This window comes from Talpa occidentalis, unplaced genomic scaffold (assembly GCF_014898055.3).
Source record: "Talpa occidentalis isolate TD23 unplaced genomic scaffold, MPIMG_talOcc4v2.1 talOcc4.4, whole genome shotgun sequence".
In the NCBI taxonomy this organism is placed as follows: domain Eukaryota; kingdom Metazoa; phylum Chordata; class Mammalia; order Eulipotyphla; family Talpidae; genus Talpa; species Talpa occidentalis.
Window position 1 is genome coordinate 52,209,245 of NW_023604295.1, and position 60,536 is coordinate 52,269,780.

The 60,536-nt window shown below is 38.2% G+C and overlaps 2 protein-coding genes across 6 annotated transcripts; one reads left to right on the forward strand and one right to left on the reverse strand.

The window, feature by feature from the left end:
• Positions 1-18,394: 18,394 nt before the first annotated feature.
• NEPRO (nucleolus and neural progenitor protein) lies at positions 18,395-35,427 on the forward strand. 5 transcript variants are annotated; one of them, XR_008553873.1, is made up of 10 exons: positions 18,395-18,517; positions 19,673-19,827; positions 23,692-23,771; positions 24,131-24,265; positions 24,711-24,788; positions 25,776-26,140; positions 26,434-26,495; positions 26,923-27,182; positions 29,322-30,503; positions 34,638-35,427. XR_008553873.1 is itself a non-coding variant. In XM_037525549.2 (9 exons), exons 1-9 carry the CDS (start codon positions 18,415-18,417, stop codon positions 29,776-29,778), a joined length of 1,695 nt encoding a protein of 564 aa, XP_037381446.1. In that variant the 5' UTR covers positions 18,395-18,414; the 3' UTR covers positions 29,779-34,057. The 5 variants fall into 5 exon arrangements, 4 of the variants coding, with proteins under 4 accessions (XP_037381446.1, XP_037381447.1, XP_037381448.1 ...); XM_037525549.2 differs by lacking the exon at positions 34,638-35,427 and having other exon boundaries at positions 29,322-34,057; XM_037525550.2 differs by lacking the exons at positions 18,395-18,517; positions 23,692-23,771; positions 34,638-35,427 and having other exon boundaries at positions 19,702-19,827; positions 29,322-34,058.
• GTPBP8 (GTP binding protein 8 (putative)) lies at positions 26,094-43,777 on the reverse strand. The gene is made up of 6 exons (XM_037525553.2): positions 43,439-43,777; positions 41,793-41,891; positions 39,659-39,789; positions 38,715-38,814; positions 36,093-36,211; positions 26,094-33,832 (listed from the first exon to the last, which is right to left on the reverse strand). Exons 1-6 carry the CDS (start codon positions 43,772-43,774, stop codon positions 33,712-33,714), a joined length of 906 nt encoding a protein of 301 aa, XP_037381450.1. The 5' UTR covers positions 43,775-43,777; the 3' UTR covers positions 26,094-33,711.
• Between the last annotated feature and the right edge of the window lie 16,759 nt (positions 43,778-60,536).

Genomic DNA, 60,536 nt, shown 5'->3' on the forward strand with positions numbered 1-60,536 from the left:
GACCACTGGTCTGGCAAAGATTGTAAGTGGAAACCAGATCTTCTACTTCTTTCATCAATCCATAGTGTCAGCCCAGCATAATGCACATAGTATGAACACAAGCCCTGATTCACTGAATTTCTCCATGACTTGACAATACAATCTTCCTTATTTCCTGCTGTAGTTGGAAAATATATATCCTCCAAAAATTCATGTATTGAAATTTAATCCCTGATATGATAGGCTTTGAAGATAAAGTTTTCTTGAGATTACTTCATAAGGGTGGACCTCCCCCATTATAAGGATTAGTGCCCTTATAAAAGATACCTCCCAAATTTCTCACCCCTTCCACCATGTGAGGACACAGTGAGAAGATGGTTGTCCATAAACCAGAAAGGAGACCCTCACCAGATACTGAATCAACTGGTACTTTGATCTTGAACTTCCAGTCTCCGGAATTGTGAGGAAATACATTGCTGTTGTTTACAAGCCACCCAGTCCATGATGTTCTATTACAGCAGCTGAATGTACTAAGTCACCTCCATATCTTTATTATGGGCAGTAATAGTAATAATTTTCCAACCTGGTCTCGATTCCAGGCCCTAATCTATTTTATTTATTGTATTATTTTCAGATTACAAATTAGTCTGATTTGTTTTTATTTCAGTTTCTTTCTTTCCTGGTATTTTGATTTTTTTTTGCATTTTTATTTTATTTATTATTTAAATTTTATTTTTATATTCCCCTTATAATTACAACCCCCTTATTTTGACCCCAAGCCCTCCTTTCCCTGTCCCCATCCCCCATAGAGTGTCTCTGGTTCATAGTTGTTTGTTGATTTTGATATTTTCTTTCTTATAGTTATTCTTTTTCCTGGTCCCTTATTTAAGTTTTCTAAATTCCTGCTATAAGTGAGACCATCCGGTATTTTTCTTTTTCTTTCTGGCTGATTTCGCTGAGCATGATCCCTTCCAGCTCCATCCATGTTGCTGCAAATTGCATGTGTTTATCTTTTTTGCATGCTGAGTAATATTCCATGGTGTATATATACCACATCTTCTTGATCCAGTCATCTATTTTTGGGCATTTGGGTTGTTTCCAAAGCTTAGCTATTGTAAATAGTGCTGCTATAAACATAGGGGTGCAGGTGCTCTTTGGAATTGATGTTTCTGTGTCCTTTGGGTAAATCCTGGTATTTTGATTTTAATGCACACATATATGTTCATGAAAATAAGGTAATATTTGAATGCTGCTGTTTGTACTTTAGAAAAACAAAGGTGCTCCTGGAGCTAAACTTTAAGCAGCATAAATCCATCTCACACTGGAGTTTTCTTGTGGTCTATGTCAGTCTATGATTTAATCAAATATTCCTTCTCAAAATATCATCTATGATGATCTTCAGGCATTGACCATCAGATGGGAGGAAGATTTTACATACCAATATAAAACAGCATATCAGATATTGACTACACAAAGCTTAAATAAATGAAAGAACTTCCATCTGTTGAATCCTTTCTCCTTTTAGCTCTTCTCTTATTAGACTTTTGCCCAATTTTATTGTGTGAGCTTGCTTGGCAGGGCTGTGCCAGTTGTGGCTCTGGGACAAAGTGTTCCTTTTCCAGTCAGAGATGTTTCATCTGCGGCCAACCTTGATTTTTCTCTCAGTCATAATGTTAGGATGAAAATATGAAAATGAACGGCACAAATATGGTTTTATGTCTTTTTCCAGTAACATAGGAAGCCAGGATAGGCAATAACAGAATTCAATCATTCATCCTTCTTTCCTGTAAACTTGATTTCAATTTCTCTTCCAGAATAAATATTTGGAAAAATTCTTCATTAGTGTGGAGCTGGAGAAAGTACAGTGACTTTGGCTCAGGTGTTAACATGCTCTACCCTGACCATTCAGGCTTGTGGAGTATAGTGTTGGGTTTATGGTTTCTACCAGGCTATATGGCAAAGACCAAATAATGAAGGCAATGAGGCTGCTGAGGTTGTCCATGGTTGGAATATCCAAGAGTAGAGACATCATAGGTCAAGGCTGAGGCATGCTGGCAGAGATGTGTTTCAAAAGGGCATCCACTGGATTTACTCATTGCCAGGAGGGCAATCCATTCTCCAATGTGGAAAAATACAAGACCACTAGAAATAGAGTGCTATGTTCACACTTGAAGTTGTCACTTTCTTTTCAAACTTCAGGAATCAAAGCACAGGAGGTTGATTGCAAATTAGATTAGGGAGCAATGATGCACATGTATATTCAAAAGGGGACACTGGGATGATATTTTTTTGAGAGGGCAGTCAGGGCGAGCCTGAATGTGGTTTCTCTTAGTACCCCTTAAATCTACTATTCTGCCAGTTCATCTTGTTTCTAAAATCTTGATTCCCCACCCTTTGCAGGGGTAGTCCCACTCTACCCTTAACTGCGAGACCCTGAGACCTTGCTAAAAAAGGGATGTTTCTGGAAGAATGTCAGATGGTGGGTTTGATCGTGGAAATATCTTCCTGTTTCTCTTCAGCCCAGAGATATGCAAACCTTACCTGCATAGCTAGAATCACTTGGGAAGCCTTAAAAATACCAATCCATTTCCTTCTCTTCTCATCCTCTTGAAAAAGTATGGCAGTGATGGGGAGGGATGTTCTGGTGATGTGGAGGTTGGAGGTAGTCTAATGGTTAAGGAATAAAATGGGGAAGATGCTGAAGTAACAGGTGGGGAGGCAGCTGGGGATTACCTTCAGCAAGTAAGTTAATTGACTGAACAAATAGGTAAATATATTGAGGAGAGCCAGATCTATATTACTCACCATCTGAGACAAGAAGTTCAAACATAAAAATAGGGAAAGCTAGATGACCTTGTGTTGTTGGGTTGAAGTTGGAAGTACAGGTACAAACTCAAGAATTTAAAATATGTACACATAAAGAAATAGCGACAGATATATGTGGCCATGAGCACATTAAGACCAGATATTGGCTTTTAGAATCCTCTTCCAGTTTATTTATGGAAGGAGCTAAGACTTTAGAGGAATGGCTGGTTGTAGGGCTAGGGAAAGAACAGAAAAAGATGTCCTTGAATCATCTTGTGGTGAAGTGATGATAAAAGTAAAAAATAAATGTTCAAAGTGACAGGACATACAAGCCAGGCTGATGAGCTCCCACCAACCAAATCTCCAAATCTAAGAACTAAAGCATCAAACTAAATAATGAAAATATTGGGTTGAAAGTCAAACAAAATAAGAACCCATGATATCACACTGATAAACTTTATTAATAAAACATAAATAAATGAAAGAAAAGAAAGGGTTCTTTCTTACAGTGGAATGCCAATTATTAAACGTAGAGTTTTGATGAGCAGTATTATATTGGCATGATATTGGTATAATAATAGAATAGCTCTTCACAAAATAATAATCAAATACAAGGAAAAAGTAGTGACCCCACAGTGGAAAACTTGGCAGATGCAAGTTTGGCCAGGCAATCCAGGTTAGCAACACCAGTTGTGGGACAGATAGTGCAGAATAGCCTCTTAATGTGCTATACTGAGAACATAGAATTATTTCTTTTGCCAAGAAAACAAGGTGTGAGTCAGAGGAAAAATCCAACTGATCCAAGTTGAGGGTCAGTCTAGTGAATGAAGTCTATGTTCTTTAAGTCTGTCAAGGACACAGAGCCATAAGAGGAGGAGGAACTGTTCCAGACTGCAGGAGCACAATGAGACAATGGGTGGTCCTGAAAGGAAGAGGGGCTGCTGGAGAAATCTGAGTGGGGTCAGCTGATTGGAAGGTGGTGTGATGGACACAGCGAGGCTCTTCTTTGGCATAATCAAGTTTTGGTTGTGATCTCATGTGCCGCACCTCCTCTCAGGTTGGCGGGACATGTGTGGTCTTCAGAGCAGTCCACTGCTTCCCAGCACCAGCTCTCCACTGAGAGCTACAAGCTTGGTGTTTCTGGGGCAAATATGTTTTTTGGGCTGGGAATCAGAGCACTGCATCCTCATTGTTGTAACTTCCTAATGGTGGGCACAGAAGGGTTTGGACTTACAAATACTTGTTATTTCTATCTTTGGCCTAGGGTGGATATGATAAACCCTGTGATGGGTCTTCAGGGGACATCAATGTGGGAGAAGCATTATAGTTGCATACTGGACCCCAGAGAGAGACTGGCAGTGCCAAAATGCTCTCTTTTCTCTGGATCAGTTTTGCTAGGAGCCCAGCCTTAGCCTAGAGGCTGGTCTCATCCTGTTTTCCCTGGCAATGACCCCACCTGATCCTGGTTAAACCATAACCTGCATAAGAAATACATGTTGGGGAGTGAGTGTTAGGTAAGAGATTGGCTAAAGGTTTCTTTTACCACAGTGTAGACATTGTGGTTTTGTCAAAATCACATCCAGGTTTATGTGCATTTGGTTTTTTGAAAAACCCAGGGACATTTGCCCAGGAGTGAAATGAGTTGACCCAGCTTAGCCACAAATGATATTTTGGCTAGTGATAAATTCTTGCAGGGAGGGAGTAAACTTCCCTTCTCTAACTTTTAAGGCTCGCAGGGATAGGGGAGGTTGGTAATGGAAGAAGACTGGGAACGTAACTTCTATAGCTGCTCTGCCGCAAATCAGCTGTGTGATGAAAGGTGCACCAGAAGGCCTCTCTGTGCCTGTTTCCTTGTCTGCAAAATGGGTGGAGTGGAACCTATGGCCTCTCAAAGGCCTTCCAACCCGAACCTTCTATGATTCTAGGCAATTTTGCCTACATAATTGGTGGGGCCAGTGCAGAGTGAAACTTCAGAGCCCTTTGTTAAAAAAAAAAAAGTGAACTTCAGGGCCTCCCTAGTGGTGCAGGCAGTTGAGCACAGTGCTGTGAAGCTGTCCACAGTCTCTGCTGTGTGGGTTTGATCCCAGCCGGCCAGGGAGATACCCACATGGCGTGGCAGACCTCTCCTACCTCTCCTGCTGCTCCCCTCAGCAGTGTTTGGGTCAGTCTGCTGTTCTGTTCCCTGTTCTGTCTCTGGTGAATCCTCTCACGCTCCCACACATCTGGCCTGTACCCCAGTTCTTATATGTATAAATACATCTTAAAAAAAAAGTGAACTTCAAAAGAGCCATGGCTGAACATTAAGCCAAGGATAGGGCCCTTCCAGATAGCCTGCCAGAAGCTGGCCTTAAGTCTGGCCGCACCCACCACTACCCTTTACATGGGAGGGAGCATTTGCTTAACATGGTGGAAAGAATGTGGACGTTGTAGTTAGAAAGACTGTAATCTTGCCGTATGTGAGATCTTGGGCCACTTCCCTAACTGCTGCTTCCCTCAGTTTCCTTTTGTGTAAAGGATAAATCAAGCCCCCCTTGCAGGAAGACTGTGAGGAATGCCAAAAGATGCACAGGGCATGTGACGGGGTGACATGGGTTCGGTGAGTCGCATCACCGTCTTGCAAAGTACCCCATGTTCACATTAAAGTGAATTCCATCTGGAAGAGGATTTCATGGAGCTATTACTTTTTAAGGGAAGGTTTGTGCTGCTAAAGAGATATTCAAAATGGACTTTCTTTTTGCCAAAAAAAAGTCACGAGTGATTTTTTTTTATAGCAACTGCATCTGGGGTTCTGCTTTCTGGACCACACACTCGACGGCTCAGGAAGTCACGCCATTCCCAACTGTAAATTATCTCTGGGACCTGTTGCCTTTTTCACTGAGTTCTTCATCCTCCCACTCTTTCCCCGGTACTCAGGACTGCCTGTGGGTTGTGAGAAAGTCACTGGAGTTTCAGGTTTATTTCATGGCTATAGTGCTCACTTGCTTTTGCTTCACGTGTATCCACACGTGAAGTTTTCTCCTGATCTTGTGGAGCCAGAGAGGATGCGCAGCCTCCCTTTGGGTCTTTCTGCTCTAGTTGCTCTAATTAGTACACTGCATGCTGAAGTCAGCTTGCACCTGAGAGAAACATCATTCATTCACACATTCATTCCTGCATTCATTCCCGCACTCGTCATCTTGGCTTATGACTCTTGCATAGCTTCGAAGTCCCCTACTTCCCAGTTCCTTTCCCTTTGGCAACAAGCAAGTCCCAGTCTCACACAATCTGTGACCCGTGATCCCCTCACGCTATTGTAGTACTTACTGATTGCCTTTTTTTTAATGTGACTTCTAATTTATTTTCTTTTTTAAAATTTTTTAAATTTTATTTTATATATTTTTTACATCATTTTTCATTTTTGCACAATGGATGCATTTTCATCTTGGTTATAGTCCCCACTCAATTCCCACCCCCCTTGTTTTCATCCTACTCCCTTCCTCCCCACACCCCACACCCCTTCTCCTCCCCATAGTGTGTCTCTGGCAACATGGATAGAGCTGGAAGGGATCATGCTCAGCGACATATGCTTTTTCTTTACTATCACTTGTCGAGGAAATCAGTCTCTTCCCTCTTAGCCAAGACATCCTCACTCTTACACTCCTTCCTGCCTCAACCTGCTAACACTCTGGCTCTCAGCAGCTCCACCCCACTGAGTCTCATCTCTCAAAAGTCGACAGACCTCAGATCAACAAATCCATGAGCTCACCTCCAGCTTAATCTCACCCACTTTCTTATTTAGTTCCTGAAATGTTATTCTCTCCTGGCTTCCCCAACAACCTTTTTCTCTTCTCTTGTCCTGGGTCCCACTGATTGAAAGAGGCACTGTTTGAAGAGGATTTTGACAAGGAAAAATGAAAATGGGACTTTCCAAGTAAGTCCAACAATTTCAAGAATGGTGTAATGGTGGGAATGGTATAAAATGCATGTTTGGAAAATATGAAGGAATCAGATTTGCTGACGCAATAGAGGTCTGGTGGGGTCTAATCTAATTTGCTTGATGAGGATGAAAATCATGCCTTCCTTTAGGAAAAATATTGCAAATGGTATAACTTAGGACTTTGGTTTATGCTTCAATGAAAACATTTATTTTTAGTGTTGTATGTATTTGAACACACACACACACAAAAAACCATCCATGTTGGGAGGTGTGGATACGCTGACCTTGCTCTTGAGGAACTCATAGCTGGTGGGAGAGAATAATTGCGAGTTGATGGATGGTAAACACTATTAATGTGAATAAAGATATATGTAGTGATCATGGCAGTCAGAGGAGGGAAATGAAATTACTTTGGCTTTGTTCATAAAGAAAACCATATGGATAGGTAGCAGTTGATTTAGCCCTTGAAGAATGAGTTTATTAATCACAAGGTGTTTCAGGTAAGGGGAACAGAAGAAAGTTTGTGTGTGTGTGTGTGTGTGTGTGTGTGTGTGCGCGCGCATGTGTGTGAAAATGTTTTTTTTAGAAAGGCAAGTTGTCTCATGGACTAAAGTAGTGGTTCCCAATGGGGAGGGTGACATTTACTCTCAGTGGTACTTAATGTGAGTATTTTAGTCTTCCAGGGGTTATTGGCAAAGTCTCTGGGTAATTTTTGGCTGTCATGACCTTGAGGGTGGGCGTACTACTGGCATCTAGTGGGTAGAAGCCAAGGAGATTCTGCTAAATATCCTACAATGCATAGGTCAGTACCTTAAAACAAAAATTATCCTATTCAAAATGTCAGTAGTGCTGAAGTTCAGGAACTCTGGGCTAGAGTGTAGCAGTCCTACAAAGAAGTGGTCGGTGACAGTAGGAAGATAGATTGGTGTTAATTTGTAAAAGGCCTTAAATGCCTAATGGAAGTTTCTAGAAATGCAAGAATTTTATTTTTTATGCATTGCATTGGTCTCCTTTTACTCAGTAATACACATTTACAGTATAATTCAATAAAAAGTAACATAATGCTAACAAGTGACAAAAGAGCATTTTCCCTGCAAGATTCTGTAACTAAAGCTTTGGGGTTATTTGAACAAAGATTTTCTTATGGAAAAGTGTTCATTTGTATCTCCTTCCTGGTTACTAGCTAGATTCCTCTGCTTCCTGCCACTTTTTCCACTCACTTCCACCCAACGCATCCAAGTTTTTCCACAGAACCCTCTGCTAAGCCATAGAGTGCAATGGCTGAGCTGTGGGTAAATGCGACCCCAGTCCCTTTGACTATCATCAAGAATTGGCCACTTGTTTAGAATTACAGCAAGTCTGGTTCTGGCCCAGGATTAATACTGGATGTTTGTGAACAGAAGCCTGGAGATCACATTTTCTAAACCATATTCATGTTGGAAAAGCTGAGTTCTTATTATCATGACTTAATTTAGCACTTTCCCTTACATTATGAATTCCACCCTACCCCTAGAATTGGATGTTCGAGACACTTCATGATCAGTAGGGTAATAACTGGTCAGAAATTGCTTAGGTAGCATACCACTTCCTAAGTCTAGTTTCAATCTTCTGAACAAAGGTATCTGCACAGAAATTTTTTCCCCAAAGTATGGGGTATGAAGAAGATTATAGGGCAGACCCATAGTCCGGATCAAAGAAGACAGTTTACTACAGGCTGTATACCAGTGGTCCTCAAACTCTGAGTTCAGGGAACATTTTCAAATCCTGGAATTTCTGAAAGCATATTTAAGGGGATTAAATGGAACCCACTCCCATCATCATCCTGCAATGACAAGCACACATTGAAGTTAAAAGGATACAATCTGTGTGCCCAGAGAGAAAGATCATTGCTGAAAGTCAGACAATTCTCCCAGCTTCTGCTCAGAAGATATGTGTCCCAGCGTAGGGGTGGCAGATATAAGGCAGTCAATTAATTTTGAGTTTCAGATAAAACATGAATATGATTTTACTATAGGCACATTTCAAACCAAATTCACTTATCTGAAATTCAAATCTAATTTAAACACTCTATTTTTGGTGCTAAACCTGGTAACCCTACCCCAGAGAGAGTAAGAGATGGGAAACTCCCATTTATTCAGCCATTCTCTGTTCCCGTGTGTTCTATAGGGGAAGCAGCTTGCCTCTCTGGATATGACCGTTACTACGATGCAGGCAATTAGCAATGTGCCCCATTCATAGACCGAGATAACTACTTCAGCTCATGTTCAGTCGATGAAACTGTGATCTCCTTTAATGCCGGAGGCAGGGTACAGGGGTGTCTACAATGGACTACTAAGGGACATTGGTCTCTACTGTGGAATATTTCTTAGGCATTTTTTTCTATTGGACAAATATAATTGAGCATCTGAACTATTCTTGGTACTTTGACTAGAAGAAGGAATTAAATAACTTTTTGTTAGAGCAAAGAATTAAAATTTCTTATCCTCATGATAGTTATATCCTCGGGGGAGGGTATTTTTAATGCTAATTTTACTATCCTGAATTTTTATTCTGTAGCCGACTTGAGTTAGATGTGACTTCAATATTTTGTCACTCAAAATACAATAAGCATATTGCCCTGATCACATTTTCTTCTATGCTCCTAAGGCAACACTTGCTATGCTAGACTCTCCCAAAGAGAATTGTATGAGAACAGACAGCAATAAATACAAGTGCAAAAGAGAAAACTTTGAGGAGCATGATAGTTCTTAACCGAGAACTCTGCTTTTTGGCATGCACACATGTGTGTTTTTGTGACTGCATCTAGGGGCACAGATGACTAATATCTTGGAAATATTGGGTGTTTGGGAACTATCTCCTTGCTGAGTGAAACTTATTTTTAAAAATAATTTTCTTTATTAGTTTAATTGTAAAAACAAACACTTGAAAGATTCCAGTGACCACTTCTTGGGCAGAAAAGATGGCCTCTCCTCAGATGTTGGTTCAGTAGCCAACACTGAAATGAGGCTTGGCTCCATCCTTTGGTGTAGTACAAGGGTATTATGTTCCATTGGAGGCCCTGGTACCTTTTCAGAAACTCACCAAATCAGGCACAGACTCACTGGCAGCGACAGTGGAGGGAACTCACTGATCCATGCCCAGTTCTTAGGAGGTAACTGGCAAGAGAGAAGAAAGCAAAACAAGCAACCAAATCCCTATACACCTTATATACTTGACTTGGAAATTTTGCATCAAGGCTGTTAGTGTAGAAATAATGATTCCATTTTCTCCAATTTTGGGGCATTCAGTCTTCTGTGTGGAGAAAACATATCCACTGATCTGAATAACAACTGTTTTTGTTTGTTTCTTTTAGTCTAGCGATTCCCAGGGTCAGGTGATTTTGCTCCTTGAAAATAAATTGAGATTATATGCCACTCCTGGCAAAAGCTAGTCAGGTCATGTGACTGGCTTCCACTTCAGGGGCCAAGGCTTGAATTCATGTGCATCTACTTTGTGAGAAGTTTCTTTGATTATCTAAATCTTCTCTGCCAGGGATAAGTCGATTTGTCTCCACTCTGTCTGAGGTTGCGAGCTAAGATTCCATTAAGGGGATAGAATGTAAATCTGTTTGGCTTCTAACCCAAGCCAGGAATTTTGAGAAGGTAATCTGGTTACATCTTCTTGCTGCCCTCTGGTGGAAAAGATGGATATTGAACAAACTACAACAGATATTTTATTTCCTGAGCAAATGCTAAGGTGCAAAGGTCTGTGCAAAGGTCCACTGGAAAAAATTACACTTAAAGCTCTTAAGTTACACTAAAATGTGAAATATTAATGTCATAGTAGAAAGATTAATGAAGCTTGAATAGTTGCTCTATGAGTCTGATTTCTCATAATGGAAGCTATACTTCCACCCCCTTTTTATTTGTTTGCTGGGATCTTGTTTCTTATTTTTCTCTCTAAGCTCTTCCATTTCTTCAAGCATCATTTCATGCATCTTGAGATAACTGTAAGATTCTTGTAAGGGATTATCTTTAAACATTCCTCCCAAGTGAAATCAGCTTTTAACTCAGGACAATTGTAATTCTTACTCATCTGCTCCAGACCTTAAATTGGGATTTACACATTTATATCCAGATCAAAATCCAAACCAGAATTTACTTCCAAATTTAAATGAGACATGTTAGTCTTACACACTCTTAGCATCCTCAAGGCAGGTGAGACTCTCTCCTTGAGATTTTTACATAAAAATTGCATTTTGAAAGAAAATAAGTTTTGTACAGTCATAAAAATATCAAAAGTTTCAATAAGTACAGTCAAGTAGATCTTAATGAAAATCTGGGACAGGATACATTTTAGAACCAAGGAAAATTTTGGAGACTAGCACATGGGATATTAGTGATATATTCAGACAAGTATATAACTGACATTTCAAATCTGTTAGTGATTTCTAGAGCTACTATGTTTTTTGGATTAAGAAATTCTTAATGGTTCTTATTTGAAGGCTTTTTTAATTCATGAATTCATTCATTCAGTATTTATTCAACAGTATTTACTAACCACTTACAGGCCTGCAGGATAGAGCACAGACACCCCCTGCATGAAGGGGCCTACACTCATCCTCTCTAGGGCCAATGGCGAGGCATTGTATAACTGGAATCTGTGATGTATGGTTGTGTTTGGCGGCGTGGCTCTGGATTCTCATCATCCTTTACATTAATTTTATGGGAGAATGCATCATTTCAGTTGAAATAATAGCCACATTTGACATTCTGGAATCCCATCATCTTCACTGAAATCTGGGAGTCCATTTCCATGGTGGTATTGTACATGACCCTAGTCTACAGAAGATACCCACCACAAAACCTTGTAAGTATCAGTGTATTTCTCAATGCTTTATGGGAGGTATGACTTCTTTGAGGACATAGTTGGGGGTGGGTGGATATGCAGATTGCAGATTATATACTTACTCCATCATTCCAATTAGCCTTTGAATTTCTCCTTCTATATTATGTCAGGAAAATTGCTGCATCTTATCTTCATTGAATATTAGCAATAGCTGAGTTCAAGTTACAATCAACAAAGAAACCTGTTTGGTACACTTCTCACTACAAGACTGTCTAGCAACAGATATAATGAACCATATTACACATTTCGTTTAGCCCAATGTTTTATATCCAATCATCTTTAATCTGATAACCTTAAAATTCACTGTTACTTTAGTTACTGTCAATAAAAATTAGCAACATTTTACAATATTTTGAAGTATAAACTCTGTTCTTCCATGTCAGACTTTGTACTTGTCCCTGGAAAAGCTGAGATCTCACTTTTCATTTTCGCTCTAGAGATGATAAGATGTGGTTAGACTGTGTTATAAGGTCATTCAAGGGTTTCACACAAGTCTCACTAGACACAAGAAGATAGGCTGCTCTGAGATTCTCAGATTTCCCCAAGTCTAACTAGATGGTTCCTATCCAAGTCTCAGAGTCCTTTGTTACTAATCAATGCCCTCGCTTTTACAAATAAGACATGCAAGTCTTATCATTTTAGGTGTAATTCTGCAATTTACAGAATTAAATTTGGGGGCAAAGTCAGTCCTGAAGCTATAAGAAATAAGTGATTCTTTCAGGGTCACCCTAGGAGTTGTTGAATTCTCTATGACTTGAACTAAGAATTGATGATCTGAGTTTGTCATTTTTTGCATGCTCTCCAGAACACTCAGAAGAATTATTGTTACCACAAAGGTCATCTGGTACCCTTAAGGCTTCAGAGGGTATTTCATCACCTTCAACCTCAGGTGATTAAACATGATGCCAAGGTACGGTATGAATTTCTCATATCCCATTTCCACTCAATAAAGAAATTACTACTATGTTCAAAGCTAAGGACATGTCGAAACTAACCTTGGAATCCCATTTTGAAGGTCTGTTCCATAGGTCCACATCTCATTCCAAATATCACATCAGAGTCCATTAATAAAAGCAGAATCATAGTAAGTACTCCCCCACAGAGAATTTAACACAAGGAACTTGTTAAAGAAATGCCTTTAGGACTAAAAAGGAAATATGAAAAACTGAAATAACACAGAGTTAACTGCTGATATCAATTACATCCCTGGAGCCAAGGAGACAATCATAAGAGTTTGGGGTTATCAGAATTTAGACCCATGGAGGACAGGAACTACAGTTTGGGGAACCAGATCATTGAGGAAAGAACACTATCAAGGTGCTGCTAGTACCTTTGAGGGGTCAGCTGGTTCTGAGAATGTGTCAAAGAATCAGAGACTAGAACCAATTGCCATCACCTGGGATGCAGACTCATGCTGGGCTGCACTGTTAGGATTAAGGGAGCAGACAGGAATAAGTCCTTTCTCTCCTCCTCCTGCCTTTCAGTCTCCCTCTAGTGGTACTTATTGGTATAACTACCAGTTGGTAAAGAGCATGCAGTTTTGCAGTCCTTGTGCCAGCACCACAAAGTCAGTCAGTTATGCACCAAAGACGATGTCTTGGGCAACAATGGATCACATATATGACAGTGGTCCCTATACATAGTCTAGATGCATAGTAGGCTATACTATCTAGGTTTGTATAATTATACCCTATGATGTTCACATGTCACAGATGAAATCTCCCAACAACCCATTTCTGTGTCCCTGTTGTTAAGTCCCATAAGACTGTATAGAAAATACAGAGGGGACCTGCCAGGGCAGGATTGCAGACAAGACATCGCTGTCTAGGAAAAAGTATATGTCTCTGAATATACTGGCACCTGATACACACCCGCACTAACACATGCTCTTAGACTTTGGGACACTATTTTAACATTAAAACAGTATCTAACGTTAAAAATACATTTTTCCTCATTCTAATACCAACACATATTTATTTCTTTCCTTTAAGTACAATGAACTTAAAATACAAATGAACTTGTGGAAAATAAAATGATCCATCTTCCTATTGGAAAGATAGTTATTAGCACCTTCATTGAGATTCTTCCAGACCATTTTCTCAATGTGTAGATGTATACTGATTCACATTGTACAGTTTTATAAACTGATTTTTAAAACAGTTATAATAGCATCAAAAATTGCTTGCATTAGTACATATTTATTTATTTACATTGGAAGGTTTCATTCTGTTTTAGAAAGTGTCCTATGAGCTACCTGTAGGGGCCTGCATTGCACCTCACACCCATAATGACTGAAATTCCACATTTATTTGGTTTATACATTTGATTTCTATGTAAAGTTTTGGGGGTGAAACAGAATTCTACTTTCAAAATATTACAAAACAACTGATTGTGTGACTATATCATTTTTCATGTTATGTCTAGAATAAGGAAAAACTTTGTATCTAAATTTTTATCCAAGTAAATTGATATATTTTTACCCAATTTTTCATCCCTCAGCACATATCATGCTCCAGCAATACTGACCCAGGGCTAGTGATTCGGCCACCATGCCATTTACCACCTCTCCATCAGGCATGTCCTTCAACTCTTAACTGCCTATGAAATTTTTATTCACCCTTCAGAAACTCTATTTAAATATCATTGGCCTCTAATTCAGTAAAAAAATATGTATTAACTAACGATCAGGTTGTACACATTATATGTATATGTCATTCTTTAGTAATTATACCTCAAATTTAGCAAATTTATTAAAATCCTATACATGCCAGTCTCTGAGCTAAGCATTAAGACATAAAGGCTGTATCATGATGCTACATCAGGTAATGCTGTCTAGGTATTGGAAAAGGAGGCATACAATTACCCAAATTAATACAACACAGTGAGGTCATTTCTGTGAGAGGTGTAGTAGGCTGAATAAGGATTCCCACAAAGATGTCCACACCTAGTTCCCAGAATCTATGACTATATTATCTTACATCGCAAAATGGATTTATAGATTAAGTTAAAGATTCTGAGATGGGGAGGGTATCCTGGATTTGTTTGGGGGGAGGGGTCAACGCAACCTCAGAGTCCTTTTAAGAGTCAGGCAGGAGAATGCAGAGAAAGAGAGGGTAGCGGGAGACTGGAAATACTGTTCAACTGGTTTTGAAAATGGAAGATGGACCATGAGCCAAGGAATGCAGGCCCCCTCTAGAAGTTGGTAAACAAGGAAACAAATTCTCCAGCCCTGTGTACTTTAGTTCAAAATTTAGTCAATTTTTTATGTCTCAGTCCTTCAGTGAGGCTGTGCTTCTGTGTGAACTTCCTAAGTGTTTCTCCACCTTACTCTCTACCTGTGGTAATGACAGTGTGGTACAAGCGGGTGGTGGTGAGGTGTTCCCCTTCTCCCACAATGCAGTGAAGGCTAGAGGAAAGTTGGGCAGTTCCCTTCCCCCAGGTTATTAGGCTCTGGTGAGACCCTAGCAGGTTAAGCCTTGTAACTGAGGACAGGATTTAAGAACAGAGTGCTCTGATATATTTAAAAATAGTTCTTTTCCTGCTCCCCTTGCTGGAAGTAGAAGGTGATTTTCCTTCTATTGATATATTTGTAGTGAGAACCTAGTCAAAATAATGGAGCTAAACCTCATAAAATTGTGCCCCTATGATTTGGTTCCTTGGAATTGTGATTGTTTTTATTTTAATTTTAGGTAGAGCCTTTAAAATATTGAAGTGCATCAGATTACAGCATTGTATGTGATAGAGAGGTATAGGACCACAGTGTTCAAGTGTATATTCCACACCACACCCACCACCAAGACACTGAAAGTCTCCACCATAGTTCACTGTGCCCCTCCCGACTTTGCTCTCCCTGCCCTCCCTCCCGCTCTGGTAGTCTCAATTCTAAGGTTAGATCTCTGGGACTTAGTGCAGAGTTGCCTGCACTGAGCTTAGTACATCACAGTTCAAGCTTATGGGGGAACCAAATAAGACATCAGTGTAGAAAAGGATGGTAGCAGTATAAAGCACAACAGGGTGAAAAGAGACAATTGTGGATCAGAGACATACTGCAGGGGAGAGGGAGGGAGAGGGATGAAAGGGAGGGAGGGAGGAGCAAAGGGGACTACCTGGTACTGGTTCCCACAGTAGTTTGTGTAACTCCCTGTTTTTGCTTGTCTTGGGAGCAGTGGTTTGCCCTGTGTCATTACCGCTCATATTTCCTAGAAGAGATGTTGATTTTTCAGTCTGTTCAGCTTTTTACTTATTTTATTCTTTTATTGGGAAGTGCCCAACTTCCATCAGCTCTAGCCTTCACTGTGGAAGAAGGAAAATACCTCACCACAGTCCACTTCCACCACGCTGTCTCTCCCACAGGTTGAGAGTAAAATGAAGAAACACGAAGTTCACAGAAGCACAGACTCACTTTCATTTGCATGTTACGAGTATATCTTTTAGGTCAATATTTTCAAATCAATTTTACTCTAGAACAGTAGCATTTAAAAAAAAAACCTGCATGGGTACTTTATAATTTATATGATTATTTTACTGATAGGCCATCAGACATATCCCCCACCACTTGTTTTTGGTAAAATAAGTTATCTTGGCAGATAGTCTCATGGAATATTTCTTTTATTCTACAAATTGATTTTCAAATTTTTCAAAGATGTATGTGTCAAATGACATCAAGAAAATGTATATTCTTGGTAAGTTATTTGAAGGGTTTGAATGTTTTCTTTTTGAGTCTTGCAATTCTTTATTTTTTTTTTACAATTTTTTAAATATTTTTTAAACAACATTTGCTTCCCCCCACCCCCTCAGATTGAGTCCCCATAGAATTTCCTTCCCCAAGGCACCGGTGCACCATCACCACGGTCCCCTGTGCTCCTCCCTCCCTCCCTCTCATCCCGCTCCCTCCTCCTCCCCTGCAGTATGTCTCTGATTTGTAATTGCCTGTTTTTGCTTTGTTGTGTTTTGTACTGTTACTATTTTTTTTGCACTGATGTCTGATTTGGTTCCCCTATATTCCTGTTATGAGTGAAACCATCTGATATTTTTCTTTTTCCTTCTGGTTTATTTCGCTGGGCATGATTCCTTCTAGCTCCATCCACGTTGCTGCGAATGGCATGCGTTTATCTTTTTTGATTGCTGAATAATATTCCATTGTGTATGTGTGCCACATCTTCTTGATCCAGTCATCTATTTTTGGGCATTTGGTTTGTTTCCAGGTTTTACCTATTGTAAATAGGACTCCAATAAAAATAGGTGTACAGGTGTTAAAAAAAAACAAAAAACAAAAAACAAAATTTAGTCAATTTTGATTTCTAACCTCCAGAAATGTAATGTAACTTTCTGTTGTTTTCATGAGTGTGTAGTAACTTGTTATAGCAGGACTAGATACCAAATACCCACGTCCTGGACTAAGAGAATCAGAAGGGGAGGAAGCCCACAGGTCAGAGAAGAATCAGAGCCAGGTGTGACCGTGGCCATGGCGGGAGGGAAGCAGGTAATAAGGGCGCATTTCTTACCTGTTTGCCGCCTGGACGCTGGGCTCCTCTCAGCCGCAGCCGCACAGGTGCATGGCTGCCCCGCCTGGGCACCGCTTCTCGAGGGTGCCAGCCAAGCTCTGGAATGGGCAGCGTGGGCCACATTTGGTCGCGTGGAGCTGGAGCCGGACCTGGAAGTCTTCTGGGCTGGGTGTTTCTGGGCAGCGGCGTGGGGCTGGCCTCTGCCTTCGGGTTCTGGAGGAGGTCAGCCCCTTTCCAGTGGGTCCAGCCCTCTCTCATCCCACCTCCTTTACACGGTGCAAGGGCAGGAATGGTCACGGAGCAGGTTTTCTATGATCCCATGTAGATGGGGTAAAGGAGGAGAGAGTCTTGGAGACCTCGACGGTTTTTCAGGCTTTTATTGGGATTACCAGGTACATAGCAGGTAGGGGGGCTGGGGGGCTAGAAGGCCTCCCAGCCCCCAGCAAGTCGTCACTCTGGGCTCTCCAGCCTTCTCTCACAGTCTCTCTGCTCTTCTCATGGCTCTGCTCCTCTATTTCTTTCTTGGCTTCTGCTGGCGTCCCCATGACGCCGCCCTTAAAAGCCCAGTCTCAGCCCAGGTGAATCCCATCTACCTCTGCCCACACCCTACTCCAGGTGCCCGCCATCAGGCATGCATTCAGGACCACAGGGTTCCGTAATCTATCCTGATGGCGGGAGGGCAGAAAAGCCTGATACTTTTTACCTTACCCTACACACGACTCCCTAAACCCCAAATTCCTGACGGCTCAGTTTTTGGCTTTCCACGCGACCAGAGAGACCACAGGTTCAGGTCCTTAACAATCTGAAAGTAAATTGCTCCTTCTTGGCTACAACGCCACACCTTGCATGAGGCTTTTTAAAAGTCTTCTTTCCCCCCTAAAGTCTGAGGCGGCGTTGGGGGTGTAGGCACCAATTCAACTTTGGCCTCGGGTTCCACATACAAAGTGTGTTTGAAGTGGTACCCAGTGTACCTCAGAGTCCTCACAGGAGGTGTCAACTCATGAGTCCTCACCCATGGGTATGACTGGGTAGCCTGGCACGGGGCTTTCCCCCGCGAAACTCCCAAATGGTTCTAATACGAAGTCGGCTTTTGGTGACCAGGGGCTGTCAGACAATGGGCGCTTTCCAGCCCACAGTGTGTGTTAGACGATCCTGTGGAGTCTCCACCTATGCCCCGCCCCCGCAGGCCACACCAGGCGAGGCCCGCCCACGGCCCCGCGCCCCGCCCCCGCCTCCAGACTCCACCTCCTCCCCCCTTCGTGGGTGTCTCCACTTGGTCTCGCCCAGCTCCGCCTCTCCCAGGTCCTCCCTCCCCGTCCCAAGATGGCTGCGCTGCTGCGGAGCCCGGAGCCGTGGAACCGCGTGACGATCCCTAAAGCTGGAAGCCGCAGCGCGGTGACCGTACCGGACCCCGACGCGGCCCTCGGTGAGCCCGGCGCGGGGCAGACCTTCCGGGGGGCGGGGGGCGCCCTCCGCACGTGGAGCCGGGGGCGGGGCTTCCTGAGCCCAGGACGTGCTGGGCGGGGGCGCCGCTGGGGGCCGAGTGGGCTTTGAGTTGGCGACCTTGTCTAGCCCTCTGTGCACACCCAGGACCCGGCAGGTGCAGTGCAGGCCCTAAACCCAGGCCGCGCCAGGGGATGGAGAGGGGCGGACGCAGCTGTTGTCGGGGAAGGGGCGGCCTGGGACGTCAGGAGCTTGCTTGACCCCTCGGTCTGGGGAGGCACTTTAGCACCATGAATTTAAACTGTAATCTTTCTGGGCCTCCGGCGCCTTATCTGTAAAAGGGGGTTAATGCACCCTAGCATCAGCGGATTGTTGGGATGATCATATTACTGTTTTACTGCCGACTAGCGGCAATATTATCCTTTTTTACAGTTTACAGATTAATCTTCCATTCTTCTCTATTCAGAAATTCCTTAAGTTTCCTGTTAGGCATTGAAATTCATCAACCCACTCCCCAGTCCTGGGGCATCCCATTCTGATCTCTGTTAATTGGGAGAATAGAAGGTTCTACGCTTTGTGTAGATGCTAGTGCTATGCCATAGGCAACACATTAACTTCATTCTCTACTTCCCAGCTCTTCTGACAAGGAAACAACTTTCTGCCGAGCACCGGCTCTTCAGTCAGCCATTCATCAGATTTTATAATTTCTAATTGTCATGGTAGTTGCTCAGTTCTGAACAATTTTTGTTTTAAAAGTGGTACCCAAGTGCAGTACCATTGCCTTTTAAGAGTATGAATTTATAGGTTCTGCCGTTGTGTATACACTTGCACCATCTTCAGGGTACTCAAGGTTTGTACATTAAGTAAAAGGCTGCAAGGTATTCATATAAAAGATTATTAAAATCGTGATAGGATGTGAGGTAGAGCTATACATTTAATGGATGTTCTCAGTAATTTCTGGCTTTATATTATCTGTCACCGTTTTCCAAGTCACATACTTAGAATCATTTTGTGCTTGCAGTGGATGCTGCTTGTCATTTCGTTCTTTTAACGTAAAGAAAATGCTTCTTCGGTATCTTTTCACCAAAATGTACTTAATGTTGAAATCTCTTGTTAAGTCTTATTATCTCTGCTTTAGATCTTTGCATTGCAACTGTAATTAAAGAATGCTGTCTCCTTACACAATTGCTGAAGAGTCCAACCTTAGATGCAGAAACAGATGTGCTATGTGCGCTCCTGTACAGCAATCACAACAGAATGGGCCGCCACAAGCCCCATTTGGCCCTCAAACAGGTAAGGAGGAAGCCCTGTGTTTAAGACTTAACATGTTCACTTGATGAAAATGGAGTTCACACTGCCCTTTAACAGTTGTCATTTATGGAAATCTCAGTAAATTACTTGTGATTCATGGTCTCTAGCACACTGTTATATGTGCATTTTTTTCCTGAAAACATTTCAAAAGATAATTTAGAAAGGAAATTCCTTTTAATTCTTTCCAAGTTTTATTTCTAGTGGGTAATGTTTTGAAATTTTCTTCACTATATGCAATCTATATTAAAGTTATTTTGTCTGGTTTAAGATAGAGTGTTTTCACCAAAACAAAGTATTCAACTAAGAAGAAATTTCCTTAACATAGTCAAAATCCTAAAACAAAACAAAAAAACCACCAAAGTTGTTATTTAGTGTGGTGTATATAAACTGTTAATCTATTAGCACAGTGGTATATGACAAGTTGTAAAGTGATACCATGTGATTTTGGAGTCTAAAACACCAGAGTAGAGTTTTCTAATCTGGGTTCCTTTTAGGCTTATTCATTCATTTTATTAATTTTTCAGGAATTTTTTGACACTTTCTATGTGCCAGGCCCTGCAATGGTACTAGATATACAGGGGGTGGAAAAAGACAGTCTCTGACAGTACAGATTTATGCTCTCTGATTAATTTTTCCACTCCCTTTACTTAAGGTAAAAAGGACAAAGATTTCTTTATCAAAGGAAGATCTGGACTCGTGGTTTTTCTCTAAGTTTTCTTCTCTGGGCTAGCTTTTATCTCCTTCTTTGTGTTTTACCCCAAAAACAAACATCTCTTTGATCCAATGTATTTCTTCTGATTTCAAGGTGAGAAAAATTAGGTAGTTTGTTCTCTGGTTAAGTGTAAAGGCTTAGTGTTTGTACACCAGGCACTATTCTAAAGCCCTTTACAAACCTGTGAGGTACATACTGTTACTACTGTCATTTTACCCAGAGAGATACTAAGGTTTGGAGGAGGTAAGTTACTTTCCTGAGATGGTAGAACTAGTAAATGGTAGAGCTAAAATGAGAAGCATGGCAGTCTGTCTCCTTTTAGGTAGCTATTCAGTACGTTAATCATTAAAAACTTTTCCTGCCTCTAGTCCTTTTTAGTTCTGGCTGCATCTCCTGTTTTCAGATTTTGTCTGCTTTTATTTGTCTTGCTATCCTATCTAGTCTTTATGACAGTCTAGCACATACTGTATACCAAAGCCAGGTTATTAATCCTGAAACATAACTTTAATTTTTTAATGTTTCTCCATTGTCTTCTGAATAAAGACCAAACCTCTGAGCTTAGCTAACAAGATCCTCCAAGATCTGACCTGTTTAGCTTTCCTTAACTCAGGCTCCTCTCATTTTCATATATTTGTAATCTAGACCAGCCAGAACTCTTCACAAGTCCTTCTGTTCACCTCATTTCTTTCTTTCTCTGAGCCTTTACTCACTTGTTCTTATATATTCACAATGTCCAGCCTGTTAAAAGCATTATTAGTTGTTAATAGCCTCTCAGTCCCATTTTAAACCTTCTTGGCAATGATAAAATTTCTCAAGGGTACTGAGTGTCTGTTATTGATGAACTCCTTTTAAGTTGCATTTTTCTGGTGCTTAGTAAAGGTCAACTCTTTTTACAATTCTTAGCTATTTTGCCTTCCCTTCTGCTTCTCTGATGGCATTTAATATAGTCTCCACTGTGGTGCAGTTAACTTGTTACATGTTATTTGTTCCTTGCCAGAGGGGCTGCTTAGAGCAGGGAGCATGTTTATTACCACTACTACCGGCTTATATATGCTTAACATGTCACATTTACAAAGAATTGCACCTACTTCTAAGATTTATTTTTTCTATTTTCACTTGAGGTATTAGAATTAGTCTTCCTCTAACATTCCATAGTCTGGATTCCTCTTCTGTTATTATTCTTTGAATATATGAAGACTGTTCTTAATGTTCTTCCATGTTCTTTTTGCTTAAATTTTCAAGTTTTTTTCCCATTTTTTTAAACTGTAGCTGTGTTTTCAGGGTGCTTTGCTATTTGTCAGTACTTCTCTCAAAGGATGGTGTCCCAAACAATAGGAGACTACCCCAGAAAATTTAAGGATTTTGCTGCCATTGTTTTGAAAACTATGCTTTTAAGGTAGAATCCGTAACTTTGGATTAATTTTTAGTAGTATATATGTAGCTCTGGCAAGATAGTATTGTTGTGCCCAAGATCAGCAGACTCGGCGAGCATAGCCTCCAAGAATCCAAGGACAGCTGATGCAAACGCAAAAGGGAGTTTATTACGGGCTCGAGACCGGGCCCTCGACACGCACCGATGCAACGGCAGAGGTCGAGAGCCCCGAATAGAGGAAGCAGGGGTATCTTATTGGGTCGCGAGTGACGCGAACTTTGCAAGAAGCTGGCAATTACTCATTGGCTACTACAAAGGCATTTTGGCGCGTGCGGTTAGTTTCAAACTGATTGGACAGTTAGAGATGCTGTCCCATTTATGGATAGGACTGCCCTTATTGGTGGCTGGGGTGGTCTGCTTTTTCGTCACCAAGTGGAGTGAGGGTTGTGACTGCTGAAACTATCTCCGGAATGCGGCTGGACAAGGACTAACATAGCAAGGTGGAAGATATACAAAATGGCGAAACCTCGGCTAAGCTTGGTTCCACAGTATCTTCACTAATGTCAGTCCCCAGCCAGGTCTTTACATCCTTCAAAGTCTGGTTGCAGGTCTGGCATGCCCTTTGTGTTGTATTTTCTAGTTTTGTAAAATCTTACACCATTTTCTATAATAGATGAATTTTTTTTTTTAAAGATTTATTTATACAAGAACCGGGGTACAGGCAAGATTCGCGGGAGGGTGAGAGGATTCACCAGAGACAGAGCAAGGAGCAGAACAGACAAACTGACGAAATACACTGCTGAGGGGAGCAGCGGGCGAGACAGGAGAGGTCTGCCATGCCATGTGGGACCCTCGCCAGCCGGCTGGGATCACTGGTGCTGCAGAGGCTGCGGACAACTTCACAGCGCAGCGTTCAACCACCTGCACCACCAGGGGAGGCCCTATAATAAATGATTCTTAAAATTTTTCCTGTAGTTTTTTGATGACAAATGTTTCTTCAACACTCTACTAAACCCTGAGTTACAGTGGTAGACAAAATAGACATATTTGGACCTCATGGAGTTTAGAGCTGGGAGGAGAAAGAAAGCCAATTGGTCATCAGTCGAAGGTCAGATGATAAGTGCTATGGAGAACTAGAAAGCAGGGAAGTGGGGAGTGCTGAGGGGATTGCAATTTTAAATTGGGATGTCTATTATTAAATTAGTTAAATAAATTATATCTTTGTTATATTTTTGTCTTAATTTTACTGCTAGATTTTTTTAGCAGCTAGAATTGAGAAGTGTTTTATATATCATTTTATTTCCCAGTATGCTTTGCATGTGGTAGGTGTTCAAGATACATTTGTAAAGTGAAGTCTATCACTTTCCTCAACTCTGGCACTTACAGACCATTGAAATTCAATAGTTAGTAATTTAATATCTTTTAAAAATAGTTTCTCTATTAAAAATCTTGTTGCTTCCGAAAAATTATAATCTTAAGTATAATCTTATACTTTGGTCCTCTTTACAGTATCAAGTTTGTCCTGGTGTATAGTAAATTCTTAGGCATAACCTGTCTTTAGAAATTTGGCTGGGTACATTTCAGATACTCTAATCAGAAGCAGTTGCTTCTGGGCTATGGATTTCTTTATCCTTAAAAAAATAAGGTATTCTATAGTTGTCAGTGTATTTCCTTACTTGGAAATTTTGGATTTCTTTTCTTTCATGGTCACATCAGTGGCCTTATATATACATGTGAGTTTGAGCTGTTCTTCCCCTTTCAGGTTGAACAATGTTTAAAACGTTTGAAAAACATGAATTTGAAGGGTTCGATTCAAGATCTGTTTGAGTTGTTTTCTTCCAAGTAAGTGGTCCAGTTGCTTTCTCATGGGCTGGCTACTCAAGTGTCTTGCTGTGATCCCCCTTTGGACTTTTCTTGGTGTTGGAATATAGTTAATTGTACTTCAACTGTACAAATTGCATTTTAATGAGGGGCATCTGTTATTTCAAAATCTCCCTCTGTTGGTTTGTGGGACTGGCATGACATTGAAATTTGGGTTGTGATAGATTGTATTGAAACGATAGTATCAATGAGCTTCGGTGAGCCATTATTGAACATAACTTCCTCCAATTTGAGCTTAAAGCAAGTCTGCACTTTAAAACTGCTATATAAATGCTTTATAGTTAAGAATGAAAATAATATACTTTTCTATTTTCATCCAGTTCTGAAAATCAGCCTTTAACTACCAAAGCATGTGCCATTCCCAGCCAACCAGTGGTGGAATTGGTGTTGATGAAGGTTTTGGGAGCCTGCAAATTGTTACTTCGTTTGTTGGACTGTTGCTGCAAGACATTTCTGTATCCTTGTATCAACTTATATACCTTCTTCTAAACTACAGTTATTTAGTAGTATATCTGTTTGAAAACTAGGGGTTCTGTAGGAGTTATAACTTGTAAGAATTCTTAAGATTTTTGCTTTCTATCTATCTTTTCCCAGGAGATAGACAGAACCTGATACAACGAGTGCCAGACACTGCCTGGCTCTAGCATGTATAGTATCCTAAGGGCATTAGCAGAGAGAAATTCTTAATCTTAGAAACGAAACCTTGGAAATTAAATTTAATAATGAGAGCTGTAGCAGAGTATCTATTACTTTGTTAATTTCCATGATTTAAATGGGACATGTTTTAAGCTTTTATTTCTTCCGAGAGAATTACTTTTATTTCCAAACTGTTTCTTTCATAAATGTGGCTTATAAAACCCAAATTACTTTCTGTTTTCTAATTTTAACTTGATTCTCCAGCTTGACCGTGAAACATCTAGGCCTACAAGAATTCATTATTTTAAACCTTGTGATGGTTGGGTTGGTGAGCAGGTTATGGTATGTATGTACATACCTTTGAAGTACTTCATTTCTTATTTCATCAAACTCAGCGTAGGCTTCTCAATAGTAGTTTTCACATAGGATGCTGAAGGTATGGGAGTTCTGCCAAGTGTTGATGGCTAGATTTTAAATTGAAGCCATGAGATCACACTACACAGCTAAGCAAATGAATTCCTAGGATTAGCAATTGGTGTTCTTGGGCATTCTGTATCATTTGATTCTTTCTGCCACTACGTTTCTAATTTTTAAGGGCTGTCACCCTTAGGTGCTCTAGATTTCTTCCACCTGAAATACCACTGCTTTTTGAGGCATAATTGATATAAATCATGTCAGTAATAATTGCAAATTATTTCCTTCCCATGCATTTCTCAATATATACTGTAAAACTTAGTTGATGGATAACTGAATGTGAAATCTGCTCTTATTTGTAAGGAGCCCTGTTAAGGGTGTCTTAAACAGTTGGATTAATTCTAATTTGAATAAAAACAAAACAGTAGAAAATGCTCTCCTCTTTGGAGATTAAAAACTTTGCTTTGATGTCTTAACCTGGACATTGCAAGTACTATTTCTAGCCATCTTCTTTTTTATTCTTATTTTCAATTGGAGATAATGTTAAGTGTAATTACTAATCATGCTATTTTAAAATGTCAAAACTTCATTATTTTTTATTATAGTTTTAATTTTTGCTGACTACAACAATAAAACATACTTATTTTAAGAAATTTAAAAAATGTAGAAGAAAATTTTAAGAAGCTGAAGTTAAATATCACCACCTAGATAAAACTGCACTTAAGATTTTGATGCATATCCTTTGAGGTTTTGTCCATGTAGTACTTTGGGCTGAACAATTTTGCCTATTTGCAAATATATGCTATACCGTTTTTTATGTAAGTTGCAGAGCTCAATGAAATCTGTTGTGGTTATTATGTAACCTGAAGATTGTAATTACTGGCTAATTCATGAACTCTTATTTCTTTCTCTTAGGGTTCTCTACAAAGGTGTTTTAAGAAGACTGGTTTCTTTATATGAGCCATTATTTAGATTGCTTCAAGCAGTCTCTGAGATTCAACCAACACCTTATTTCAAAGATTTTACCTTTCCTTCTGACATTACTGAATTTTTAGGACAGCCGTATTTTGAGATCTTTAAGAAAAAATTGCCTACAGCTTTTGTAGCTAAAGGAGTAACTAAATTGCTAAATAAACTGTTTTTAACAAAAGAGCAATCACCAAAGTTCAGTGAAGAAACTTTACTTAGAATTTCCAAAAAAACCAATAAGCAAAAGAAGATCAATATACAGAATAATGTGGATCTTGGACAGCCAGTGAAAAACAGGAAAATCTTCAAAGGTAATTTCCTTTGCTACAGTACATACTCTGATTTTTAAAAAAAAAATTGTTGAAATTATAATTATTGTATAGAAAGAAATTGAGCATCTCCTTTCTTAATTTTAACCCACGTTGATTATAGAGATATAATAATTCTAAGCTCAAGCATTCAAAGTTGCTTGTTTTAGTTATTTCATAGTTCTTTAACTGCTTTCAATTGCTTTCATTTCTTTTGTAGTAATTTGGCAAGAAATGTTGTTATGCACTTAAAATTTGAAAATACTATGGCTAAAGTTTTTGATCTATCTCTACAGAAGCATCATCAAAATTTGACGTGAGGGCTTTCTGCACACAGCTGAAACACAAAGCTATTCAGGTTTGTCGGGCTTATTTTAATAAAGTTTATAATTTCTGCTTGTTGAGTGGATGCCATTTACCAAGGGCAGAAATTGAGTATCCCCAGCTTCTAAGCTTTAGTTTTTCAGTTTGAGCTTCTGAGTGCACAGGAACACCCCCAGAATTTGAGTGCACACAGATAATTCAGTTAGTAGAGTGCCTCCAGGAACACTGTACCAAGAGTTTAGTTTCACTATGATTGTGAAGACACCAGAGGATCCATCACAGGTGTGGACTGTGCTGCAGCTTAAAGTGTGGGGCTACGCAGTCAGACAGAAATGGTTTGAGCCCTGGCAGTTTTGTACAGTGAGCTTAAAAGTTTTCCTTCTTTTAAGAACTGATTTTCAAATTTCGATAGTTTTTCTCTATTGTCAGTGTGAATTCAATATATTTTTTTCATATTTCAGGAGACCAACTTGGAGTTTAAATGTTCTCCATCCAAACTAAAGGCAAGCAAACATTCTTCTCGGAAAGTGATAGACATTCACTGTGTCAAAAAATTTGTGAAAAGATTCCGAGAGGCTGAGACATTCACACAACTTTCTGAAGAAATCCAAATGGCGATTCTGTGGTGCAGAAACAAAAAACTCAAGGTGCAGGCCATCTTTCTGGGTAACAAACTTCTTAAAAGTAACCGGTTTAAGCATGTGGAAGCTCAAGGCTATAGGTAAGTGTATTACAAAAAGTATGTTCCTTTACTTTTTCTGTTGACATATAGATTTAAAAGTACATAAATTCAAGTCAGCTTTCTTTAAAATAGGATGTCTATGACCTAGAGGGGCTAAAAATGGGATCTATTGAAACTGCAATTTTATTTGCTCTTTTGTAGGGCACAGATAGGTCATTGGGAGGAAGGAAATTTGGATAATTTGACTTACTGTCACTCTTCAGCATTCCATCCATTCATTCAGAAAGTATTAGTAATGTCTGATATCTGAGCCTGGGGATACAAGAGTACATCAGGCAGAGTTAATCCACGTGGAGATCTTGCTCTCGTAGGAGATGGCCATTCTGCTCACAGCTTCAGTACAATGATGAAGGGATATGAGCAGAAGCAAAAGATGCCTACCTCCCTATGAAGGCATATACCAGACAGGGGTTAGGGCCAGGTAATGTTCTTCCACAGGAGCTACGCTTGTGTATGTATATTTATTTCTTCCATTTCTTGTTGATTCTTAACCTTCGTAGAACTGTTTAGGGATGGTTATCTTTGTGAACCAGTATTGTAGTACATGAAGCTAGATATTTCAGGGTTTTATATTTTTATTGAAAAATGCTAGGTCATTTCAGATACAAATGGCTATAAAGATCCTTATTTTTCCTTCACAAAAGTGGTCATTCTGAGCAATTATGTATCCTTCAAGAAATTATTCTGTGCATCAAAAAAATTTCTTATCTCTATAAACATATTTAGGGCTTTATAGTGCTTACCATGAATCACTTTCTTCAGCTATTTAAAACACATTGAATTTTCTTTTAAAAATTATGGAAAAGGTATTTCCATTTTAGTAAGAAATTTGATATATAATAGGGTTTTAAAGCAAGTTTTGATTAAAAAACAAAACAAAACTGTGGGACTGGTAGGTATTCCTGAGGAATGGATTGCTGGAAGATTCTTTACATTGGGTTACCCTAAAAAGCCTGTAGGCATCTAAAAGGAATGTTACCTATTCTAGGATGGAAACTCAGCCCAAGAAACAGAGAATTGTTCAAGATTGAGTTCAAGTCAATAGATAAGGTGGTTAGTAAGGGTAACAAACTGGCGTTTATCAGTTTGGTTAAACATTTATTTTGTATCCCATGAAGTATCCTGTTCTTTCAAACTCCCTGTATTTGTAGTACATTTTAAATTTACTTAAATGCCGTAACTCTGTCAGGTAGATAGTAGTCTCATTTTATAAATGAGGAAATGGAGGATTTTGCTCAGGGTGTTAGAGTTGTAGATTTAGATCTCAGAATGTTTAATTTCAGTTGGGAGGTACCCTTAACCCACTTCAAAGTCACTGCTATCATAAGACAGGAAAATGGCTTGGAAACAGATTATGACTTACTGCATCATAACGCGTTTCTTCAATGTCAGGAAGGGGGCAGGGACAGGAAGTACAGACCTGTGATCATCTTTTGAAATTTATCAGTGTAGCATTTAGCCAGGCACTAATATACCTGTAACGGTGTACCCTATTCAGAAGCAAAACATATAAAATTGTCTCTATTCGAATTCTGAATTCCCAAGCTTGAAGGTGATGTAAATCATAAATCACAATTAGAGTAGCTAAAGGCTGTCAGTTTAATCTGTCATTCCTATACAGACTCCCTCTTCACTTTTATTCCTTTTTCCATAACTATTCACTTTTATTCCTTTTTCTTTTTATTTCCTGCTACAACACAGAGTTGATGGATGAATAAATTCTGGCAGATTTTTCTGTTTGTGATTCACCTCCCAGTTCCACCACTTAAATTATGATGATTAGCATCTATCAGGTAGAAGGTTTAGTGCTAAATGGTGGCAATATCTCACCATTCAGCTACCTTGCTAGGTAGTTATAGGAGCTACATTATTTGGGAACATAATGGGGACACATCTGCCTAAGATTATACGAGAGGTAAGTATACTTTGTAAACAGATCTGGTTCAAAGCTTCAATTTCTTTATTCTTTTGCTAGTATTCTGTGGTTGTACACAAGCATTGCTTGCAGATAAATTGTGTATTTTCCTGTTGGAAGTTGCTAGAAAGCAGACAAATTAAATTTTTTAAATGTTTTTCCTATCCCTTAATCTCAGATTTTCCTTTCTCTCCATTCTTTAGTTTGCCAAAGAAACTAGAGTGCATAAAAACATCTATTTGCAACTGCTTTCTTCGTGGCTTACATAACAAAATTTCAAAGCATCATCTGAGACAAAGATCACAGAATAAGTTTTTACTGAGACAGAGGAAACCACAGAGAAAGCTGCAGTCGACTCTTTTAAAGGAAATTCAGCAGTCCTCTCAAGGGACTCGGAGTGCTACAGATAAAAGGGAACGGAGACTCTCTTACCGTGCAGTTCATAGAACTGCTCTCTACACGGACAGTAAGCAACTCTTGAGTAGCCGGGTTTCAGATCCTGTCATACAAACTAAGGAGAAACAAATTCATGAAAATCTTGCAGGAAACAATGAAAATGAAACTGACTCGTGGACGATGCAAATCAGTAAACATAATACACCAACCTCCAAAAAGGAGAGAGATGACATTGATGATATTTTTGCTTTAATGGGTGTTTAGACTCTTAATTTGTGAGACTGCTATGTGATTAACAAACTGGTCCAGTGTTCTGCTGTTTTAAGTAGAACTACTGAGATATGAAAAGGTCTGATGTACCACTTGGATTCAGAGAGGAGCTGTTACAGTGCAACATTGTACAACAGTTCAGTAAACTTTCATATTATTTTGACAAGTATTTTTCTATTGTCAAGTTTTGACTATGATTTTGTGCCAGGTATTAAGATGAAAATGTACCCTTTTCTGCTCTTGAGAAGCAGATGTGATTCCTTAAGACTGGTAGGTTCCTGAAAAACTTGAGTATTTTTATGATTTATAGGGAACCAAACCTAAATAATTAAGTCTACAAGAATGTATTCTGTGAATAAAGGTAAATGGGTATTGCAATGGGGAGTAGCAAGTTTAAAAGTTTACTCTGGCCTTACTGATTGCATTGTAGATTGTCTACCTCTGAACACAGGAACTTCTAATGCTTGTGCCGTTTTGCTTATATCATAGAATCAATTGTCAAAGGACTCAAAAGTTTTGCCACTAATTATATTACCAGGGACTGGTCCCGCCATTATTTCACTTCTTTTGTTCATCATCTCTCATAGGAAGGCCTATTAATACACTTTTGGAATTCACTGAAAGGTTTTGTTTGTTTGAATGCTGGTGATTGATTCCAAACAAACTTTTTTCCAAAAAGTATATTGTACATGGAATACAACAAGACAACAAAATAAAAGGTGAGAAAATTAAATGAACAAATAAGTGATTATACAAAATAGATCCAGGAATGAGACTAAACACAAATTTATAATTTGGTGCTGATACTAGCTAGCATTTGATATTTGTATGTTGCTCAAACAGCTGCTGAGAAATCTTAAACACATTTTAAAATTTAAAGAAGTGAAGTTTTCAGTATCTCTCAAATATTTTAGCTTACCAGCATTAGGTTACTAAGTTTCTATTTGTTAAGTAGGTTACAGCCTTAAGTTTTATTTTATATATAGATTCATAGACAAAGTGCCTTGGTATCTGCTGTATCCTTTTCCTTGCCCATTCTATCTTTTTATTTCTCCATTCTTTATCTGGCTTTCTCTGTCTCATATCTACACATCACCTATACCAGTAGCTCTCAAACTATGAATCACCCATTGGTTGTTTAAAAATACAGACTCGGGCCTCCTGGTGGCTCAGCGGTTGAGCGCTGGGTTGCAAAGCTGGCCGCAGCCTCTGCAGCGTCGGTTCGATCCCTGGCTGCTCCCCGGTCACCGGAGGAGGGTCCCACATGGCGCGCAGACCTCTCCTGCCGCCCGCTGCTCCCCTCAGCAGTGTGCTTTGGTCCTTCTGCCTGCTCTGCTCCCCGCTCTGGCACTGGTGAATTCTCTCACCCTCCCGTGCTTCTGACTGTACCCAGTGGTTGTATAAATAAATAAATCTTAAAAAAAAAACAGACTCCTAGTCCTGCAGAGTTTAATAAATACAACCGGGGATAGGGCCAGGAATCTACATTTTTTTTTAAAAGGAGCTCAGGTTGTTGGGTACAAGTAGTCCACAGTGTAGTGAAATGTTGGTTTGGTTTCCTTTCCTGAAGTGTAGCTGATTTAATTAATTCTGATTGACTCAGTTCTTAATCAAGCTTTTTACCATTTATATTTATTCCAGCTTCTACTAAGTAGTAGTCTCTACTTACTGTGTTGAAATGTGGGTTATACCAAGGAGATCTCATTTATGACAAGCCTTGAAATAGCCATAAACTTAACTCCCTTTGCTTATTTCCTGGGAACTGTCTATATTCACATGCCTAATGTAAATGGCCTCTTTCTTATGAGACTTCATTCCCAATTTTGATTCACAAGGCAAGGGTAATAAAATGATCCCTTGGAATTAAAGATTTAAGTTTCAGCCTTGTTTCTGTTTCTATTTGCATGTGAACCAATAAGCTAGCTAGTTCTTCTGGTATTTGCTCCTTCATTTGAAGTGGCACAATTGTTCAAGAATCAAACTTTTACAAATAAAAGACTAGAGATTTCTCACTGGAAAAATCACAGTGGTAAACCTGGACTGGATAAGTTTAGTATTTATTTTCCACTTCATTACTGTTCTTCTGGAGTAACTTTTTTTCATTTTTCTCCATTTCCTGACCTTATAAATCTGGGAAAAATGGTAAAAGGCTTCATACACAAAATGATAATTTATAAGGAATGTAGAATTCTCTATCAGTTCATTTATCCAAACAACTTAAATTCAAATGTTACATATTTTTAAGTGAAATGTAAAATATACAAAAGCATAGTTTACCTAGTAGATTCAAAATTGTTGGTGTCATCACAGTGAATACCAATTTTATCACTTTTGGTGGCACTGGAACACTCAGGTCATTTATGAGAATAGAATGGTGAGATCTTCCATGTTTTATTACTTCAAATCCTCTTGGTCTTTCTTCAGGCCCTTCTGTGGCAACCAGATTTAAGTAGGACTGGGCAGTTAACTGCATCTTATCCCTTGCTCCAAGAACCTCCCATGTCCTGCTTCCTGGCATCTGGCAAGCTATAGGAGCCATTTTGTATTCAGACAGGTACAATTTGTAAGAGGTATAGGGCCATCCTTGACTCCCTTCAAAGACAATTCAGTGGCACATTTTATAAGGCTAAGAAGGCCCCTTGAGATCAGCACTACTGCCAATGTGGTGTCTTGATACATCCGTGGTTGGCTTTTCTTCTGTTTTATTTCCCTACCATGTCTGTTCCTTGGGATCACTTCCAAAATTAATCACCACATACAATTTTTTGTCTTGGATTCTGCTTTTAGAAAAATCAGAGCTAAAACAAGTAGTAACACTGTCAAGCAGAGATGATTTCTAAGGCAATTTCTAAGGCATATATTTTACTGTGTGAATGCTTATATAAAGTCCCTTTTTTTTGTTTAAAACACTGCTGCTTAGAATAGACCAGTGTTATCAACTGGAAAACAACTGAAAATATATTAAAAAATTAAATTTTCTAAAAAAGCTACAGAGTTGTTTTAGTCTTAATTTTCTATACATGGCTATTGCTATAACCTTTCATTATTCTACCTTAGTTTGAAAAGATAAGTCACTTACATGAATAGGTCAATAGCATCCTCATAAAAATCTTTTCTATTAACTTTAATCCAAATGAACACTTTTACTTTCCCGCTCTGAATCTTAAGATAGCAATTCTAAACTGTCCCAGTTCTTAACTTCATCTCTTGACCTTAAGTTTTCTCACTTTCGAAACTAATTTTTTTGGGCTTTCACAAGATAAAATGTTACTTCCATGACAGAATATTTTCTATGATAAATTTCTGTGAATTTTGCTTTTGGTTTTGTTTTACGAATATGCATACATCCTTTTATTTATATCATTATAATCTTTACTACTTTGGAGGCTAGAGTTATAAAGATCAAAAGAAATCTAGTTATTTTCCCAAAGTCCAACATATAATATTAGAATTGGAACTTATAATATCTGATCTTCTGATTCTGAATCCTATGTTTACCTGAGGGTGACTCATTGAATAAAGAACTCAGAAAAAAAGATAATTTATAGGAACATATAGGAGTATTCAACCTGTCTATAACTGCTTAACACAAAAGAAACCTTTTTTACTAGTTCATTTTAATATTTAAAAATATATACATAATAGGCATTTTCTTTAGAAGACAAATCCAATAAATAACATGGCAAACCCTTTTCTGTGGTAAATCATTTTCATTTTGTGAACACCATATGCTCTTGTTTTTCAGTTTGTTAAAACAGGAAAAACTACCAGTATCTGTTCTAATGATCAGTATAATCTTATTATTTATAAACCCTTTTCCTCCCTCAGGCACAAATTCATTCTTGTTTTTCAAGGATGCAGGTTTTAAAGCTCTAGTGATTCTTCTGCACGTTTTAGATACAGAACATTTAAAACAATTTTGAAATTCTAGGTGTTTAATTCTAATTGGCAAGAAGATTTCTGAATCTGGCAGCTCTCAGTCCTGAGATTTCCTGTTATGTTTGCTATAAAGCATTTTAACAGGTGGATTCCAGAATAGGTCACAGCACTGAAAAAAAAAAAAAATTAATAATTTTCTTCCCTTATTTCAGATGGCAAAAGATCTTAATTAATCTAACTTAAAGTTTGTTTAAAATGCTTGTGAGTTCCATGTGACAAACAGAATGCCTTAATTTGTCTTGCCTTTCTCCTCTTCCTCAGTTTCTTGTAGTGTTCTAAAATCTATCTCCCTCATGAAGTCTAAACATTTAACATTATCTTCTATTTTGAATTTTCTTTTCCAGAATGAAAGTTTCAGTCTCCTTGGTTTATTTTTCAACAAAAATTCAATCACCTTAGTAATTCAGACACTTTTAAGCAATTAAAAAAAAATCATTTGTTGGCATGGAGATAACCACAAGTTTTCTCAGGATACATGGACTTTTATGGATATAGGTATAAGGTGTATTTGTATACAGAAAAGGTAAAATAGTGTCTCCTAGATATTGAATTCTCTTCTTGGTATAGTATTTTGACATTCTGACCAAAGCAGCCTGCTTGAGAACAACAATGGTGAACCCTGTGGTTATACTAAAGATACAGTTTAAAGGAGAGATACCAGTTGGACAGTTCACATACTAACTATGGCACCTTGAACTCACTGGCAACATTTCTGTCAATTCAGGATTTTCTTTGTCCTTAGAGTTAGTACTTATTGCTTAGAATTTCACTACATGGAAAACCATGTGTTATATAAAGTCTGAGTGATCCCAGCATCATTCCTTAAGAGTCATTTAGCATTTATAATTCTCTGCTCAGCTAGGGCCGAGTTCGGACATGAAGCAAGCATTTAACTTTTGCCTATTGGCTTACAGGCCAAACCTCACTGGACCACATGTCTACCTCATACTCCACCTTTCTTCTATCAAGATTACAAGAAGAGAAGGAAATAAAATCTGACTTACTTTATGATAACTCTTGTGAATAGACCACAATCATTGGGACTTTGTCATGCAAAGAGCAAGGAGTATATATAACTACTTGCTGAACTGGGTATTGAGAGCTATGGAGTACAGCCCAATAACTTCCTGTATGTGGTCGTTGTGACATAGTGAACACTAAAGTTTTTGAAAGCCAGCGTGCTCCTGTGTTCCAATTATTACACTTTGAGTGTTGTATCCTGATCCCTTGTGGCGAGCAGGGTAGCACAGTGATTCCAGAGTTATGCAGCAAAGAACACTGGCATATTTAAATATACCTGGGTCTCCCAGGTGGCGCAGCGCGTTGAGCGCCGTGCTGTGAAGCTGTCAACAGCCTCTGTAGCGTGGATTCAATTCCCAGCAGGCCAGGCAGAAACCCACATAGCACGACAGACCTCTCCTGCCTTGCCTGTTGCTCCTCTCAGCAGTGTCTTTGGTCCTTCTGCCTGTTCGGCTCCCTGCTCTGTCTCTGGTGAATTATCTCACCCTCCCGCACCTCTGACCTGTACCCCAGTTCTTGTATAAATTAAAAAAAAAAAAAAAGATAATACCTGTAAAAATATTGGGAATCTGATTATCTGGGTTATTAGTCTGATGTACCATTTACTGCTCTCCTGACCTTTGGAAAGGAACTACCATTTGCCATGTGTCCCCCGGTGTGTATAATGATCACAATACATTTTACATTTATATTAAAATATATTTTACATTTATATTTCTTCTTTACATATGGACTTCTAAAGGAAAGTTTTTATCTTGCACAGCTAAATGAGCTAAATTGAGAAAGGGATGATAGCATCTCTACTGTGACTGTTGTTTAACTGACTTTTAAGAAGGAAAATGTTTTACCTCTGCTATTGTGGAAGTAGACTGACTAGACTAAAAAGAGAATAAAGATACCTATAGGAAAGATCCAGCAAGAACCTGCAGAAGCAGGACAGAATAGAAAGAAGCCAAACATAAATGTGCTGATGGTTGTAACAGTAAATCATAGCTAAGGGGGTAGTCTTCTAAACAACTCCAAGTTTAAATGATACCTCAATTGAAGAAACACTGATTTAATACTAAAGACTGTCAGTATTATTAGTATTTATTATAAAATAATTATAAAATATAAAATTTTACATATTATAAAATTATATATAAAATAGTGTAAAATATACAATATAAATACAAAATATATTTAATACCATGTTATTTAATATAATATTGATATTATATTACTTATTATTATATATTATTTAAATATATTGTACCATAAATATTATATTATTTAAACCTTATTTATTTTATTTTATATATATTAATATATATATTATAAAATTATTATAAAAATAATTCAACTCTTACCTTACTGGAAACAACTGAGGAAAACATCCTTGTGTTTTAGTATCAACAAATTTTTGGATCTGAAGCACTTGTTTTAAAAGATGTCCCTTGGAAGATTTGTCAATTTTTGTTAATACCATCTGCAAGAAAACAAAATTTAAGCATCAGAAATAAAGTATTTTGGAATTTACATTTTAATTACAATTAACTAGTTAAAACAAGGTGACCTGTGCAAGTTATTTAAGCTCTCTGCACTTGTTTTCTCATCTATTAAATAAAAGCAGAGAGCTTTGAAGGAGCTGCTCTGAAAATAAAATGAATTAATGCATGCGATATATAAAGCATATACTATATGTTTGCTACTTGTGGTGTTTAAACTACAAAGGCCATAGTATCTTGGATTCAAGACCAGTGAAAAGGACCTTGGAGACATAACATGCAAAGTCAAATGTTTTAAATGATGACTGTATATCTTGTGGTATAAGATTTATAAGTGAGTATTACTATAAGATTTACAAGTGAGTATTACTATATAAAATTGCCAATTATACCTGATTCTACCTTATATATAAAAATATAAAGGAAAAATTAAAAGTCAGGCTCAGGCTAATTTTAGGTTGTATCCACTATATTTATATTCCAAGTTATAACAGTTATATTCCAGGTAATGCTAGAATCTACTAGGCTTACTAGTAAGTAACTACTTTGAATACTTATTCAAAAAGTAAACCCTTGATCTATTAAGCTTTCCTGTAGAATTACTATAAAATTGAATTTCATTACTAATCATTCATGCTTTTCAGTTATAAAAAATGCTAATGGCTAAAGCACAAAGTGTGTAGTTTCTAACGACTTGTGAGTCCCTCTCTACAAATGAAAGTCTCCTCATGAAGGCAAATACGCTGGTGTTTAAAAGGAGACCTAATCTATCTACCACAACTTCTCCAAAAGAGAAAGTAATGTTTCTTTAAAGTTAAAAAGGAAATACATGATTTCACAAAATGGTACCTATAATACCAAATCAGTAATACTATCATTTAATAAAATCAGTTGGTCAATATTTGGGCATCCTGTAGACGATGTTTATCAGTGCTTTGAATCCTCATATTGAAGCTTGGAAACCATGTTGGGCGCCAGCTGTTAAAGGGCAGTCCCGATATTGAACGGGTTGCCTGGCTGTGGGTCCTCACCCGCACGCTTAAAAGGGACTTATTAATACTCCACTATAGGCATACACAAAAGGTTAATAAAAGGTTTATTTACAAGGGAAAAGGAAATAAGGAAAATGTACAACTCAGGGAGAAAATAGGGAAATAAAGTCTTTAATGCATCCTACCCGATCCGCTGACCTAGAAACCCAAAAAACACTCCCAGAGCTGGCGGGACGCTGCGAACTGGCGGAGAGCCAAAATGGGGGAACCCCTCCAAAGCCCACGTGTCTGGCTTTATACCAACCTGACTGCTTAACCCCACCCTCAGATCTCAGCCACCTTCCCTTTGGTGGTGATGGAATTTGGAGTTCCCAGTGTCTTTGGCTTTGGCCTGGGGTGGGGGTGGAGTCCACAAAGCCTGTATAAAATTAGTTTTAGGACATCCTTTTCCCCCTAACAATATGGTAAGTTCTGTCTAATGCTGCACAGGCCTTGTACAAGCCCCAGGAATTCCATAACACCAAGAATGCCAAAAAATTGCGGACTAGTGACACAGTTTGATTTGCATAAATGCCATTGTTACATTTTGATTGTTTTTCTGATTTATTTTTGAAATCAAACTATTGCCACTGGCTTCTTCCCTTGTCCTTAGAAGGACTTTAAGAACTCTGTAATATCTGGAAAACTAACAGAGTAAAGCAAATGGATGCCAACCTACTAAAATGTATTCTAATCTAAGACAAACAACAGAAAGACAAAACTGCTAAGATATTCTTGGAAGAAATTTTGTTTTCTTTAAAAATATAAAAACATAATTGTATGTGCTGGAGCTTGCTATGTTTTTGTAATGGTTCTTCAAATCTAAATTATTTTAGCAAATTTTTTAGTTGCAGTTTTATTTACATCTAATAAAAATCACCTGCCAAACTGCTTTTAATAGCTACTAGCATGTGGGGCCTCCCCTGGTGGCACAGCGGTTGAGCGCTGGGCTACAAAGCTGCCTGCAGCCCCTGCAGCGCCAGTTCGATCCCCGGCCGCCTGTGAGGGTCCCACATGGCACGCAAACCTCTCCTGCTGTGCCTGCTGCTCCCCTCAGCAGTGTACTTCAGTCATTCTGCCTGTTCTGCTTCCTGCTCTGGCTCTGGTGAATTCTTTCACCCTCCCACACTTTGGACTGTACCCAGTGCTTGTATAAATAAATAAATAAATAAATCTTTAAAAAAAAAAAATAGCTACTAGCATGTGTATCACAGGTATTTACATTGCAGGGGGGAAGAAAAACAGAAACGCTGAATAAACAGCTTTTAAAAATGTTACATTGACTATAATTTTGAAAGTTTAAAAGATGAAAGAAGAGAATAAAAGTACCATAAAACTTACCTGTAACATTAAATGCTAATTAAGTGAAAAGATTATTTCAAAAGGTACTCTTTTCTTCACATAGTTGGTATTTCTAACAGAAACCATGATTAAAAAACAATACTGTACTTACCACATAAGGTAATGCAAATTCTTCACACATTTCTATGGCAATATTGTCTGTCTTTTGAATTCCAACAACACTATCCACTAACAAAAAAGTTCTCATCAAACTACAAGAATGCAGAAATGAAGATTAATGGCAATATACAACAAACTCATTCTTTTCTCCCCTCACCCACACTAAGAAAATTTCCTTTGACTACTTTTCAATCCAAAATTAAAAAATGTCGTTAGGTAAAAGGAATTCTCAATACACCAGGAAGTCCACCCTACAGTCCAATATTTCTCAATGGTATTTATTCTTAATAACCTAATTTACTAAATATTAATTTATAGCACTAGCCTGTATTAAACATCAGGCACTCTGCATGAAACTGGATGCAAAAATGAAAGGGAGAAATAGACATGAACCAGGTACATTACAAGTCGTATTTTCTTGTGTGAATGTTTCATCTTAGTTTCTATGTAAAGTTACAACAAGCAAGATTATTATAAACACTTTTTTATACTTCAGAACTTTAACATTAATTTTTCTATTCTATCATGTAATACTTGAAACAGAACTGCCACTTAAAAAGGATAACATTTACAAAGGATGTGATGACAGAAATATCAATAATCAGAATTCACTGAAGCTTATTTATATCTGGCAAATGGCACATCAATTTTCATTTTCAAAATTAGCTAAGAATCTGGTGTACCAAAATTAGTAAATTCTGTTGAAGCACAATTTATGGTCTCAATTTTAGGGGAACACTTGAATTTAAAATTAGTCTAGCCTATCGGCAGAACCAAAGCAGTACATACCATGTTGCAGAATATTAAGAAAACAAGATAGACTTTCCATAAGAAGTTATTTGATGAAACTAAAGTGTTCATTATGTACAGTGCTATTAATGAAAATATGCTTTTGGGTTAAATGTGTAACTATTATACAAAAACATTTTTCCTTACTTCCTTCGTTCTTTTAGATATGTCTCTACCATTTCAACAAAATCTTCCGGTGCTCTATAGCCATAACCTGGCATGTCCACCAATGTAAAGTATTTTCCAACTTTGAAAAAATTCATTTTCTTTGTGTGCCCCTGATAAAGTAAATGGAAAAAGAAAAGCTTTTTAAAAAGTTCTTTATATATTTCATGACTCAAATACTTTTTTTTTAAAGATTTATTTATTTTTATACAAGAGCTGGGGTACAGTTCAGAGGCACGGGAGGGTGAGAGGATTCACCAGAGACAGAGCAGGGAGCAGAACAGGCAAGCCTCCCTAGTGGTGCAGCGGGTTGAGTGCGGCGCTGTCAAATATTTTATTTTAATCAATATTTATTAAAGCCCTAAGCATCATGTATATAACTGAAGCTATGCTGATGATGACCGGAAAGGAAGACAGGAGGAAGTGGCTGGAGATAAGTTTGGATGATACTTTTCCCCTCCAATTCATTTTTCTAAGAATATCTGTATGATTTAGGAAGAACTTCAGATTCTGTATTAGAAATATGTAGACAAAATATTTTAGAATCTTTCCTATGAGATTAGTTCTCTCAACCCTGTTCTTTTCTTTTCTTTTTAAAAAAGATTTATTTATTTATGCATACAAGAGCTGGGGTACAGGCCAGAGATGCGGGGAGTGAGATTCACCAGAGACAGAGTGGGGAACAGAAAAGGCAGACTGACTGAAATACACTGCCGAGGGGAGCAGTGGGCGAGACAGAAGAGGTCTGCTTCACCATGTAGGTTTCTCTCTGGCTGGTGGGGGATCTAACTCATGCATGGCTGCGGATTGCTTCACAGTGCAGTGCTTAACCTCTTGCGCCACCAGGGAGACCCTCAACCCTGTTCTTAATGGTGTGATTTCACTGATTAATATTCTCTGATGAATAATAAGTCTCCACTTTAAAGACAAATGAATCATGGAAGATAGGATAAAATGCTTATCATCAGTCCTACAATTTTTCATAAAACCTAGATCCAAAGACTGATAGTTGATTGTGCCTGGTACACTGCTGCTTCCTTAAAATCAAGATGTCTTTGCACATTCCACTAGATAAGTTCAAGTACTTTCATTAAATCATTTTAAAAAAATCTGTACAACACTATAAAACATCTGTGCAACTAAAAATGATATAAAGATGATAAAAGTTTATTAATGGTTTTGTGTCCAATCTGAAAATATTAAGATAAATAACTTTAAATGTCAATTGTTTGATAGAACAAATATTTTCAGAGAGAAAGTTTACAAATGGTGCTTAAGTTCCCAGTCAGCCTATGTGTCTCCCTATACGAAAAAAGACTTCAGAATTATAGATTAGGAATGTCAAGAATTCATTTCTTCCATTGTTTTCACACAGCATGAAGAGAACCATCCTACACAGAAGTGGTAAGGAAGAAGGAGTTAGGATTACCAAATGGAAACAATCATCAGCTACTGAGCCAGCATATCAATTCCGGTAAGAGTAGTGAAGTCTAGTGGGAGGGTTATAAAAAAATGGGTGGTGAGAGGGGGTAAAGAGCTTTGGGTTGGTGGAAATATTTTGCCATGGATAGAAAATAAGGTGAGGGGAGCTAGGGGTTAGTTTTGAAGAGAGGGTATCTTACAGATTGGTAGGATCCGCATTATTTAGAAGGAAGTAGAGGGAACTAGAAAATAATAGAAAGTAACCACAGCTGACTGGCTGGGAAGACACTGGATAAACTGCTGGGGTGGCGAGCAGTGGGGATGGGTGTGTGTGTGTGTGTACTGGCAAAATATGAAAGATTAAGAGAGAAAAAACCACCATTTTAATGCTGTTTCCTCTAAAATCAATGCAGAAATAGATCATTCTCTTAGAAGCAAATATAGTATGACAGTAAAACACTCTTGGCAGCTATTTGGAAAAGATCAGGAAAAAGGATGATTTCTTCATCATACTGGCAAGACTACTAAAATAAAACTTCCTTTTTGTCAGAAAAATATATTGGCATTAACAAAATGTTTTATCTTACTACTTGTTTGAAAGAAAACACTTTTCTAGGAACTTCGCAATTATGCTTTATTGGAGTGCTAAACATTTATATCTATCTTAGTCAATAATACAGGGATATTAACTTACCGGTTTTTTGGAGATTCTGACTTCAACCTCTGGGGCAAGTGAAAATAAAGCTTTTATTAAGGAGGATTTTCCAACATTGCTTCTGCCTATAAAACACACCTCAATCAAGGAAAAAGAAGATAAGTGAAAATTAGCTTACCTATGGTTATATGTGTATATTACATATTGAAAATCTGTCAAACCTCAGTTTTGCTTGACAATAAAAAGTGGCTTAAGGTTAGTCAAGCCTCATATAGCTACTATCCACTGAATGATTTCAATGTGCCAGGTACTGCCAAAGCACTTGACATATATTTTCTTATTTACTTTTACAATGTACCTATGAAGTAAGTAATATTTTTCCTGTTTTACTGATGATAAAACCAGAGGTAGAGGGAGGTTAAATAATTGATCTAAAACTATACAGCAAAAAAATGATGGAGATGGAATTTAAACTTAGAACCTGTCTCTAGACTCTGTGCTTTAATTATGAATATTTGCAACATTTTTTAATCACTTTATAAAACTTTTTGAATTAAAAAATGACATGCATTTTATCATGACTGGTTCTAAAGCAGAACTACATGCTGGAACCACATTTCCCCACAAACCCCCAGAGTACACCATTGTAATTATAAGGTTATTCCATTCCCTTGACCTTGCTGATTGTAATTAATCTTTTCTCCTTTAACATAAAAAAGCAAAGATATATATCTGATACTAACCATTTATACAAATGAATCTGCTCTTTGATATGGTACTGAGGGCTACAATACCATTCAGTGGTTCTAAATGAGGGCAATGCCAATGAGGGGGGGTGTTATTTTGGAAATCTATAAAGACACTTTTGGTTATAAATATGATTAGGCAACATGTAGTGGGCAGGGGTAGGGCTGCTATATATTTTGCAAAACTGGGACCAGTCCTTCAAAATGAAGTGATCTGAGTCATGCACAAATTTCAAATAATCTGCCAGATTTCATTAGAAAATATATAGATAATAAAACTGAATTTTAAAAAATGAATTACACAAAAGACCAGTAATTTGGAAGCTTACACTGAAAAACAATGTTATCTCAAAATTAATAAATTATTATAGCAGTACTAAATATATTCGAACAGTTGCAATGCAGTGTTGCAATTCTGCAAACACATAAGGAGATATGAGCTGCCTTTTATAAGACTTAGAATAAAATATTAAACTGCAGGATATGCACAAAACGCACCCAGGGTATTTCACTGAAGTTTTTTTTTTTTAATCTATACATTGCTATCTATACATATTATTTTTACACATGATAGGAAATTTACAGTGAAAATTACATATTGATAATTACGTCATTTGTGACAAACTATCATACTATACATGTTCTTCACCTTGTATAATTTATCCTGGCATGTTTTCCTACTTCGATTAAATTGGAAAAAGATAATAAAATCTAGCTCATTTTGGGGAAACTTTAGTTGGAATTTTAAAACCTTTTAAAGTCCTTTATATTCATTACCAAACTAGTTAAAACTGTAATTGCTTACTTAGTTAAAATAATTATATGCATCCACACAAAGCTGCAAAAAACAAAAACAAACCATAATTTGGTGACCAGAAATAGGTGACAGCAAAATCCCTGTCCAAGCTTTCAGGACTGGCTGGGAGTTACGAATCTCACCTCTGGGAGGCGAAGGTCCGGGGCATGGTCGAGACGCTCTGCTGAGCTGAGATACTCGATGCGGTTTCTGGCCGAGGCCGTGAAAAAGCTCTCCGCCCTCGCGATGTCCTCGAGGCTCGGGTCGAAAATCTTCAGGTGAAGATCCGACCTCGAATCCGCGACGAGGTGCCGCTCGAGTTCCTGTAGCGGAAACACGAGCTTCGTTAGTTGCTTCCTCGGCAGCCGTAGCACCTCCGCAAAGGGCTGAGAAGTGCTATAAACTCGGTTGGCGCACCCCAGCGCAGGCGGCATCTCAAAGAGCCTGCCAAGGCACGGCCGCAGCCTGGGCGCCGCCATTTTCCTCGCCCAGAAGCCCCGAACACGATCTCTGCCCTAGAGCTGCGTGTGCGTGGCCTCGTCCCGCTACGCCTGCTGGGAATTGTAGTTCCCACTGACCTTCCTGATTTTCCGCGTACTCTCTCCGTATTCACTGAATGGGAACAAACGTTGCCCTTGCAGGAAAACCCCCCTCCTTGTTTCCTTTCACACTCTGACCATGATGACGGTATTGCGCCTTTGACATGCATTTCTGTGTTTACCGGTTTCCACTGTTGAAAAGGCAAACCTGTACGTGCAGCCCTTGAGTTGCAAGCAAGGTAGAAAACGTGTGAAGGAAGGTCTGGGGGCATCTGTGAGGTTTACTCCTCACAGTTCACGTTGTGTTACCGACCAAGCGTCAATTTTTGCAAAAAAGAAAAGGACTAGTTAGAAATGTGGTTGAAACAGCTTCTCGTTTTCAATTGAAGGACTGCCCATATCTCCTTATCTGCAAGAAGTGTCATTGTATTTTAGGTATTTCTTAACAGAATAAAAGCGAAACAGTGTTGCACATGGACTACAGAGCTGTCTCACGAAAGTTGTCTCACGGAAGTTATATATTATATAAAATCTTATTTCAAAAATTTATTCTCAAACAATTCAAACTGAGCAAGGTTGGCTGGGATGATATGATAAAATGAATAACTGAAAAATATTCCTGCTCTTAAGAGGACAGAGCTTCTAAAAACAGCAGCAAACAGCAGAAGAATGTTAATTCATAGCCTCTTGAGCTGTTCTCCAGGTGTTTAGTAAATGTATATGATAGAAAAATTAATGAACAGGACCAAGGATTTTGAGAGCAAGTTGGTCTGTGGTAGCCCAACAATTTTTTTAAGAATTAAAGTAGCATTACTTTATAACATTATATAAGTTTTAGTTGTGCATCACTAAAAATTAAATGGGTATATACTATATAAAATTCGCCAAGATTTGTCCTAAGTTGATCCTATTCTATCCTTTCCATTAGGCCTTGAGGCTTCTTCTAGTGTCACTCACCACCCTGGACTTCTGACAGAATGAATGCATATATTTCTCAGTATATATTTTAATTAAAAGTGCTTTTTCAACAGGGCCTCCCCAGTGGCACAAGGGGTTGAGATGCAGCCTATGGGCCTGTGGGCAGCCACTACAGCACGAGTTCAATCCCTGGCCGGGGAGATGCCCCGCATGGCACAGCAGACCTCTCCTGGCTCGCCCGCTGCTCCCCTCAGCACCTCAGCAGTGTGTTTCACAGTCTGCCTGTTTTGCTCCCCACTCTGTCTCCGGTGAATCCTCTCACCACCACTGCCTCCCCCTGCCCCCCACCACTTGCCTGTGCCCCAAATCTTGTGTGCATAGATGGATGAATCTTTAAATTTTTTTTTTCCAGCAAACTTTTTTTATGTTTAATAAGGGATGGCTACCTGAGACAGGAGAGGAGGACTCTTTTTTTTTTTAAGATTTATTTATTTATTTACACAAGCACTGGGTACTGGGTACAGTCAGAAGCGCGGAAGGGTGAGAGAATTCACCAGAGCCAGAGCAGGGAGCAGAGCAGGCAGAAGGACCGAAGTACACTGCTGAGGGGAGCAGCGGGCCGCAGGGGAGGTCTGCGCGCCATGTGGGACCCTCCTCCGGTGGCCGGGGAGCAGCCGGGGATTGAACCGGCGCTGCAGAGGCTGCGGGCAGCTTCGCAACCCAGCGCTCAACCGCTGCGCCACCGGGGAGGGCCCTTTTTTTATGTTTAAATAGTATGCTTGGAACTCTTTCTATAGCGATGCATGCCAACCTACATGTTTGTTTTTAATGGAATATATTCCATTTATTTCCCTAGTGTCATATTGATCACCAAATGGATTTAGTATTATAATAATGCTGCTGTGAGCACTCATAAATGGATGTCTTTGCATACTTACAGAAAATGGATATATTCCTAGGAGAGAACTTGGCAGTCATAGGATGTGTACCCTAGATTAAAAAATTATCATCTAATTTTTTCCCCAACTGGTTAGTTATCTCAACAATATTTAATAGCTCATCTTCACTCCACTGATTGATAGTGCTACTTGTATCATAATAACAAATTTCCATACATATGTGGCTTCATGAAAGTTGAAAGTGCTTTCCTGTGTGCCATTTCATTTCTAAACCTTGGGCCCCAGATTTGGAAATAAACCAGAACATACATTATTTCTACCAATTTTTAGGGTTTTGGAAATATTCAGCGATCAATAGTCATCGCAACATTGGTTTTGTAATACTACATAGCTCTGAATCTAGAATCATTTGACAGGACAGTTTTTGCAAAATAAGTAAATTGTCTTATCATCCAAAAACAGAGGGGTCAGACAACCCACTGGAAATAAATATGAAAAATAAAATAACTTCATTTATTTAATCATTCTTTTTTTTATCCATTCTATTTTTTTAAAGTATCTGTATAAATAAGCATCTGATCAGAAAGATGATATAAATAATACATTGTACTTTCTTTTGCTAAATGTGATCAAACTCAACTAGTGAGAGGAAAAAATAGCTAGAAATGGGAGAAATTAGCTTAAGGAACCAGGTCCTCTGTAGAGCTGTGATGGAGATCATAGGTTCACAGGAAGTTGTCAAAGTACAGGAAATTAGGTTAAATTGCTGTGGTTAATGGGATGTTGCAAAGGTATTCTCTGTGTGCTGGAAATATTCTGACTGATGGCAACATCTTGGTTCCGGGAGGTCTGTCAGAGTGAAGTAGAACCAGTCAAGTCAATCATTACATTAATTTAAATTACATTAATGTAAAGTAATTACATTAATGAAGGATACTGCACATAATGCATGAGTGTTTAGGAGACACTGTAGCTAACACATAAAGAACAGTCATATTAAGAGTTGGGGGTGGGGAGGCGGGCGTCTGACTTGTGATGACATATTTTGTATATCATATTCTTTTTCCCGCTAGTTGCCAGTCACACAAGTCAGTGTGTCCCTTTCCCTGTTTTTACTGAAACTAATTTGGCTTGGATTTTCTGTTACTGCAGCAGAGTCTGTCCTGATTATTACAACATTGTAAGAAGCTGAGTGTTTTGTTGAGTCATTCCAGGACCATCAGACTACTGTGCAGGATAGAGTATCTTAATGCTACTTTCAACCCTATTATATGGGAGTGAAGGTAAAATTTTAGGGTTTAGAGCATCTGTGGGTCCAGGATAAGCATTCATCCTTAACATAATAGAAGGACTTCAAGAAGTTCAAGAGTTTTCCTTTCATTCACAATGTTTCTCATATGGTGGTTATGATCTTTGGTAAAGGTCAGTAATCTGGTTACATTGTGAAAATTAGCAGAGTTCAGGATGTGTTTATGGTCATTCTACTGAGAAAAAATTCTTTCTGTATGATAGATAAGGAGAAAATTCACCACAAAGTTAACAAATTTTTGTATTTAGTATGACTTGGGAAAATATTACATATTTTGTCACATTGCTTAGAATCAACTCATTGATAAAAATCTAACTTAAATATTATAATTATACTCTGTCATGGTAACTATATATTCTGTCATATCGAGAATGAAGGGGATCATCTCAATTATTCCTCCAGTGATATCAGCCTCTATAATGAATGGCCATTAAATCTAGACTGATCTCAATTTATGTGCAGATCGTATAAGTGTCATGTTTAGGAACTCCATCTGAGATATGAAGAAAACAAATGCTAGCCAGGCACAATTGTGGACATCAGAATCAGCAAGCACAGTATACATAGAAATTAACTCTCATTCTAGGCTAGAAATGGTTTAAATGTTCTGACAGAAGCAAAGGCAGAGAGAGGTAATGGATTAGGTGTCAGCGTCCAATTTGCATAAATCATTATTTTCCTTCACAAGACCTCTCCCTTTTTTAACAATAAGAACTAACATTCATTGAGTGACTGCTATGGCAGGAATTGATCCAAGTGCCGGGAATAAAATATTAGAAAAAGATGGATATAATCTAACTGCGAACTCAAACTCTTATATTAGAAAGAAAATACTAGAGGAGAGTATATTAAAGAGAATGCTATGGGAGGACTTTCCACGTGTAACTTAAATAGCTTGAATTGTAGTAACTGCTGTCTGAATGAATGATTTTAATAATGTACTTAATTACATTTTTCTCAAATTTTCTGTGCAACAGTTTATTAAAAATATTTACATCAGATATTACTAACACAAATTTATGGCACTAACACAAATTGATGGCACACACCTGCAACATGATGTATAACTTGTCCACATAACTTCCTAATTAAGTTATATTATTATTACTCTCAAAATTTAGTTTTATCATTATCCAAGAGACATATTTCCCATGATCCTTTTCTTCTGAGAGTTCATCAAAGTCATTTAGTTTCACTTTATAGCTCATTAATGTAACTTTGGAGAATATCTCTAAGTCTGGAGAGGGTTTTTTCTTTGGGGAAGCTTTTTGAGCTTTCTTTTAAAGTTGTGCCTACTGTACTAACATTTCTCTGCAGAGATCTGAAGATTAAATCTCAGACAGTGCTCATGTGTAGGAAGTGAGTTCTTAGAATGATTTGGGTTTGGCGGAGAAGTAGTGTAAAGCTTAACTTCCCCCAACATTGTTTTTCTCAATAGAAAAGTGATTGTTTTATGTAGTCTTACTTTTTCTCATTTCTAAGTGTATATTTGATCTCTGCCATATTAGTGCTATTTAAAAATTTTAGAACACTTATGTTTTTATATTATTCACAAACTTGGTGGTTTTTTTTTTTTTTTTTTGAGAACCATGAATTTTGTTGTTCTCACTGATCAATTCCTTAGTATTTGTTACCTGTTAGGCAAGTTAATTTTGATGGGCAAGTTTAGTTGGCGGTATGCCTCTAATTTATATCTTTTTTTTTTTTAAAGATTTATTTATTTATTTACACAAGCACTGGGTGCAGTCAGAAGTGCGGGAGGGTGAGACAATTCACCAGAGCCAGAGTGGGGAACAGAAAAGGCAGACTGATGAAATACACTGCTGTGGGGAGCAGTGGGCAGCAGGAGAGGTCTGCGCGCCACGTGGGACCCTCGCCTGGTGGCCGGGGATCGAACCGGCGCTACAGAGGCTGGGGGCAGCTTGGCAACCCAGCCGCTCAACTGCTGCGCCATCGGGGTGACCCTCTAATTTACATCTTAATTGCCTTATTGGTAGTAAATGGTATAGTCTCTGACACCTTAAATATATGTGAGGACATTCTAGAGACAGATGTGTTGAGAATTATTCAGACTGTTTGATTCATTCACAGGTAGGTTGTGTCAGAGCTCCTAAGATAGTTCCCCAAATTTGATGATCCATTAGGAGTATTCACAACAGTCAGCCTATGGTTATTCATAGCTATGATTTATTAGAACAAAAGAATACAAAGCAAAGTTGGTAAAGGGAAATGGCATTCAAGTTGAAGTCCAAAGGAAACCAGTCTCAGAGTCCTCTCCTAGTGGAATTGTTTACTAAGGAAACATACTGATATTTACCTTCAAAATATGAGCTCAATCTCACATTATGAACCCACAAGCCAAAAATATAAAATATAAAAAAAAGATTCTAGAAATAATCCACATGAATGGATCTGATAGTCAAAGAATTTAAAATAAAAACAGTTAAAAACAAGACAACAAAACCCAAGGTTCAAATCCACGAGAGAAACCTACTGTTGTCTTTGGGGCAAAGTTTAAAATAAAATTATGTAGACTTTTAACTTGTAAACTATTTATTGGGAGCAGACAGATAGGTAGGGTCCAGGCTAGAAATGGAGGCAACTGAAGGGATTAATATCTAGAATATAAGGAACTCTTGTATATTACCAAAAATATAGTTTACCCAAAAGAGAAAGGGAAAAGGTTAAACAAAGCCTACGAATGGTCAGTTCACTAACCACTGTGTAGCTGTGAAATGTGAGCTGTGTAGAAACAGCAATAGGATTTATAGTATAATTTTAGTGCCTTCTGGGTTATATGATTTATAACTCTTCCAAACATAATGGGCTATCAATTATAGATTTACATATTTGTAATTGGATTTGATTCTCTTTGATATTTTGCCAGCATTTGGTTTTATTCGAACCATAGGTTTATAATAAAGAGTTTTGTTCTGAAGTCATATTTGTTAAGAAAGGATAGAACATTTTTTAAATTTTATTTGGATTTATAGATTAAAAATATTTAGAGATATGGTATGTGGGCTTCCATCTACACTCTCATCTGGACTCCACATATTAGACACCAAATATTAGAGGTGAGCTCTGCACAAATAAAGAAGACAAAGAAAGGAAAATTATACCAGGCCTGTAGGGGGCCTTGCTGCCCCAGTCAGATAAGACACTGGCAAGCAGCTAAGAAAAGGGCCTCACACCATGGGGCCAAAGATTTCCAAAGAGCCTCACACCATGGGGCTGAAGATTCTTTGTGCCTCACACTGTGGGGCTGAAGATTAATCTATAACCTATAAGCATTCCTTTGTTTTTGTTCTTGGTCATACAAGAAAAAACTTCTCGGAAAATACATTGGGCAGTAAAGTATATGTATAAGAATATTATAAGCACATGGCACGGAGAATTATCCTGCTTAAAAATTAAACACTGTAAATTTGGCCTGCCTGACAATGGGAAATAATTGTTATACATGAACATGCCTGACAAACAATCCAGGACAACGATTAAGTCCTTCTTTTGCTTTTTTTAGAAGTTTCTTAGGAAAGTTTTTAAATGAAATTAATTGTGTTAAGAAGTTTCTAGGTAAAAAATGTTCTGATAGCTGAGAAGCAGCTGGTCTCCGGCTAAAGGCCATATGAGTAGAAGAGTCTTTGGATGCTTAGGCTTTAGCCGATAGGGGTGTACTGGTGGCTATCGGCTGTCTTAGGTAATTGTCTAAACTGAAATAATGAGTTTTAGTGTAAGCTTTAGTTTTTTTTTTTAATCTATTATCCTTGAAGGCTACCGTCTTGCTGAGAACCGTAGCAGCCAAAATTCTATGGGCAAGAATGCACTGTTTCTGCTTTGCGTCTATGCGTATGATGATGTCATCTCACTGCTTGCAAAAAATGAATAAATAAAGACCTGCTGAGTCCCTCAGTAGAAGATACTTGCACTTCATCAAGTGTCAGTGTCTCCTCACTACCTCATCCCCTTCCCTTCAGCCCTTAAAGTTTCGCTGACGCAGTCTCATCCTTTCAGGGACTCCTGACACGACATTTTGCCGAGGCTGGTCTTCGGCACAGGTCTTTGTACATCTTGTGTGCAGCTATACGATACAAGTTCAACAGTGGTTAAACAGTGTATTAACTTCCTATTATCGCACTAACAAAGTTCCATCAACTTATGGCTCATAATAGTACAGATTTATTGTCTTATAATTCTGGATGTCAGAAGTTTGAAGTACTGTAACTGAGCTAAAATTAAGGTGTTAGCAAGGCTGTGTTCCTCTTGGATGCTCTAGAGACAATCTGCTTGCTTGCCTTTTTGAGTTTCTAGCCCAGCCTCCATTCCTTGGCTGGTGGCTCCTTCCATGTTCAAAGTCAGGTGTAGTGTCTTCCCTCCTTCTCTGACTGTGTCTCCTCCATCTTCCCTTGTAAGGATCGTTGTGATTACATTGGACTCACCAGATAATCCAAGAAAATCTCCCCAGTTCAAGATCCTTAACTTAATCACTTTTGCAATATCTAGTCTGCCAAGTCAGGGAATGTAACTACAGGATCAGGACATAGATATCCTTTTGGGGGGAGAGGAGAGTGGTGGGCACAGGACATTATTTTGTCTACCTCAAGTGGAAGTTAGAATGGGAAAGTAGATGGAATTTGGGGCCCTTGGAGGAAAATTTTCACTTTTTACTTTATATCATTTTGTACTACTATTAATTTTTCCCCAAAAGATATTAATAAAAATAATAGTTTAAAAACGCTTTTTGTTCTCTTAGTCATTTTTGTTTCTTTTAACAGACAGTAAATTTCATACTATGCATCTCTTTGCATTATTTTGATACTCTCTTAAAGTTATTTTGTTTAAATAATCTCATTTAGTAGTAATACAAGTTGGTTTCTATGGAACATAATTGAGTTACCTAATTTTGTAATGGGATAAAGAAAATATCCTTTGGAAGAAGAGTAACAGTGAACTAATGATTGTAAACTCAACAAGGTCAAATAAGTTCCAAAAATATTTCAGCATATCACTTCCCCAAAACTAGTTCCAATATGTGTATTAAGTCTTATTCACCATCACCAATATTCCAGGGGTCTAGGAGTTAGGTTGTTATTCGCTTCCAAGAGGGCTTGAGATATTAAGTTAAGTAAATATTTGATGACATATTCCTAGGAAAGCTTAACACTTTTAGCAGTAATAATATTTTTGTAGCCTCCCTTGCTGATTCCTTCTTATCAACAAAATAAATTTAAGCTGTCATAAAATGCATTATTTTAAATCAGAGATTATTTAATACATGTACAGTGGACAAAGATAAAAGCAGCTTAGCTGCTCATATCTCTTTTTCCAAAAGTATCTCCCAAGCATTCTGATGGTCTATGTGTCTTCTTTCTGGATGGAGGCGTTTCATGATAAATATTGTGAGAGTAATTTATTTTTGAAGATGGAGGTATAGCTGCTTGCATTCCTTTCCATTACTGTTGGTTCTGGGGTTCTCATGTTAAATAATTAAGGTTTGTACATTGACCTATGGCACAAACTAGTCCCTGGTTCACTCTGCCCAAAGTGGCAACATTACCCACAGAAGCTCGGCTCTGCTTCTTATTGGTTTGATTGCCTTATCATCTTCAGCTAAGTAAAATATAGAAGCACCAAATCAAGAAAAGATCTTATCTACTTCCTTTTCTCAATACAGAGTACAAACATCTAAACATTTTTAACAGTTTTATGAACACTTCTTTTCCAAAGGTGAGATGATCATAACAGTATTCTTTCAAAAATTCCCCTACACCCACTTTCAAATCAAACCACACCAAGATTATTGGCAGCATATTAAATAAGCTGAATCAAAGCATACAAGAAAGGTCACTAGAAGGAAAGTAGTCACAAAAACACAATTTAGACAGTTGTTCATTCACCAAAAATTATCTCAAGGAAAATATTTTAATGTAGGATTTCTAACTTCTTAAAATTCTTACATTGAATGTATGATGACCTGAGCTCTTATGTTTCATTAACATAATGCTACAAGTGATTAAAATAAGCAGACTTTAATAATACAGAACAAGAACGTTGTAAGAAAAGGGAGCAACCATCAAAGACAGGGTTCTTCAGTCTGGTAATCTGTTTATCATTTTGATGTTACTTTGGAATTCATAACTGCTTCCTCTTTTTTTTTTTTTTTTCTAGTTCAATACAGTGAAGATGGGTGAAATGGTCAAGTTCAGGAAAAAAAAAATTTATGGAGGAATCAAAAAGACTTGCTGATGGATTGTGAGAGATGAGAAAAGAAAAGAATGAAAGGATGGACATTCTATTCCATGTAATGGCAAAGAGAATTTTAGACAAGCCGTTTCACTGTAGACAAACAGAAAAACTAGTCCTCGTCATCATTACGATCACAGCAGTAATAACAAGTCTGCTGGAAAGTGTTAGAAAGGTCTCAAGGTAATGAAGAAGTACCTGACCAAAGATCCAGAAGTACAAACACTGATTGGGAGGCATAGACATTGGAGTTACCTTACCAGGGCACATTTGTTGACCTAGAAGTGCTGGTTGAAAGGCTAAGTGGAACTTTGACAGCAACTTGGGGCTTGAGGAGGTAAAGAAAGTGGAGAAAAAATGAATCCACTCCTCACATAGATAACAGCAGAGTTTTGAGGCACCTGGTGGCCTAGAAAATCCTTCCTTAAAACTGGATTAAGATAATCCGAGATTGTTAATGCCTATGGACTTTTGGCAAAAGTAAATAAAAATCCTCTTGGGAGGAAGATAAAGTAATACAGGGCCTCAAATTCTACTATTTCTTTTTTCTTCTTTTTTAAGATTTATTTTTATTTATACAAGAACTGGGGTACAGGCCAGAGGCGCGGGAGGGTGAGAAGATTCACCAGAGACAAGAGCGGGAAGCAGAACAGACAGATGGACCAAAGACAGTGCTGAGGTTAGCAGCAGGCGAGGCAGGAGGGGTCTGCAGCACCATGTGGGTTTCTCCCTGGCTGGTCAGGAATCAAATCCATGCTGCAGAGGCATCACAACACTGCGCTCAACCCACTGCACCATCAGGGAGGCCTTCTTAGTTCTACCATTTCAAAGGCAAAGCACAATACCTGGCACATGAGGAAAGCAGATTTCACAAAAGAACCAACAGAAAAATAGGTAACAGAGATTTACTCATAGCCATTCTAAATATTGAAGTTATCAGATTGAGATTTTAAAATATTCATTCATGATCAAAGAGACAAAATCAAAAGTTTTGGTGAAGTAGAGATTATAAAAATAACAATAGACTTGAAAACATTCTAGGCATTCTAGAAAAAAGAAAAAAATATAGTAACTGAAAATCAAGTGGTAGAATTGAAATTTGAATCCAGGTAGTTCAATGTAGTCTTAAAGCCTCTTCTCAAAATTAGGGGAAAATATTTTGGAATTTTGAACTTTAAATTTAACTAATTAGAGTTTAACCAAGTTAAAATACTTTCCAGCTATTTATTGGAAACATTACACCATCTTATAAAAGATAGCAACTATGGTCAAATGTGCAATTTGGTAACAAAAATTTTAAGCCACCAATATAAAAAAAATGATAAGTTCAATAGAACATTTGTCATTCTCTTGAAGGAGGTCCATTAAAAAAGAAATGAATTTGCAGCTTCTACGACTGATATGATTTTTCATGTTTCATATTTTTTTGTTAAAAAGTTGCATGAAAATTATTTACTAATTAGTTCAATACTGTCTGAGACATTTAAGATGATCCCATTTGACTTCTTGACTGTAATAATTACGGTGTGTTGGAGATCAGATGGTTCCTGACTCTTCATAATATTCTTCTTTGATGTCAGTTGCTAGTCAAGTTATGTCACTTGACTTTTCGTTCTTTTCAATTCATTTTCTGCTTGTCAATCATAGATAAAAATAACATATTTGCCTTTAGAGTAGGAAACATCTTTTTTTTTTTTTGCATGTTCTTTTTTTTTTATTTAAATAATAAATTTTATTTTTATATTCCCCCATACAATTGCAAACCCCCCATTCTGACCCCAATCCCTCCCCTCCCGCCCCCCACCCCCCAAAAAGTGTCTCTGGTTCATAGTTTTTTGTTGATTTTGATTTTCACTTTCTTATATTCATTTTCCTGGTCCCTTATATAAGTTTTCTAGATTCGTGCTATGAGTGAGACCATCCGGTATTTTTCTTTTTCTTTTTGGCTTATTTCGCTGAGCATGATCCCTTCCAGTGCCATCCATGTTGCTGCAAATTGCATGTGTTTATCTTTTTTGAATGCTGAATAATATTCCATGGTATATATGTACCACATCTTCTTGATCCAGTCATCTATTTTTGGGCATTTGGGCTGTTTCCAAAGCTTAGCTATTGTAAATAGTGCTGCTATAAACATAGGGGTGCAGGTGCTCTTTGGAATTGATGTTTCTGTGTCCTTTGGGTAAATACCTAGGAGTGGAATTGCTGGATCATATGGAAGCTCTATGTTTAGTAGGTCCAGAAATCTCCACACAGCTCTCCATAGTGGTTGGACCAGTTTGCACTCCCACCAACAGTGCAGAAGAGTTCCTTTTTCTCCACACCCTCGCCAACATTTGTTGTTGCTAGTTTTTTTTAATATGTGCCATTCTCACTGGTGTAAGATGGTATCTCATGGTAGTTTTGATTTGCATTTCCCTGATTACAAGTGATGTTGAACATTTTTTCATATGTCTGTTGGCCATTTGCATTTCCTCTTCAGAGAAGTTTCTTTTTAGCTCTTCTGCCCATTTTTTGACTGGATTATTTTCTTTGTTGTTGCTGAGTCTCATCAGCTCTTTGCAGATTTTTGTGATCAGTCCTTTATCATTAGTGTTGGGTGCAAAAATATTCTCCCAGTTGGTGGGGTCAGAGTAGGAAACATCTTAACATAGAACACCTCTAAGGTCAAATTTTCAGCAAGCTTTCAATGTATTAATGTACCTTCTTGGGAATGGATGATGATTGGAATACCACAGTACCTGAGACCAGAATTAGATTACATACCACAGACATTGTGAGAACTTACTAAGGTAATCATGCCATGAATACTCACTCATGAGAAATTTTTTGAACCAGTGTTAGTAGTGTTGTTGGCAAGAGTCAGCCCATTCATGGATTGCCAATACCCAACATTGTATTTTTTCCTGGAGTTACATCTCCGGGGCTAGAGATATCTGTGACTATATGTGCAAGAATATAATGACTTGGCCTTTTCAGCCCAACTGAGATCACTGTTACAGGACACTTGAAACTCCAGACCATGTCAGGGGTTTAGCTGAGCCTAGTGTGGTTCTATCTTACAGTTCGTCTTCCTCTTTCCACATCAGTTTCTGTCCCTTCATTTTCACAAGTGGTGATCTAAAGATATTCCTTAATAATCATCCTTTACACAAAATTCTATTTAATGATTTGCTTCCCAGACTATACAGTTTATGACAATCTATATGAAATTTCCCTGGAATGAGGCATAGGATCTATCCTCCAAACTTTCATCCATCCTTCCATTTATCCATTCATTTCATCTATCTCTTTATACTTTTATTAAATCTTCCTGTCATTTTAGAAGAGACATTATTATTCTTTTCAGTATTTTTTAAAAGATTTATTTATTTATGCATACAAGAACTGGGGTACAGGCCAGAGGTGCGGGGGGTTAGAGGATTCACCAGAGACAGAGTGGGGAACAGAACAGGCAGATTGACCGAAGTACACTGCTGAGGGGAGCAGTGGGCGAGTCAGAAGAGGTCTGCTGTGCCATGTGGGTTGTTCCCTGGCCAGGGATCAAACTCGTGCTACAGTGGCTGCAGACAGCTTCATAGGTTTCGTCTTAATCCCTCGCACCACCAGGGAGGCCCCCTTTTCGTATTTCTTTAGGTAATAGTCTTTAGGTAGACATTTGTTCCGTTTAACTAGTTTCCAAAAGATGTAAATAAATGTGCAATGTCTAACATGTTAACATACTTTGTGATGTAAACCTTAAAGTGCAACTGTAACTGAATTTGTTAAATAAATTTATAGAAACATTAGTTTTGGTTTCACCAAATTATCTGCAGGGGGCAGCAGAGTGATCCTAATGCAAAAAGATTATAGAGTAATGTTTCCTTTTCTTCTCCCCCCTCCTTCCCTCCCTCCCTGTCCTCCTCCTTCCTCCCTCTTATTTTCTTCTTGGTCTTTCTCTCCCCACCCCCCCAAGAGGAGATAAACTCTGGAGTTGTAAGTGCAGAACTGGAAGACAGAATTAGGTGGATAGATAAATAGATTTAGGAGGATTGAAGAGGGTGGGAGATTATTGAGAACAAAACAGAGAGTTAAAAAATAATTATTAGATTGATAAATCACATAACTAAGAGACAGACTTTGAAGTGAGATTTCTTGGCCTTGAATTCTGTCTCTATCACATATTATTAGCTGTATGACTGGAGAATTTAGTTAACCTCTCTGATTTCAGTTTTCTTAATTACATAAAGGGGATAAGAATGATATTTATTTTATAGGGTTGTTGAGAGGATTAGATGAGGTTATATTTATAAAAGGCTTAGACTAGGGCCTTGGGTGTTAAGCAAATAACCGAATAAATGTTATTTGTGTGGGGATACTGATATTTTGCAAAATACAAAACTTGGTTACTAATTTCTCTTCTCCACTTTTATTTGATATTGCATATTTTGTTTTCAAACATTTATTTCTGAATTTTTCTTTTTTATAATCTATAAATTTATATTGAAAAATATTATGGTGCCTTTGTGGTAAATTATTAGCCTGCAATAAATCTCTAACCATGAGAGCAGGGCAGAAGTAAAATAAGGAGTAGAGTGTTACAGAGTTTGAATTCCTTGAAATTCATACTGTTAGACAATGTTCTTCCACCTCAGTGAAATTGTTATATTTGTACTGGGCAGAAAACAGTAAATAGGATAAGATAAATTAAACACTTGAGGCTAAATGTTTAACTGGTGTCTTTAATGGGTGGGTGCACCCACATATGTGTGAATGAGTAAGTCAGGTCACATGTCTTACCTAATGAGCTCACAGAAATAAAAATAAAAATAAAAGCAGGTACTGGTCTATTTTTAACGTGAATGCACACACAGAAAATTCAGCTTAAATGGGAAGGCAAGTACTTGAGTTCTAGGCAGTCAAGACTCACATCCAGGAGGTGAAAGAGCAGGCAATGAGGAACAATAGGTCAAGAAGAAAAGGTCACTAAAGTTTTTGTGGTAAGTATTCAAAATCCATGCAGAGCTTCCACATTACAGGGAGGGATCCCAAGAACAATAAGACAATGTATTCTTAACTGATTTCAGGTTGTGGCTACGTCAGAATATAACATTTAAGATCAAGAAATATATCTGACTGGAGGAAGTTTGCTTCAAGAAACATTTATGGGCAGATAAATCAATTTTTTGAGTAAACAGTGGAAATTTAGGGACATTATAAGTTAAAATAGCTCTAACTTAATAAAACTTACAAAGTCTTCTTATTTTGGCCACTATGACATTAACCAGCGCAACATTTTTCTGTCTCATGTGCACACTGATTCTTAATTGATAGTTTGAAGAGTCTTGGAAGACAGGTAGAGTAAAGCTTTCTCTTGTCTTGAACTACACATTTCCTTTGTCTGCTCTTATGTTCTGCTTCTTGGACCCCTCTACCCAAAGGGCACAGCTAAGGAAAATCCCAAACCTTTAGAATTTTCAGAGATTTTTCAGACAAGCTCATTTTTCTCATATTACATTGACTTTTACGGCATATCTTTGCAACTCTTGGCCCCCCCCCCCTTTTTTGTTTTTCTAAATATTCACTCTTCCTAAGAAGTAAAGATGGGAGTTGGGATATTGGAAGAGTGGAGTTTTGGAGGCAGGGATAAAGATGTAGGGAGAGGAAGTCTCATCTTGCCAAATCTACATTAAGAGATCTGTAGTTTTGGGGCCTCCTCAGTGGCACAGCGGTTGAGCACTGGGTTGCGAAGCTGCCCGCAGCCTCTGTAGCGCCGGTTTGATCCCTGGCTGCTCCCCAGCCACAGGAGGAGGGTCCCACATGGCGCGCAGACCTCTCCTGCCGCCCGCTGCTCTTCTCGTCAGTGTACTTCGGTCCTTCTGCCTGCTCTGCTCCCCGCTCTGGCTCTGGTGAATTCTCTCACCCTCCCGCGCTTCTGACTGTACCCAGTGCTTGTATAAATAAATAAATAAATAAATAAATAAACAAATCTAAAAAAAAAAAAAAAGATTAACCTTAAAAAAAAAAAAAAGAGATCTGTAGTTTTGAATGACATTCTCTTGACTCCTAAATTGCTGATTGTAGATTGTGTTCTGACTTGAGATCAGTAGGAGGGTATGTGTCCACGGAAATTGTTACTTGGAGTTTCAAGCAAAAGGAATTGATTGGAAAGAACATGGGGCTAGTCAACAGAAGAGGTGAGTTTTACTCCTAGTCGTGTCACCAAATCACTTTGAGCCTTAAGGAGGCCATTTGGTCCTTCTCTACTTTAGTTTTGGCTGTGTCCTTGAACAGGCATTAAAATAACTGGTTGTCAAGAATTTCTCATGCCATCAGAAAATGCTCATGTCATGATAACACTATGTGGGAAAAAAATGTTATAGATTTGATTAAGAAACTTGCAATATTACCAGCCTTATAGAAACTTAATCCTAGGCCTATCTGTTTTCAAAACCCATGGTTTTAACCACTAAAAAACTTAACCTCTATGTGGTGGAAACCAGAATGTTTTATTTTAAATGACATATCATCACTGATTTTCTGATACCTGGTAAAATGTTAGACAGAAGAAAAGTTTTTAATGCCTTTTTTTGGGGTCTGCTTATGATGCCATAGCTCATATCTTCAAGTATTCCATGTCCTCCGGCATCTGGTTTCTGTGTCTAATTGAATGGATTCACTGGAAGGAAAACTTGAGAAGGGGAAGGGGGACTATATATATATATAGTTTAAGGTTTGGCAAAAGGGAAGATGAAATTGCTAACTTGAAAGAAAAAAAGTGCATGTCGTTTAATCTTTTTTTCCTGTTTGCACTGTATTCTTCCTCTTCCTGGAGAGTTTTGCCTTGTGGTAGGAAATTTTTAGCACAGAAAATTTCTTTCCTCTCATACATAATCTAGTTGCATATAAATTAGCTACATTACAGTAGAGCAGTTTTTGGAGGGGGGTAAATCTGAATTCCAGATATTTGACAATTAAAGATGGTTCAAGTGTTCAGTCTAGCTCTTCAAATGTGAAAATGAATTGAAATAATTACTGAATTGTGATAAAATAATGGTCCTCCCAAGATGTCCATGTCCTAATCTCTGAAAAGTACAAATATGTAAATTTACATGGATAAAGGAACTTGGCAAATGAGATTTAAATTACAAATTTTGAGATGGGAAGATTAGGCTGGATTATCTGGATGTTCTGATATAACCACAATGGTCTTTATTAAGAGAGAGGGTTGCAATCAGAAAAGGAGATTTCACAACAGAACAAAGATGGGATGATGCAGCTACAGGCCAAAGAATGCAGTGGCCTCTAGAAGCTGAAGAAGGAAATCGAATAGATTCCTTTTGTGTCCAGAAAG

What these genes read in the sequence shown, in the direction of transcription:
- GTPBP8 (XM_037525553.2), bottom strand. Translation starts at nt 43,774, where the DNA reads ATGGCGGCGCCCAGGCTGCGGCCGTGCCTTGGCAGGCTCTTTGAGATG. An exon ending in TCAGAATCTCCAAAAAACCG is followed by an intron (nt 39,790 to 41,792) that starts GTAAGTTAATAT and finishes TTACTTTATCAG; the next exon opens with GGGCACACAAAGAAAATGAA. An exon ending in CCTCAGTTGTTTCCAGTAAG is followed by an intron (nt 33,833 to 36,092) that starts GTAAGAGTTGAA and finishes TTTTTTTTTCAG; the next exon opens with TGCTGTGACCTATTCTGGAA.
- NEPRO (XM_037525549.2), top strand. Translation starts at nt 18,415, where the DNA reads ATGGCTGCGCTGCTGCGGAGCCCGGAGCCGTGGAACCGCGTGACGATC. An exon ending in TTTGAGTTGTTTTCTTCCAA is followed by an intron (nt 23,772 to 24,130) that starts GTAAGTGGTCCA and finishes ATTTTCATCCAG; the next exon opens with TTCTGAAAATCAGCCTTTAA. An exon ending in TGTTGCTGCAAGACATTTCT is followed by an intron (nt 24,266 to 24,710) that starts GTATCCTTGTAT and finishes TTGATTCTCCAG; the next exon opens with CTTGACCGTGAAACATCTAG.